This window comes from Polypterus senegalus, chromosome 3, assembly GCF_016835505.1.
Source record: "Polypterus senegalus isolate Bchr_013 chromosome 3, ASM1683550v1, whole genome shotgun sequence".
Taxonomy (NCBI): Eukaryota; Metazoa; Chordata; class Cladistia; order Polypteriformes; family Polypteridae; genus Polypterus; species Polypterus senegalus.
In genome coordinates, this window is record NC_053156.1 from 14,982,590 (window position 1) to 15,038,569 (window position 55,980).

Genomic DNA, 55,980 nt, shown 5'->3' on the forward strand with positions numbered 1-55,980 from the left:
AGTGAGTGCGACACACGTTGGCAAGACCTGCGCAAAACATTTGCTTGTTGTGCCAATTTACGTGTCGATATCCTAGGGCTTCTGGCCATCCGTTTGTACACCTGCGGTCGTAGCACATATTCAAGAACGGGGCCCGATTCTTTTTGCAGTTTGCAGCTGACCCAGTCTTGCGCCACCTCTTCACTAACTCGTGAATACTGCTCTTTGCTGGTAGGTTTACGCCAGGAAACGTCTATGCGAAAATGTTCCTCATTTCCTTAAAAGAACCAGAAGACACATACGCCTCCACTATTCGAATCATAGACATAGAATTACTAGACGCCGCATGACCAGCAGCATCGTACGTCAATGTCGCCGCCATATTACGAGTAATGGATAAGATGCCTCATGCATGTGCTGCTTGGGATTGTACAAACCGCTGTACGCTCCAAACTAGATCCCGGGAGATTACATTTCATAGGTAAGGCTGAACGATTGTTTTGGTTATATTTGGCCATTAGAAAATCCCATTTTATAATCTTAGCACCCAAGGTCACCTTACAATAAAATTAAACAACATTAGTAAATTTAAAACAAGAGAATGATAAATCAAAAAGCAATAATTAGCAAACAAACAAAGATAACTGGCAGTAACAGTGCAAAAATTCACAATTGGTATGCCAGTTTGAAAAGATAAGTTTTGAGGGCAGTTTTAAAATGTGTTATTGAATCGAGCTGACGAATATGAGAGGGAAGAGAATTCCCGAGTTGAGGAGCACCAGGAGAGACGCTCCAGCTCCAATAGCACTGAGTCTGAGGTGTGGTACAGAAAGTCGAGCTGCAGATGAGGATCTGAATGAGCGAGAGGAGTGCCAGTCTGGAGGAGAGGTGTGGAGAGCTTTAAATGTTCAGAGCGGGATTTAGTATTGTATTCTGTAGTGAACAGGGAGCCATTGACGTTGAGAGAGAATCGGTGTAATATGTTCAGTGGATTTAGAACAGCAGGTTATTATCCTGGCAGCATAATTTCAAAGAAGTTGTAAGCGATGAATACGTTTTCGTAGGATGCCAGATAGAATAGCATTACAGTAATCTATACGTGAGGTGACTCGGGTATTAACCGATACTTCAGTACTGTGTTGTGTAAGAACAGGACGAAGTCTAGAAATGTTTTGGAGATGGAAGAAGGCAGTCCGAGAAATGTTACTTATACGGGAGGAATTATTTAATAATAATAATAATTATTATTTCATAATTGCCATTATTAGTGTATAAATGGACATAAATAATTGCATGTAAACGATTCGCCAAAATCTGTTGTATGTAATCGATACTGTTTTAAACGTTATTGTTTTTTCATTTTTAAATGGCACTTTTGCCACTCACAATATGGCGGATGCGCTGATGTATCGTGTCGACTGGGCAACACAGTGAATGCAGCGTCTATCTATATATGTCTATGATTCCAATCCTCTGTTGCAGAGAATACATCTTCCAGGTCTCTTTCACGCATGTCTATACCCACTGGCTCACAGCTTTCTTACTAATGCACAGTTGGGGCTGCTAACCCAATCACAACAACAAGGCTCCGCGATCGCATCGGCACCCGCCTGTATAACAGTTCAAGCCAGCCAATCAGTTTTTCGTGCGCCACCCTGTATAAAAAAATCCTTCAATGTGACAAGACTTTTTGGAAGTGTAATAAGTACATAAGTTTAATATGTCACTGTGCTGTGTACAAAAACTATTTTATAAATCCACTCACATGTACAGCTAATACAAGGCCACATTTAGCACACAGGGGCTCATCATTTAGAACTGCTAGGCAAGCATTAGAAGACAAGAAAGGGACAACTACGAAAATGGCCAACGTGTACTATTACTGTGTGTCAGAATCAGCATGACATTGGATCTTCTTTTCCTTCTTTGTAATGGAATGACTTACCTAAGTAGGAGCATGCACACAGAGAAAGGGTAGAAAAGCTTGGAACATTGCCCGGCACACCTTTGAAGCTGACTGACAGATGGGAGATGCCATCATCCGATCCTGAAAATCCTTCCAACACAGAGGCGAACATGGCAGACTCTACACAAAGGTCTTGTCATGGCTTCCCATCTGTCATGCCGCGTAAATCGTCAATAAAGAAAGCTAAGTTATTTTCTCTTATGTGATTTCTTACCGCCATATCACTAAGGGAGGAATATCCCCTCTTTATAATACAGTATATCTATTTAGGTTCAAGTTACTTAAGACATCACAATTATAAAACAAACATATTTCCAGTGAGCAAGCGCCCCCTAGAGGAAAACAGGAAGATTTTTCTTCAAGTCCCACAAGACGAGACTTTTGCCTTGAGATTTTTTTCAAGTCACGCCCTCCTCTCAAAGATTTTCAAACAAGACCACAGTCCTCTCAACTCTCATTCGTGTGAATGCTTTTGTCAGACACACTTCCTGCACCTTCAGCTCTTATACATTTTAATGTTTTCCTCAGTATAAGTTCCCAATTAAAGTAGACACATTATGTCTAAATCTTATTGAAGAATTTCTTCACGAAGGATTATCAACATAAAAAATGAGTACACGCGCAATCCTAGCACTGAGAAACGAGGAAGTCAAACGATTTAACGCCAAAAATGTTGATCGGTTCCACATCAAATTGGTTAAATGCATCCAAAAATGTTGAATGGTTACACGGGAAATTTGTTAAATGCGTATCAATAGACTCTGCTGAAACGGTGGTGATCGTGCGGAAGATGAAAAGAACAACTTACAATATCATGAAGAATATCTACAACCGTTAACACTGTCTGGTCTTCCACCCTGTACGAATTACTGTAGAAATAAGGATGTATCCAAGAAAGGTAATGTAGTACATCATCAGGGGATAACTTTAGACAACAAAGGAGATCTTGATATGCCATTCGTATTAAAACGTTAACAGTTTCTGGTTAAAATAGCTTTTGCAAAGATAATTAACAAATCTCAGAGCCAAACATTTGAAAAAGTCGGTTTATTTAATAGAGAGAGAGAGAGAAACGAAATTCAATCACGGGCAGTTATACGTTGCATTGATGCATATGTAACAATTCCCATGAAAATAAAAATCTGTTTAAATTGTACATCCGCATCCCCATACTACGTGAGCGGCAGAACCACAAAGAGGCTAGAGGGTAGCACAGGCCAGGGGGTTGGTGAGAGAAGCGAGCAGGGGGCAAAGCCCCCTAGTTTAATAAACAAAAATGTGATTCCTGACTTTTACATGAAGTAAATGAGAAATGTGAAATACTCCAAATTTCATATCAGTTAACTTAATCTGCCTGACAGATTACCCAGGACACCACAGGCTCATCCATCGGCTCATATGCTCATATCTCTGAGCTTACTACTTAACAGGGATGGCTGGTTGGTGTTAAAGGTGCTGGAGAAATCAAAAAACATGATCCTCACAGTGCTGCCAGCTTTGTGGAGCAGATACAGTAGGTAAATGCATCCACCACTTCTATATTTCTCCAAAAGGCAAACTCCGGTGGGTCCAGGTGGTCTACCACAAGAGGACTCACACAGTCCAGGGCCAGCCTCTCAAAGGTCTTCATGACAGGAGACATCAGTGCCACTCGTCTGTCGTCAAGGATTGTCTCATAAGAAACTCCTTTTACCTCCTGGCAAACACATCCTTTATTTATACTGCTCAAAAGAATTAAAGGAACACTTTTTAATCAGAGTATAGCATAAAGTCAATGAAACTTATGGGATGTTAATCTGGTCAGTTAAGTAGCAGAGGGGGTTGTTAATCAGTTTCAGCTGCTGTGGTGTTCATGAAATTAACAACAGACGCACTAGAGGGGCAACAATGAGATGACCCCCAAAACAGGAATGAATGGTTTAACAGGTGGAGGCCACTGACATTTTTCCCTCCTCATCTTTTCTGACTGTTTCTTCACTAGTTTTGCATTTGGCTACAGTCAGTGTCACTACTGGTAGCATGAGGCGATACCTGGACCCTACAGAGGTTGCACAGGTAGTCCAACTTCTCCAGGATGGCACATCAATACGTGTCATTGCCAGAAGGTTTGCTGTGTCTCCCTGCACAGTCTCAAGGGCATGGAGGAGATTCTAGGAGACAAGCAGTTACTCTAGGAGAGCTGGAGAGGGCCATAGAAGGTCCATAACCCATCAGCAGGACCAGTATCTGCTCCTTTGGGCAAGGAGGAACAGGATGAGCACTGCCAGAGCCCTACAAAATGACCTCCAGCAGGCCACTGGTGTGAATGTCTCTGACCAAACAACCAGAAAGACTTCATGAGGGTGACCCAAGGGCCCCATGTCCTCTAATGGGCCCTGAGCTCACTGTCCAGCAGCATGCAGCTCGATTGGCATTCGCCATAGAATACCAGAATTGGCAGATGCACCACTGGTGCCCTGTGCTTTTACAGATGAGAACAGGTTCACCCTGAGCACGTGACAGAAGTGAAAGGGTCTGGAGAAGCCATGGAGAACATTATGCTGCCTGTAACATCATTCAGCATGAGCAGTTTGGTGGTGGGTTAATGATTGTCTGGGGAGGCATATCCATGGAGGGTCACACAGACCGCTACAGGCTTGACAAAGGCACCTTGGCTGCCATTAGGGATCAGGATGAAATCCTTGGACCCATTGTCAGACCCTATGCTGGTACAGTGGCTCCTGGTGCACGACAATTCCTGGCCTCATGTGGTGAGAGTATGCAGGCAGTTCCTGGAGGATGAAGGAATTGATACCATTGACTGGCCACCACACTTTCCTGACCTAAATCCAATAGAACACCTCTGGGACATTATGTTTTGGTCCATCCAATGCCACCAGGTTGCACCTCAGACTGTCCAGGAGCTCAGTGATGCCCTGGTCCAGATCTGGGAGGAGATCCCCCACAACACCATCTGTCATCTCATTAGAGGCATGCACCGATGTTGTCAGGCATGTATACAAGAACACAGGGGCCATACAAAGTGCTGCGTACAATTTGGAGTTGCTGCAATTCAATTTGGGCAAAATGGACTAGCCTGCCACATAATGTCTTCACTCTGATTTTTGGGGCGTCTTTGAATTCAGGGCTCTGTAGGTTGATCATTTTCATTTCCATCAAACGATGTGGCATCCTTTCGTTCCTAACACATTACCCAGTCAATATCAGTATAGATATCCAGGAGGATTTCTTTTTCCCATTGAGATCTGATGTGTTTTCAAAGTGTTCCTTTCATTTTTTTGAGCAGTTTATAAAGCTTCCGTGTGGGACTTTTCTCTGCCCCCTGTGAAGATATTTATTATTATTTTTGTGATTTTCAAGAGTATGTTGAACTTTTGAAACCCTAAGCCCTATTTGGCTCGATGTAGGCCAAAGCCAGCCTACAGAGTGGGAGTTCAGGCTGCCCCGGATTGTTGTCTTTTCAGAGCACCAGCCTGCCGTTTGGCTCAATTTTAGAAGCCTCACACGCTTGCCATGTGTATGCTGCTGTTAATAACAACAGAGAATGCTGGAACAATGGCAACTGCTTTACTGAAACAAATTCTATCAGAATAAAAAGAAATTGCCAAGTGCAATAACAGGTTTCACCCACTAGATAGCAGTCTTTGTATTCAGTCTTAAAATAAATAATAATACAACCCTGAAATAAGAACAATACACCATACATATAATTTTAAACTAAAAAGTACAACAATAAATCAGTAGACTGAACACACTGCTATTTCTTCTAACACCTAAATCCTGCGTCCCTTGTCGTGTCTTTTTCTGCTGCCTGCAATTAGCCTATCACAAAATGTCATCATGTAAGCCAAATGTTCACACGAATAAGGAATTAGATTAAAGGTAGCTATAAATAAGGCTATAGACCTCAAAGTGAAAACTGAGGACTCCATCTCCCAAACGAATGTAATCAAGAAAGGAAAAATTGAACTTTCTAACTTAGCCTTTTTGCTGTTGCCTGCTGGCATTTTAAGAGAAAGTTCAGCTGTATTATAGGTAAGAAGATTATATTAACATTAGACTATGTTAACCAGATCTTCATTTAGCATTTAAGATTATTAATCTAAAAACCTTACCTAAAGTATTTGTGATGACGTTGTGACGTGAATTATCTTTTGTTATGATTAATTAAGCTTATTGTTTTATTTTGTTCAGATTTTGTTCTGTTGCAGCCTTGTGCAAACATTTAAATTCACTTGTCCCCCATCAAGCAACACTCAGTATCCCAGAATGACAAAGTGAAAACATAATTCTAGAAATTTTGGGAAGTTTATTAAAGACTGCAATATCTCTGCCACGTGCAAAAGTTCACTGATGACACTGCTATGGTGGGCTGCATCAGGAGTGGGCAGGAAGAGGAGTATAGGAACCTAATCAAGGACTTTGTTAAATGGTGCGACTCAAACCACCTACACCTGAACACCAGCAAAACCAAGGAGCTGGTGGTGGATTTTAGGAGGCCCAGACCCCTCACGGACCCCGTGACTGTATCATATCCAGACAGAGGAGTAGCTTCAGGGTTCACCAACAAAAGCGCGATTGACATATTGAGCGCCGACAAAACCGCGTCGGACAAATTCGCGCCGACAAATTCGCTAACTGGTTTTCGACAAATGCACGCCGACAAAATCGCGTGAGAGGCCAAGAGAGTGGGACTACATATGCTGGCCGTGATCTTAAGGACTATCTGCGTGCCGTGTGTCATAATATTGACTTCTAAAATAAACATTATTATATATGCTTTAAACTAGTAATTCATATTTAATGAAACTTTTGCGATTTTGTTGGCGTGATTTTGATGCCGCGTTTTAATCGGCGCTTATATGTCTATCGCGCAAATGTCGCGTCACTTAGCTTCAGTGACAAACTTTTGTCACTGTCTTGCTCCACTGACAGACTGAGGAGATCGTTCCTCCCCCACACTATGCAACTCTTCAATTCCACCCGGGGGGGTAAACATTAACATTATATAAAGTTATTGTCTGTTTTACCATTCTATTGATCATCATTGAGATGTTTGGAGTCCAACTGACTGGATAGATTTGGAAAAGGCACACACCTGTCTGCATCAGGTCCACCAGTTGAGCAAAAGCCAAGCCAGGAGGTCAAAGGAACTGCTAACAGAGCTGAGAAACAGGCCAGTGTCGATGAGCAGATCTAGGGAAGGCTACAAACAAAAATGTCTTCAGGATTAAAGGTTCACAAGAACATAGTGGCCTCCATAACTCTTAAAAAGAAGGAGTTTGGAACAACCACAACTCTTCTGATGAATCGGGGTAGAAGTGCTTTAGTAACAGGGGTGACAATGAATGTAACGATCTGCCTGGCTGAACTCCAGAGAAACAGTGTGGAGAAACATCCAGAGGGTCAACCATCACTGTAACACTCTATCAATCTGAGCTTTATGACAGAGTGGCCAGAAGGAAGCCTACTGTCAGGAAAATAGTATATGGAAGTTCGTTTAGAGTTTACAAAAAGTCATCTAAAGGGGTCTCTGTGCGGGTAACACACACTGCATCCACCTGGACATTTAAGGGGTGCAAAGCAATCCAGTCTACCCATCCAGAAAAGAGCCCACTTGATCATGGTCAAGGGGTCCACCAATGTTAGTGTGAAATCAGTCCTTAGCCTCAGGATCATTAGTCAGTTCTTCTCCGAACAGCTGCCATCAACATATTGACACGGGGGTGCAAGACATGGAGGAATGGAATCAGATGCTTTATGCCAGAATGGTGGTAAGTGACCCCAGGAAGGACTGTTGGCTTCTTCAGTGGACGCTTCCACCATGCCAAGTCTCCAGCAGCAACACATGCCTCCAGCTACTTTATCCACTCATGCAAAGGACTCTTGACCAATGGATGAGGAGGAGAAGCAGGTCTTCAATTCAAAAAGTCAATCTAATGAGGCTTTAGTTTCCTGTTTAGATGTGGGCTGATTTTTCTAGAAGTAACTGTTTTACACAATTTTAGAAAGAAAGCATACTTTCTACAGGTTTTGAGTTTGCAATTGGATAGCGAACAAAGGATTACGCAAAATGAGTAATGTGAGATGTTCTTCTCTTTTTTCCATGGACATTTTACGCAATGTTTGCTGTTGTATGGCACTGGTCGCTATTGCCTTCTTTTATGTCATAAACTTCTCTATATTTTGCATGACAATTTTTTCTCTGCCATCACTACAAAGTGCATGGGGTACATCCATCCATTATCCAAACCGCTATATCCCAACTACGGGGTCACGGGGATCTTCTGGAGCCAATCCCAGGGCATAAGGCAGGAAACAAACCCTGGACAGGGTGCCAGCCCACCACAGGGCACACACACACCAAGCACAATTTAGTATCGCCAATGCACCTAACCTGCATGTCTTTGGACTGTAAGAGGAAACCCACTCAGACACGGGGAGAACATGCAAACTCCACACAGGGAGGACCTGGGAAACGAACCTGAGTCTCCTAACTGCGAGGCGGCCGTGCTACCCACTGCGCCACCGTGCTGCCCCATGGGGTACATAACATGTAAAATGATACAATTTCTGGGTGGCTCATTGCATTAAAAATAAAACAACATGTCACACTCACACGACTGGCAACACGTATCACTTTAAACAACATGGTGGTTCCCATGCCTAAGCACTCATTAAAATAATATGGAGCTGTGAAAAGTAATAAAGTATGTTAAAAATATTCTTAATGAAAAATAAAAAAAGCTAAAAATATTACCCAAACGTCTGGAATGCATGTATGATACTGCTTAGGGTTTCCTGATATCTGAGTAGCCAAAAGAGGCCACCAAAAGCAGCAGGGGGAACAAAGGAGGATGCATTGCAAACTTCACTCAAGGGGTCTCCTGTAACTAGGGAGTAACCAAGAAACAAAGTTACATTGAAAAACTACTTACAAAACTAAATGAGGCTTTTTATTTTAATGTTGTAAAGTTTTCACTTAAGTATATCCTTAATCACACACTCCATTTTTCCGAGAGCCAACTCTCTACAGCAAATCCTTGTTACCAATAACATACAAAGTCAGTAGGGCCCTTATTGGCAACGGACAAGTAACTATGGCAGACTCTACACTTTTCTTTGTTCTTGTTGCATCCATCAATCAACACATCAAGGATACTTAGATTTTATGCTGTCGGAGGATTTGCATTTTCTCTTAGTAGAAGCCATATTAATCAAAAGGTCACAAAATTAATAACAACAGACACCACTCATGGCTACCGAAAATAAAAATCACCATTTTGACCATAGCTACATTGTAACTATACTAAGATCGTAGACTAGAAGTGCATGCAAACTATAGCTGGAAATCCATCCAACCATCCATTTTCTAACCCGCTGAATCCGAACACAGGGTCACGGGGGTCTGCTGGAGCCAATCCCAGCCAACACAGGGCACAAGGCAGGAACCAATCCTGGGCAGGGTGCCAACCCACCGCAGGACACACAAAAACATACCCACACACCAAGGCCAATTTAGAATCACCAATCCACCTAACCTGCATGTCTCTGGACTGTGGGAGGAAACCCATGCAGACACGGGGAGAACATGCAAACTCCACGCAGGGAGGGAGGACCCGGGAAGTGAACCCGGATCTCCTAACTGCGAGGCAGCAGTGCTACCACTGCGCCACCGTGCCGCCCTATAGCTGGAAATAAATAAGGAAATATAAATAAGCAGACTATCTTGCAAACTATAGTGTGGTCCAGATCTAATTATGCAATTTTCATTATGCTATAACTTATTAAGTTTATTACATAGAAAATCACCTGAAAAATCCCAGACCATCGAGAAAGTGTGCGAACTGACAACATGAAGAATCGCCTTCGCGCCGAACTGGAATTTTCCCCTCATAAATCAAAGTCATCCAGACAATCTGGATCTGCATAATTAGATCTGGACCACCCGGTATAGCTGGAAATAAATAAGGGAATATAAATAAGCAGACTATTCTATTGATTACGTGTCTGTGAACTGTGACTGAATAAAGTCAATGGTTAAAGTAAAAATAGTCATAAGCACCTTGAGCACAGGAAAGATGCTATATAAATAAAATATATTATTATTATTAACCCACGCTATAAATATAGAAAACCTGTACATTAGCTTTGCCTGCTGGACGGAGGATATGAGGCCAAAAATGAAAACATGTCCTCCTTTTTTTGGGCATCTGGCAACCCTGATACTGGTGGACATTCTGTATCTCTTTCCAGTTTCATTTTATTTACACTCTGAAAAGTGGTGCAAGTTGCTATGCCTATACTACTTTATGGTGTAGTGGTTAAGGCTCTGGACTTCAAACCCTGACGATGTGGGTTCACATCCTGCTACTGATGCTGTGTGACCCTCAGCAGATCACTTGTCCAGTCTGTGCTCCAACTGGAAAACCAAAAGAAATGTATAACCAATTGTATCTCAGATGTTGTATGTTGCCTTGGATAAAGGCATCAGCCAAATATGTATATGTAATGTAAACGTAACATTCAGTACACATTAATTTATCTATAATGTACATTTAAAATAACAGAAGTTGACCAAAGTGCTGTACAGCTTCCATAAATACACAAATGCATATAGACATAAAAATAAATACATCAAATCATATAAATAGTATAACAGTAGAAATAAAGTAAAAAGTTTAAAAAGCTAAAGAAAAAAGAAAACGCTTTCTGACCTGATTTAAAAGAAACCAAAGTTTGTGTTGACCTCATATAAAAAGGTCGACTGTTCAAAAGCTTAGGGGCAGCTTATTCATTCACAAGTGTCCATTGATGGTCTCCACTTAATTACACTTTTACGTTAATTACTTTAAATGAATCTGGTGCACATCAATAATGCTGCAGTTAATGTGATCTTTAGCTACGACTTGTGCTTAAAATAATGTGGCTCATAGTTTTGAATAAAAATATAAAAGTAATGCTATTTCTGCTTCGGTACCCTCAACATTTGCGGTTGTCGCCTTCTGCTCTTTCAGTCGCCGTATTGCTGCAAAACGAACGTTATGGGCGGGTCTAAGGGCGGGATAACTGCCAATCCACGTCAACTTCAGCGAATCATATTGTTGCAAACGCAATGTCAATCTTACTGTAGTTCTCGCTGTTTCTCTGTCTCAGCAGCCATGACGACGCGGTTAGCATTGATTGGACAAAACCGGATCAATCCACGCGGGTCAAGGGTTACACACGGAAGAAGTGGCTAAAAACACTTAAAATACACATACAGATGGACAATTCTAACAAATTCAGAACCTTTTGTTGGCCAGAGCCAACAACGAGACTGCAGTAAAAGAAATCTATTCAAAAAACGAATTATTAGCCGGCGGAGGGTGGGCGAAAAATCGGACAGACGGACTGTGTTGTCGTGCTGTGATCGCCGGTCCACGGAGCTTCACTCTTTCTGTCGGCATCACTATTTTCCGGCTTTACATTTCATTTGGGCACCGGATTAAACTACCGCCGCTCTCGCTGAAACAAAGGTTAGTCACTTTACGATTTCGACCGCCGCTCATTTTCTGTTGGTCGCGAGCAGCGTTGAGTTCGCGCGCTCGTGTCTGCGTTCTCGCGAGTGAGCGATTTCGCGCGCCCCCAATGTGGGTGTAAAGTCTGCGCGTGCGTGCTTCTGTGCACCGTGGACTATCACAACTGACAGTCTGTGTGGAATATAGCGCCTTTGACAAGACCACATCATCACATCGCGCCTTCATTAACCAGTGTAGCAGCTTCCTTTGCAAACTTTATTATGTGCAGATTTACACGAAGGACCCACACAAGAGACCATTAGGTGGGCTTCTTTCACAGCTCTTACTCAGGACTACAGGTCTTGTTTTCTGTGATACTCAATGTATTGCCATATATCTTTAGTTTCGAAGTTTTGATATTTACATTGCAGTGTAAAGATCTCATGCCATCAATAAAATGTAGAATATAAAAGGCTAATTTGGATATGCACACAAACTTGCTGATTTTATTGTTTGCAGTATTTTTACGATTATGAATGGTGGTGCATTTCTAATGCAGAAAAGTGCAACGTGTAGACAAGAAGTAGCGTGAATTATAAACGCAAGATGGGAGACGCTGACCTAAAGGAAACAACCTTTGCATCAGCTGAGCAATTTGCTGAAGCAATTGAAGAGGCAAATAAAATGTTAGGTTATATCGTAAAAACTGAGGAAGTCTTACAGAGCACCAGGAAGTGATCTAATTAAGGAAAGTTTCCTTAAAGGATGTTCTGGAGAGCTTTCAGGAATCTTGTGCCAGCTTTTCAATTGCTCCCTTAAAGAGCACAGTGTGTCAAAGCTTTGTAAGAGCTCAGAAATGTGTTCAATTTCAAAAATTAACTCTCCAATCGAATTTAGAGGCCGACATATCTCTTGGCAAAATGTCTGGCATGGCTGCCTTACTTTACAGGTCCGCTCCTCTTTGGATCCATTGTGATTTTAATACAGGCAGAACTATTCAGATATGGCTGTTCTTCATGCCAGTTATACACATTTGGAGAAACCCCATTACTTTGTGAGGGATACTGTTTCCTGACTTATCTCCATGAATCCTGGTACCAGGTCAGGTCAGTTTGGGGAACATGCACTGCTACAGCGCGTTGGCACACCCACCACATGACACAACACCTCAGGGTCCCGGTTGGTAAACCCCCAGGCAGACATGCGGCTTAATCCCATCCCTAGGAAATGACCATCTATCTGCCGCAGCCAGGTGTTAAGTGGGTGACCCCTTGGCCTGGTCCAGCCACTCGGGACCTCAACAGTGAGCATCCTGTGAGCAGGATTTCCCTCGGGTAGTGCTGTAATTGACGCTCCTTCACAATGCAGGTAATGTGCTTCATTCTGTACTCAGCAACACAAAGTCAAACCAGTGGTACCCAAGGATCCTCTGAAGAGACACAGTACCGAAGGAGTCCAGTCTTCATCTCAGGTCACTGGATAGCATCCATGTCTCAGAACCATATAGCAAAACAGGGAGCACCAGGACTCAAAAGATTTGGACCTTTGACCTTTAGAAAAGATATCGGAAGCTCCACATGGCCCTTTCCAGCAACCTCATAAGCTTGATATCCTTTGCAATAAATTACAGGATTTACAGGTGGACCCTGTCTCATTCTAAGGATTAATGGTCTTCCTCCTTAACAGGGAGCAGTTTGCTAAGGTTGGTAATTGTATTTCTACTGTCCATTATACATCAATAGGAGCTCTGCAAGGCACAGTGATCATCCCTAAATGCTTCTCCATCTGCACTAATAGCTTGAGAGGATCTGACAGCAATCATTTAGCTGTCAAGTTTGCAGATGATACAGCACTGATTGATACCTCTAACAATGTGGCACATTTTGAGCAAGAGTCCAAGAGGATGCCGCCAGACACAAAGCCTCCACCTAAATGCGAGGAAGTAAAAAGAGCTGTTCAATGATTTTAGGAAAGATGCTGAACCAGTTCAACCACTGGTCCTCAAAGGAGAAGAACTGGAGAGATTTAGCAGTCTTAAGTACCTTGAACCATATTGGGTAATAGCTTGAATTTTAATGAAAACATGCACGGCATCTACAAAAAAGGCCAACAGTGGATCTATTTATTTATTAAGAGAAAAACTGACATTTCAACTAGCATCCTACAGAACGTCTATACATGTCATATGGAGAATGTATTGACGTTTTCATTCCTGGCTTGGTTTTTAGACTGTTTATTTATATATATATATATATATATATAATCCAATGTGTGTATGTCTGTTTGCTTTTCACGCTAAAACTACTTAACAGATTTAGATTGGCTTTTTTCTAGAATTTGCTTGAACATTCCGGTTGACTTTGCAACTTCTATCGTCGCGCTAAGTATCATATTTCACTTGCAGGAGCGATATATTCTTTCTAATCCAAGACAGAGGCTGTGGGCTGAGGGGAGAAGGAAGGAGTGGGAGCCGGGCGGGGCTCTCCTCACTCACACGCCAGCCTCGGGGCTTACCTTGCTTCCACTTTGCTAGCGAACGAGTGAACTACTTAACGGATTTACATCGTTTTTTTTTTCTTATAATATGCTTGCACATTCCAGTTTATTTTTGCGACTTCTCTTATTGCACTAAGTATCATAATTCACTTGCAGTACCGATTTATTTGCAGGAATCTGAGAGAGATGGAGCGGGTTGAGGGGAAAGGGACAGGGCCCTCCTCACTCTTGCACCAGCCTCTGGGTGTACCTTATATCCACTTAGCTAGTGAATGAGAGAATGACTTAATGGATTTAGATTGTTTTTTTACTACAATTTGTTTGAACATTCCAGTTGATTTTGTGACTTCTCTCATCATGCTAAGAATCACCGTTTGCTTGCAGGACCAATATATTTGCGCTAATCTGAAATAGAGGCTGCGGGCCGAGGGGAGAGGGAAGCGTGATGTCAAGAGTGGGTCTCAGTTCAAGTGTTCCTTTCCTCCGCTTAGCCAGCGCTACCTTTTTGTTTATTGATTTTTAAAGTTTGTCCTGTTACACTACTACGCGGGCGGAGCCGCAGGGGACAGCTAGTGGCTAATAAAAGTAGTTTTAAGAAAATAATCCAATTGGGGTCTGCTCTCTGTGAACAGTCGCAGTTAGGGCTTCAAGAGATGTTCAGCAGAAGAGCAAAAAGAAAAGTGGATAAGATTGTAAAGAACCAGACACAAGTCAGGTCAGGTCAGGTTGGGGAGCTTGCACTGGTAGTGTACATGACGAAACAGCTTGGGATCTTGGTTGGCAACCCCCCAAGCAGACACGCGGTCCAGTCCCACCCTCCGGAAATTACCCTTTATCTGCCGCAGCCAGGTGTTACATGGGCGACCCCTTGGCCTGGTGCAGCTACTTGGGTCCCCAACAATGGATCTTACGAGCTGGGTCACCCTCAGGGAAATGGGCCACATGGCCGTAGTGGCGTAACTGATGCTCCCTCACAATGCAGGTCATGTGCCTCATTCGGAACTCCATTAGCAACACTTTTGGTGCTTTTCCACTGCATCGTACGGCACAGCACGGTTCAGTGCAGCTCACCTTGGTGCGGCTCAGTTCAACTCGGTTTGCGTTTCGACTGCAGTTTAGTACCGCTTTAGAGTGGCCGGGATTATTCACGTGTCGTTATAGTTGTGGCTGTTGTGGTCCTTTATGGCGCTTTTCCACTGCATAGTACGGCACGACACAGTTCAGTTCAGCTCACTTTTGGGGGGTTTTCCACTGGGAACAGTACCTGGTACCTGGTCCTTTTTTTAGTACCACCTCCGCCGAGGTTCCAAGCGCGCCGAACCGTTACCAAAACGTGACGTGTAAACTGCTGGTCACTGATTGGCCGGAGAAAATCGTCATTACTGCGTCACTGGCTATTCTTTTCTTTATACACGCGGAAGTTTGTGTCCCGTCTCTCCATCGCTGGACGCAGTTTGTTGCATAAGTAGATGAATGTTTCTTCAGACATTCGAAAGTTCTCCAGCCACTGAGTGTTTGTAAAACCGGGAACAATCACATCCCACCACTCTGAAGCACGGTTAAATGTCCAAACAGATGGTCTGTTGCGGCGACTTTTTTGCAAAATGTGGAAGATCTGTAATATACAGAATCAGCATTTTAATGTTACACTGGCAGTTAAGTTCATTTTATGCTTTGCAACAGTGAGAAAAGTTAGCTAGTGATGTGCTTTTTTTAGATGCTTACCCTTGCGTCGTCGAGCTAAAGTGTTGTCGTTGTCTGCGTGTTGTTGTAAAAGTTCCACGGTGTCACGGCAGTAGAGGCGGCGCAACTATAACGACACGTGAATAATCCTGCCCACTCTAAAGCGGTACTAAACTGCAGTGAAACGCAAACCGAGCGAACTGAGCCGAACCAAGGTGAGCTGTACTGAACCGTGCTGTGCCGTACTATGCAGTGAAAAAGCACCTATCTACTCCTGTAGTCGCTCTTCATTTTTTTTAACTTGTCCCTACACTGTTTGTAAGTCCGATGGTAGCCGTGTGTGCCCAAGAACTTAGCGACCTCCTGAAAAACTTTTTCATTCCGCGTCGCCCCATCCAGCTCTCGCTGGATCCGCTCCTCGGCTACCAACGAGAGGAACGTCTGTACTTCCTTAATAGACCACAAAACAGCCATTTTTGGTTAAAACAAAATGGTGCGTCCAAACCTTCGCTGGCTGTGCTAAAAATCTAGCGGGTCTGTTGTGTCTCGTATCGCAAGTTCAGTGACGCAGTAATGACGATTTTCTCCGGCCAATCAGTGACCAGCAGAGTTTACACGTCACGTTTTGGTAATGGTTCGGCGTGCTTGGAACCTCGGCTGAGGTGGTACTAAAAAAGGACTAGGTACCAGGTACTGTTCCCGGTGGAAAACCCCCCAAAAGTGAGCTGAACTGAACCGTGTCGTGCCGTACTATGCAGTGGAAAAGCGCCAAAAGTCACACCAGCGGGACCCAAGGATTCTCCTAAGAGACACAGTACCAAAGGAGTCCAGTCTTCATCTCAGGTCACTGGGTAGTGTCCATGTAACCATATAGCAGGACAGGAAACACCAGGACTCTAAAGACACAATGGTCAAATAATTGGTTCCAAAGTTTACCTTCTGGGAGGTGATACTTGCTCCCAAAATTTAAAACAAATAGAAGTAGAAGTATTTTTATACCAACAGTAGTAACATTTTTAAATAATCCAAATTCAATTTTGTTGAAATAAGTCATTTTTTTCTAGAATTCTGTTTTTATGTACGTAAATATGTGACTAATTTGTATTTTATTGCATGTATTGCATGCAGAAATGTGTTCTTGTATGTTGCTGAAATAGAGCAAGTTTTTAGTTGTGGACATTAAAGGTAAACTAAACTAAATAAAGGAAGGGACGTTAATGCGAAGACAACAGTATATGATGCACTCATGAAACCGCATTTGGAGTACTGGATTCAGTTCTCATCACCACGATACGAGAACGACATAACGACACTTGAAGCGTGGCAGAGGAGAGCAACCAGGTGTATCCCTGGGCTTTAGAACATGCCATACAGTGACAGACATGGACATTTAAACCTGTTTAGATTCAAGCAGAGGAGCCTGCATTCAAACTTCATCCAGGTCTTCAAAATCCAAAAAGAAATTGATCAAGCGGATCCAGCAGAATTCTTTCACTTTGACAATGATTCACATATCTGAGGACACTGGTAAAAATTGAGCAGAATTACATTTAGGTCTGAATCCAAGAAGCATTTCTTTATGCAACGAGTTTTGGGAATCTGAAACAAACCACTGAGGCATACAGTTGAAGCAGAAACCTTGATAGGCTTTAAGAAGGATCTATTAGCTTAGTTTAGTTAGCTCTATCTATCTATCTATCTATCTATCTATCTATCTATCTATCTATCTATCTATCTATCTATCTATCTATCTATCTATCTATCTATCTATCTATCTATCTATCTATCTATCTATCTATCTATCTATCTATTTAAACAAACAACCTTAATAGACTGAATGGTCTCCTTTGTTTGTCAAATGTATTATTATCTTCTGTTGTACATGTTGCAACGCTCAAGTGGAGCAAGCTTGCTGCAGCAAAAAGACATCCTTGATTAGCAACTTTACCTGACAGCGTTATGCATTGGCTAGACTGGCTAAGTTTATTATGACACTCTTCACTATCGGAGTGAGCTGCTGAATCTGCATCCTGGAGGCCCAGTTGTGAAAGCTCCACGCACAGAGCCTGGTTATGTACACATGGATGATGTATCAGTGCTGCAGAACATGCAAAAGGCGATGCGTTTAAAATGTTATGCATTGTAGAAAAATGAGTAATTGTAGGGCGGCACGGTGGCGTAGTGGGTAGTGCTGCTGCCTCACAGTAAGGAGACCTGGGTTTGCTTCCCAGGTCCTCCCTGTGTGGAGTTTGCATGCTCTCCCTGTGTCTGCATGGGTTTCCTCCCACAGTCCAAAGACGTTCAGGTTAGGTGCATTGGCGATTCTAAATTGTCCCTAATGTGTGCTTGGTGTGTGTGTGGGTGTGCCCTGCGGTGGGCTGGTGCCCTGCCCGGGGTTTGTTACTGCCTTGTGCCCTGTTCTGGCTGGGACTGGCTCCAGCAGACCGCCGTGACCCTGTGTTAGGATATAGCGGGTTGAACAATGACTGACTGACTGAGTAATTGTGCAAATATCTGTAATAATGGAATTTTATCATTTTTTTCTGCAGGATTTGCCCCACTGGTCACCCTAGAACACCTTACTTGTCCAATATGACAACTGAAACCCATGTTAAGGACATCAAACCTGGGCTTAAGAACCTAAATGTGCTCTTCATAGTCCTTGAAACAGGTAGGAGGCACCATCTTCCTCAGTATGATCCTGGGTCATGTGGTAATCTACCATTTTTAAATCTAAATAAAGAATGCTTTTAATATTATAGTATGGTACAATGAATTTGAAAAGTATCACTTTTTTATGTTTTCTTATTTTGCAGCCTTGTGTTAAAGTTTTTTAAATTCATTTCTTCCCCTCTCCAAGCAACATTCAAAACCTCAGAATGCCAAAAAAAAACAACAGAATTTTAAAGCACTTTATCAAATAAAAAAAAACTGAAATATCACATTGACACAAGTATTTAGACCATTTGCTGTGGCACTTGAAATGTGGTTCAGGTGTATCTTATTGTATTGAACATATCAAGATGTTTCCAAACCTATTTTATAGTTCACCCGTGGTCAGTTTAACTCATTGAACTAATTAGGAAATGCACCCAGCTCTCTATAGAGGGTCCCTACGGAGTGAGAAAAAAACAATCCATGAGGTCAAAAGAACTGCCTGCAGTACTTGGAAACAGAATTGTGTCAAAGCACAAATCTGGGAAAGGCTACAAAAAAAAAAACTTGTGCAACATTGAAGATTCCCAAGAGCACAGTGGCTTCCCTAATTGTTAAATGGAAGAAGTTTGAAATGGTGACTTTAAAATAAGTTCATCAAGAACACGAGGACACAGTTGGAAACTTCCATCCATTATCCAACTCACTATATCCTAACTACAGGGTCACGGGGTCTGCTGGAGCCAATCCTAGCCAACACACAGTGAAAGGTAGGAAACAAATTCCAGGCATGGCGCCAGCCTACTGCAGAACATACACACACACACCCACACACCAAGCACACACTAGGGACAATTTAGGATCGCCAATGCACCTAACCTGCATGTCTTTGGACTGTGGGAGGAAACCCACGCAGACACGGGAAGAACATGCAAACTCCACGCAGGGAGGACCCGGGAAGCAAAGCCAGGTCTCCTAACTGCGAGGCACCGTGCCACCCCAGTTGGAAACTTGCTAAGGGGAAATTTCATGCAAACATTAGGAAGTTTTACTTTGCACAACCATAGACACTTGGAATAAGCAACCAAGTAGTGTGGTGGACAGCTTTGAGTAGTGAGAAAAGCGCTATATAAATGCAAAGAATTGTTATTATTAATTATTGTTTGGAACAACCATGACTCTGGCCAACCTGCTGAACTGAGCAACTGGGGAGAAGGGCCATGATAAGTGTGGTGACCAAGAACCCAATGGTCATTCTGGATAAGCTCCAGAGAACCTGTATGGTGATGGGAAAATCTTCCAGAAGGACTACCATCACTGCAAAACTCCCCTGATCAGACTCTTCAGTAAAAGATACATGGATGCCTGCTTGGAGTTTGCAAAAAAAAGGCACCTGATGGAGTCTCAGACTGTGAGAAACAAGATTCTCTAGTCTGATTAAATCAGGAGTAGTGTAATGCTTGGAGTAAACCAGGCACCACTCATAACATGTGCAATACCATTCCAGTGGTAAAACGTAGTGGTGGCGGCATCAGGGCCTGTGAGACTAGTTAGAGTCAAGGGAAAACTGGAATGGTGTAAAGTACACAGATATCTTAATGAAAACCTGCTCAGAGCATTCTGGTCCTCAGATTGGGATGATGGTTCAGCTATCAACAGAACAATGACCGTAAGCACAAAGCAAAGGTAACACAGGAGTAGCTTAGGGTTAACTTTGTGAATGTCCTGGAGTGGCCCAGCCAAAGCCTGGAACTGAAACCAAACAAACATCTTTAGTAGGACTTGAAATTAGCTATCCACCGCCAGTCCCATCAAACCTTACAGAGATTGAGAAGATCTGCAGAGAACAATGTCAGAAATCCCTCACATCCAGATATGTGCAGCTTGTGTCAGACCGTAGAGTCTAGGCTAGAATTGCTTTCACAGAGTCTTCAACTAAGTACTGAGTAAAGCATCCGAGTACTTGCATCAATGGGATATTTCAATTATTTATTTTTAATAAATTTGCAAAAAAATTCTAAAATCCTGTTTTTTCTTTGTCGTTCTAGAATATTGTGTCTTGCTTGATTCGGAACACATGAATTGAAATGAGTACAGCACAAGGCTGCAGCATAGCAAATTGTGAAAAAAGTGACGGGGAATGAATACTTTAAAATCCACTATATGTAAAGTCCTAAGTTTACCTTTTTGAGCAAAACCCTTCCTGAAATTTTGCCATGCTGAGGATGCATTATTTTGCTGTTAGAGTCATTATTCAATTTACCACGATTCTACATGTAAAAGAATTCAGTCCGTCAAAGAAGACAAAAAAAATTTCTATGTAAACTGGAAAAAAGTGAATTTTGTAAAGATAAAGGTCTTTTTCTAGGTTATGAAATAACAAGCAGGTTTGGTCATGGACAAAACTTAAATCACAGCTGTACTCAAGTGAGATTTAGAACATTAGAACAATCTAAAGTCCAATAAAGCTCGCCAGTCCTGTCCACTTGATTCTTCTTAAAAAACATTGAGTCGAGTTTTGAAAGTCCCTAACGTCTTACTGTCCACCACACTACTTGGTTGCTTATTCCAAGTGTCTATGGCTCTCTGTGCAAAGAAAAACTTCCTAATGTTTGTATGAAATTTCCCCTTAACAAGTTTCCAACTGTGCCCCTGTGTTCTTGATGAACTTATTTTAAAGTCACCATCTCAATCCACTGGACTAATTCCCTCCATATTTTTAAACACTTCAGTCATGTCACCTCTTACAGCTGGTTTATACTTCACTCTCAGAACATGTACGCGCACGCATCATGGCTGCCACACGTTCCCAGCATTCATTTGATGCATCCTCTGAGCCCGTTCTCAGAAATTAACGCAACACATGCACGAGTTGCAGTACCAGCAAAAAGTTGGGGGGCTTTGTGTGATCAAGTCGGAACGTGACGTCAGAGTCTCTGTTTACTATCTACATGTGACAGCTAGCTGCTTTGCGGATCGCACAAGACTGATGTGTCTGCTTCAGTGTTTGATGAATGGTTTGATGTGGGAAGCAAAATGCCAACATACAAATAATAATAATAATTTATAAATAATAAAAATATATAATAATAAAATTAAATAATTAAAATAAAAAAATAAATAAAATATATATAATAATTAGTGGGTTCCCCCCGCTCACTTTGCTCGCCAACCCCCCCTTGCCTGTGCTACATGCCAGCCACTTCACATCTCTGCCACTTGTGTTGTAAAGAGGGGGGCTGAACTCACCCCACAGAGACGCGGTCACTCCTCCGAAACCCCCTCTTAAACGGTGATACAATGGGAAACAAAACAGGGTTTTTTTTTACCTCCTCTTTGCTTGATCAGCTGCTGGCTTGCTGCTGCTGCCATGCTGTGTGATCTGCATCTTACATGGTGCTTCGAACATTTAAAATCCTGTACAGCAGCTGTCTTACTCTTTGTCTTTTATTTCCGGCCCCGGCCATGGTTAAATCTTTTGGCCTAAACTCTGTCTTGCGGAACGTGAGTTCTTGATATTTTTTTACTTTATAGTTTGAAAATGGAATAAGAATCTGAAAATCTAACATCACATTAAAGTTCGATAAATTCTGAAAAGAATGATAGCAAACATATATATGTAGCTTTTAAAATAAGCCTGATTTAAAATGTGACAATAAACGTGACATAAAATCGTTGCACTTTTAGGCGTAGGATTTTATATTTAGAGTAGATTTATATTCAAGCGGCACATATTCCCCATCATAATGATATGATACATTTTAAAGATTTCACATACCATCTTGTGTGCCGTCTTTTTTTTTTGCACCTTCAGAACAGCATCAGAATGTACGGCGGCGTATTTGAGCCACAGAGAAAAAAAATTAGGGGCACAGTGAAAAGGTCTATTTTGTGATTAAAGTGGAAATTTCGACTTAAATTTTGAAATGTCCACTTTAATCTCGTAGTTTACATTAACATTAAATCATCTTAAAATCGACCCAGTTGTTAATCGCTCTGTGCTTCTGGGGCTTCCTCCTGCATTGACAGCGGCGGCAATCGCCACACAGAACACATTAAATGTTTGATATTCCAACTCTCTACACATTTAGAATCCTTAGATTTGTACTTGATATCACTTTCATGATGAAATACATTAAACTATCTATATTACATTTTACAGATAAATCGTTAACTTCATTTAAATAATGAATACTGTTAATAATTACACATGTGGGGGCGACACAGTAGCACAGCTGTCTTGCAGGGAGTCACGTCCCTTGTGTTCCCTGCCTAGTGTTTGCGTGTTTTCCTGGCTGGTTTTCTCAGTGTGCTCCAGTTTCCTTCCAAAGACATGCAGGTTTGGGGATTTGGTGATGCTAAAATGATTCCAGTGTATCTGAGTGCTTGTATTCACTTTGCAATGGGCAGATGTCCCATCCAGGGATTGTTTCTGCCTCATGCCCAATGCTAGCTAGAATGGGTGCATCCCTAGATTGATGCATTTAATCATTAAACATTCATCCTTTTCAGAGATATTTCGGTAAGGTATCCTAGGAATTTAATGGGTGTTTCAGGCAATTCACAACACAGTGAAGGTGAACCTGTTCTCACCGTGATGATATCTCGCACTTCCACCTGGTGGAATCTTCCAGATTTACTTAAAGTATGCTCACAAGTATAAACAGTACAATGCTTGCGTAGCAGTAATGTCTGCAGGAGCACATGTCCCATCGCCTGAAGTATAAACCCAGCCATAGATGGCTTCTGGCTGGAGTGTCCTTTGTCTCATTCTCTGCCTCAGTTTTGAAACAGGATGGAGGCATTGTGATCTCCTATGACCTGCTGTGCCCCATTTTTCCCACCTGTTGTTAATGAGAATGGAGTATACAGTGTATATATACAATGTAAAGGGAAAGTATTCACAGCGCATCACTTTTTCCACATTTTGTTATGTTACAGCCTTATTCCAAAATGGATTAAATTCATTTTTTTCCTCAGAATTCTACACACAACACCCCATAATGACAACGTGAAAAAAGTTTACTTGAGGTTTTTTCAAATTTATTAAAAACTAGCAAAATACCCGCACTTCGGAGAAGTAGTGTGTTAAAGAAGTTATGAAAAAGAAAAGGAAACATTTTGAAAATAACGTAACATGATTGTCAATGTAATTGTTTTGTCACTTTTATGAGTGTTGCTGTCATATATATATATATATATATATATATCAAAATACCAGCGATTCGCAGCGGCGAAGTACTGCATTAAAATTTTTATTAAGAAGAAAATTAAACCTTTTTAAACTGAGAGAACATATGCCAATAATTATCTGTTAAGGATCTCTTTGTATACCACGTTGTCAGTTCGGCCCTCCGGTTGTAATATGACCAAGCTGTGCGCTGAGCTTACTCTTGAGCATGCAACGTACAGTTAGCCATGTAAACAGTAATCTTGTCTCAAATCTCACAGCTTGGATTGCTGCTGTCATAATCGGTTTGAGTTTCATGGTTTGTTTCATTTACGACAGTATCTGCAGGATTTGTTGTGTTGAAGTGACATTCGGCATCTGTCAAGCGTTGTAAGCACACAACCGGTTTCATCGATAACTTCACATCCAGCTTTTGAGAGTTTAAACATTCATAAACATCAAAGTGTCCACTACTGAAATCGTCACCTGTGAGTCTAAGATGTTTAAGAGGCACTGGCGGTTGTCGAAAGGTGTAAAATATTTGGCCATTTCGGTACACTTGAAAGCGACAACCGAACAATTCAGCGGCAGCCATCAACTCACATGCAGAACCATAGGTGAAGGGCTTAAGCATTTCACTCTTCTAGTGCTCCTGTGTAGTCTAATTATCTCCTGTACCGTCATCAGTCCACACCTTGAACCTGTCCCAGTCATTCAATACATAAGACACAATGTTCCTCCGGATATCAAGAGTGAGCCTGATATGGCCGTGCAATATGTAACACAGAGAATGGAAAAGGTAGGTGCCATCTCCGGGCATGGAAACCACTCGGTAAGTGACAGTTCTTTGATCGATGGTGATCACCTCGATAGACATGGTAATGGGGGTACGATTGGAATGATAAAGGAAATGGGTACCTGAGCAATGTAAAGTAAGTCTAAAATACCTACACATTAACTATAATTGTAATAAACAAACAATAAAACAGTGGAGAAGCCGTGGATTAAATAAAAAGGCTGTAGTTATCAGCAGGGAGACGTGAATCCTGTGGCGAAGCAAGGAAGGGAATGTAGAGACCGGAGCGACGGTCGGCCTTATATAGGCAGGCAGCCAACAATGTGAGGAGGCATTGGGATGGGGGACCCAACGCCACCTCACACGGTGACCGAGCTGCAGGCTGTGGATGTATATCTATACTAATAAACGGCAAAACCCTCACTGACTCACTCACTGACTGACTGACTCATCACTAATTCTCCAACTTCCCGTGTAGGTAGAAGGCTGACATTTGGCAGGTTCATTCCTTACAGCTTCCTTACAAAAGCTGGGCAGGTTTCATTTCGAAATTCTACGCGTAATGGTCATAACTGGAAGCTGTTTTTCTCCATTTACTGTAATGGAGATGAGCTTGAAACCCGTGGGGGCGGAGTTTCATGTGACATCATCACGCCTCCACGTAATCACGCAGTACGTAGAAAACCAAGAAGAGGCCCAAAAAGTGCTGAAGAAAACATGCATTATATAATTGAGAAGGCAGCGAAACAATAAGAAGCGAGCGAGTGACATATACAACCATATTCATGAGTTCTGCTACTTCGGAAACAAAGCACGATGTAAACCTACACTTTAAATTAAGTTCATAGACAGGCTGTCGCTGGCGTTTGTAATTTAGTGCCTGCCCATATAAGGCAGTCCGTCAGCGGCAATCCAATAGCAAACTGCCACGGGTAAATATTCATGGGTGAAGGACTGTCCTTATGCAGAGGAAGATGAGATGGTCAGGGTGGTGTTTGGCACAAACTCAGCGAAACTGCGAGAGAAAGTTTTAAGTGCCAGGACTAAGGTAACATTAGATACAGCCATGGACATAGCACGACATGGCACCAGCACAGCTGGGAAACTTCGATGCATGTACGGCGGCTCACATGAACTGGCGCAGTGCACAGACAAAAGCAACAGTTCCAAAGAGCTGAACAAAAGCGAATTACACAATTGAAAAGGCAGCAAAAAATATGAAGCGTCTGATACATACAATCATATTCATAAGTGCAGCTACTGTGGAAACAAAGCACACGGTGGAAAAAGTCAATGTCCCGCTAAAGGAAGACAGTGTAAAAAAAACCTGTGCATGCAGTGTGTCGGGTCTCAGATAAAGAAGAAGACGAGCTGTTTATTGATGCAGTAAGAAACGAATCGATGAATGAAACCTGTCATCTTTACAACGATTGACAAACACGGAATGTAACTTGAACACAACACATCCTACAAATACGAACCTGATTGAAAGAAATAATGATAATCAAATCCTTGATGACAGCAACACTCAGTAACACTCACAAAACAAATACTGTATATTGACAGTCATGTTACGTTATTTTTAAAATGTTCCCTTTTCTTTTTCATAGCTTCTTTAACACACTACGTCTCCGCTGCGATACGCGTGAGCTCAGCACACAGCTTAGTCATATTACAACTAGAGGGCCGAACTGACAACGTGGTATACAGAGATCCTTAACAATGAATTTTTACATATTTTCGTTCAGTCTAAAAATGTTTACTTTTTTATTAATAAAAATATTCAGACAGTATTTCACCACTGCAAAGCGCGGGTATTTTGCTAGTATGTACATAAGTAGTATTCAGTTAGCGTTGGGAACCCGTGTACCAAGTTTCTTGAAGATGGGCCCATAGGTAACAAAGACTGTTGAAAAGTTCAATATGGTGGCCGACAGTTGCATCATACCACCGAAATAAGTACGTACATTGGTTTCGGTTAGTGCAGGGAAGCCGCCTACCAAATTTCAAGAAGATGGGGCCATAAATAAGAAAGTTCAACATGGCTGACGTTGTTGACCATTATGACCATTACGCGTAGAATTTCGAAATGAAACCTGCTTAACTTTTGTAAGTAAACTGTAAGGAATGAGCCTGCCAAATTTCAGCCTTCTACCTACACGGGAAGTTGGAGAATTAGTGACGTTTAGAAAAGTACTGTGAACGCTGGCCCGGACACACACAGACGGACAACATAGTTCCACCCAACACACGTTTATTTGTACAATATTTACAAATTAGTGCAGTCACAAACCCCAGTGCCTCCAGCACCGATTCCCCCACTGTCCAGGCCACACAGTTCTGTGCCTCTCTTTCTCCTGGCCGCCTCCAGTCCTCACTCCAGCTCCGTCCTCTTCCACCCGACTTCTGCTAATGACTGGAGGGAGGCGGCCCCTTTTATAGGAACCTGGATGGGCTCCAGCTGCTTCCCAGCAATCTCCTGCGGACACCACCCGTGTGGCGGAAGTGCAGGCTGCGCACCCGGAAGCCGTCTGGGTGTCCCCTGTCGTCTTCCCCCACACCAGGAAGTGCCGGGCTCCCGGGATAATCAGGCACTGGGGCGCCGCCTGGCGGTGGCCACAGGTCCCTACAGGGGTGGGCTTCCAAGCCCTCAACCCGAGGCCTCCAGCATAACCAGGACGGACGCCCCCTCTCAGTCTGGAGGAGGCACAAGCCCTCCTCTGGTCCTCCTGGGCGTCCCGGCCGGGCTCCAGCCCCGGTCGGGGACCACAGTACGTACATCGGCTTTGGTTAGTGCAGGGAAGCCACCTACCAAATTTCATGAAGATAGGGTCAGCCTTCAACCTACACAGGAAGTTGGAAAATTGGTGATGTTGGAAAGTTCAATATGGCGGCTGACAGTGGCGTCATACCAACGAAATAAGTAAGTACATCGGTTTCGGTTAGCGCAGGGAAACCGCCTACCAAATTTCGTGAAGATGTGGCCATAAATAAGAAAGTTCAACATGGCGGACATTGTCGACCGTTATCGACCGTTATGACCGTTACGTGTAGAATTTCGAAATGAAACCTGCTTAACTTTTGTAAGTAAGCTGTAAGGAATAATCCTGCCAAATTTCAGCTTTCTACCTACACGGGAAGTTGGAGAATTAGTGATGAGTCAGTGAGTGAGTCAGTCAGTCAGTGAGTCAGTCAGTCAGTCAGTGAGGGCTTTTCCTTTTATTAGTATAGATAAAAAAACTGAGAAATCCCATGTCCATAAGTATTCACAGCCTTTGCTCAATACTTTGTCGATGCACCTTTGGCAGCAATAACAGCCTCAAGTCTTTTTGAATATGATGCCACAAGCTTGGCACTCCTATCCTTGGCCAGTTTTGCCCATTCCTCTTTGCATAACCTCTCAAGCTCCATCAGGTTGGATGGGAAGCGTTGATGCACAGCCATTTTAAGATGTCTCCAGAGATGTTCAATCGGATTCAAATCTGGGCTCTGGCTGGGCCACTCAAGGACATTCACAGAGTTGTCCTGAAGCCACTCCTTTGATATCTTGGCTGTGTGCTTAGGGTCATTGTCCTGCTGAAAGATGAACTGTCGCCCCAGTCTGAGGTCAAGAGCACTCTGGAGCAGGTTTTCATCCAGGATGTCTCTGTACATTGCTGCAGTCATCTTTCCCTTTATCCTGACTAGTCTCCCAGTTCCTGCTGCTGAAAAACATCCCACAGCATGATGCTGCCACCACCATGCTTCACTGTAGGGATGGTATTGGCCTAGTGATGAGCGGTGCCTGGTTTCCTCCAAATGTGACACCTGACATTCACACCAAAGAGTTCAATCTTTGTCTCATCAGACCAGAGAATTTTGTTTCTCATGGTCCGAGAGTCCTTCAGGTGCCTTTTGTCAAACTCCAGGCGGGCTGCCATGTGCCTTTTACTAAGGAGTGGCTTCTGTCTGGCCACTCTACCATACAGGCCTGATTGGTGGATTGCTGAAGAGATGGTTGTCCTTCTGGAAGGTTCTCCTCTCTCCACAGAGGACCTCTGGAGCTCTGACAGAGTGACCATCGCGTTCTTGGTCACCTCCTGACTAAGGCCCTTCTCCCCGATCGCTCAGTTTAGATGGCCGGCCAGCTCTAGGAAGAGTCCTGGTGGTTTCGAACTTCTTCCACTTATGGATGATGGAGGCCACTGTGCTCATTGGGACCTTCTAAGCAGCAGAAAGTTTTCTGTAACCTTCCCCAGATTTGTGCCTCAAGACAATCCTGTCTCGGAGGTCTACAGACAATTCCTTTGACTTCATGCTTGGTTTGTGCTCTGACATGAACTGTCAACTGTGGGACCTTCTATAGACAGGTGTGTGCCTTTCCAAATCATCTCCAATCAACTGAATTTACCACAGGTGGACTCCAATGATGCTGCAGAAACATCTCAAGGGGGATCAGGGGAAACATGATGCACCTGAACTCAAGTTTGAGCTTCATGGCAAAGGCTGTGAATACTTATGTACATGTCCTTTCTCAATTTTTTTTATTTTTAATAAATTTGCAAAAATCTCAAGTAAACTTTTTTCACGTTGTCATTATGGGGTGTTGTGTGTAGAATTCTGAGGAAAAAAATTAATCAATTTTGGAATAAGGCTGTGACATAACAAAATGTGGATAAAGTAATGAGCTGTGAATACTTTCCGGATGCACTGTAGGTAGACAAATAGGTAGATAGCATTTTATTTGTCTGAAGGGGAAATTAAGCTTTTACAGAAACCCAAGAAATACAAAAATAATACTACAAACAACAACAGCCACCCTCAAACACCTGAAAGAATTGCAAAAGAAGAACTGCTGGCTTGGAGAGCAGTCACAGTGAGGTGACTGGCATACTTTGCTGAGTGAGTTGGCCAAAAGTTCTCAGTGCTGGTTTGTCAGAGGATGTGCAGGATTGTTCATAATGGCCATCAGTTTCGCTTTCATTCTCTGTTCCTCAAATACCTTGAATAGGTCGAGACTGCACCCCATAACTAAATGTTCCTTTTGAATGAGCTTATTGATCTGATGGGACTTTTTTGAAGTTATGGTACTGACCCAACACACCACACTGGCTATCATACAGTCATACTACCCACATTGAAGGGGTGCAGTCTCCTAAGAAAGAAAGAGTCTGCTCTGCCCCTTCTTGTATAGTTCCTTTTGTTACGAGACCGGACCAGCCTTTCATTGATGTAGACCCCCAAATACTTGTAGGAGTGCAACATAGTGGTACTCAAAATATTTTGAATCAGGGTCCACTTTGCTAAAGTTAAATTTTGCAGGACACCACTTTTTTCCCCCGAGTGGCACTTGATAGCAAAATTCTGCATTACATTTTCCAGATTTACTTCACAAAAAAAAAATTTACATGAAAAATGCTAAAACTCATTCAATGTTGCTGTATTTGTGCTTTAAAATACTAGATTTCTGCCAGCGATCCCTAATAACCCTTTAGCCTGGAAGATTAATTAACAGCAGGCAGCCTGTCAGCACTGCTGCACATGGCAGTGGTGGCTTGGAGTTTAAGAACTGCCTTGGCTAGATGTGGGATCTACAGACAGACATCAACATACGTTTATAAGAGACCTGCCGATTGACCGCAATCAGCTCGACCGAGAGAAACTCAAGTTTAAAGTAGTGTTTCATGAGGGAAACAGAAAGCGAGATATTGGGGGCAACCACAAAAAGCAAAAGAAGTGCAGCAGAAATGTGTGGAATTGAAGCAGTGTGCTTTGTGGTAGTAATTTTAGAGCCATTTCTTATGTATCTAAGTATAGTGGCTAAGTATTACCAATGTCAACTACCACCCTTGATTGCTGCAAATAAATGTTTAATAACTACTAGGGAGCTCTGCCCCTGCTCACTTCGCTCACCCACCCCCGGGTTTGGTTAACCGGATATACAATTTAAAGAGACTATTTTCATGGGAATTGTTACATACTCTTTCAATCCTATGTTGCATCGCCTCTCCGTGATCATAAATATACACCTGACCGAATTGTGGCTTCTTTGACATTAAACTTGTCGTTGCTTTAATTGTTGCAGGACCACAGATTCACATAGCGTATGGTCCTGAATCGTGTAAATCTACGTTTTGAGCACTGAATGATGCAATCACGAAAGGTTTATTGTAGACTCTGATATTTTGCCTGTAGTGTTTGTGGATTTCACTTTCACCAAACAACAAATCTTTTAATTCTTGCAGATATGCCCCTTAATTGAGAGGCAACATACTTTTTCCTGATGGCAACTCGAATTAGATCAGTGAAAGGCAACCTTTTTCGAGTTGTGGCGCACTAAATCCAAAAATTTTCTTTCGGTGCATCTGAGGGACTGCCCATAAATAAAGTCATGACGAGAACAAACTATGTATGAATTTTTCTAGATAAAGTTTAATTAAAATTACCGTAAATAAAAAGCTAGTGATAATTGTTGAGAATTGAATTACAAGGAAGTATCGAATGCTTGCGTCACAACAAAATGTTTTTCACCACAAAGAACTGGAAAAGGTCACTGAGTTTACAAAGTTTACTGTGTTGATCAGCGGTGTCAGAGCGAAAATGAGGTTAATTTTTCCATAGTAATACTCAGACGATTAAGTGGTGAGAGCTGCAGCTACAGCAATACTCTCTCGTCGGCAAGAGCCGAAATGTAGCGTTTGTATTTTCTCGTTCTATATTTGCTCCGCCTTCTTCTGTCCGTACAATGAGCGAGATCTTCTAACAACGAGACTTTTTAAGTCCCATGAGATGTGTTTTTGACACCACTGGTGTTGATATTATGATGAATGGTGAACAGCGAAAATTTTAACTTGCATTCAAAATAAATACATACATCTGATTAACCGTTACCTGTTTTTCCAACATAAAATATATATTTTTAAACATTATCTTTTTAATCAACCAAAAGTTCAAAAACACTAGCAATTTTAAATATTTTACAAAGCGTTTTGGGCCCTAGAAATTTCCACGGCGGGCACCAGTTGCCCGACAATGAATTAGATAATCTACAAGTCTCCGACTCAAATGTTAAAGCCTTACAATATCTACATACTTCTGACATATCACTTTTGTCCATATATTTCATCTCTTTTTGCTGTTCCGTTATTTCACCGAGTAATAATTTCCATTTCTTTGTGCTAATTCCATTTTTACTTTTTTTTTGATACTTTCGAATTTTACTACCTTCATATTCTTTAACTTGCTCTGCATGTGTATTGCGTCAACGTTTTTTTTGAGCCTTTCGAATTCCGCTGCTTCCATAATCTCTAACCTGCTCTGCATGTGTATCTCGCCAACGTTTTTGAATGTCTTTATGAAGTCTTAGAACGTATAAAATTTTTAAGAGCTGGGAGCACACGAAGTGTGTCTGCCAAAAGCATTCTAGCAACTGAGAGGTTAGATATCCGTGATCTTGTTTTAAATTGTTTGTAAGTAGGGCGTGATGTGCAAAGGTCACTGTCTCACAGGTCTTGCTTCCAAAGGTTGTAAAGTCTAGTCTCGCAGGATGTCAAAGTGTCTTTCCGAGAAGATCACCACTCAACCTAAGATTTTTTTATTATAATAGATAAGTCTGTTATGTCTCTCTATCTGAGTGTTGTTAAAGACTCTTTGTCCTGATTACTGATGTTAAAGACTCTTTGTCCTGATGATTATCAGCTTGCAGACCACTTGACTCACACTTTGGGACCATGTGTGGTTGGTGAATCACACTTTGACAGCCACTGATATAAAATATGCCACTACCCACATTAAAGGAATGCTGTCTCTTAGTAAAAAAAAATTGCAGGCGTTGCCTTTCTTTTTCAGTTCCCCTGTGTTACCAGACCAGTCCAGATTGTCACTTATGTTGCCCACAAACACTGTAAAAAAAAACAATGTGTTGAATTTACAAAAATAAATAAACAAGGCAGCAGTTTACATTCAGCTTTTTAAGCATTTTCAACACAGGAGTTTTCTGTTTAAAGTGTACTATAATAAATGTGTTTACAGCGCATGTATTTTAAAGTTGAATCAAAATGTTAACTTGAATTTCAAGTTTCTTAATTCCAGCTCAACTGAAATCCAAAGCTGTTCCTTATTAATTTAACATCCATCCATCCATTATCTAACCCGCGATATCCTAACCACGGGGTCACGGGGGTCTGCTGTAGCCAATCCCAGCCAACACAGGGCGCAAGGCAGGAAACAAACCCCGGGCAGGGCGCCAGCCTACCGCAGATTAATTTAACATTTTCAGTAAAATTAAGTCAGTTGACTAAGTATGCTTTGTGACGAAATAAATAGGCAAAAAACCAAGAAAAAGAACTGGGGAAGCTTCCCTGTATAATGTACGGCGCTGAGTATTCAAAAAGGACTGACTAGTGGTCAAAATTGAAAAATAAAATTCAACAATTCAAAACAGACAGTTGGTGCTGTTTAAATAATGGCTGCAGGAAGGAAGTTGAGGGCAGAGAGGATGTGATGTCATCATGGTTGGCCAGAAGTGACTTGATCATGGCTGGCCGGAAGTGATGTCATCAGATGTCGGTTGGAAGTGCCATTTTTATGAGGAGCCAGAAAAGATGGGACTGGGAGTGGAAAAGAATGGTTAATCTTCTGTTGTTCTGTTAAAAGTGGGAGAAAGGCATTAGTGCTTCGTTCTACTCACTTATCTTGTATTATTTCTTGCTTACTTGGACCCTTTAGCTGCCCCCTAAACACACATATGTAAGAGCTTGTTAGACTCTATTACCTCAATGAAGTAATTCCAACTTGGAATTTTCAAGCTGTGTTAATTTAGCAAAGAGTGCACAAAATATTGCCTAAATTTTATTATACTAGGGGGCTTTGCCCCCCTGCTCGCTTCGCTCGCCAACCCCCGTGTTTGGTTTTCCGGATACACACTTGTAAGATTCTTTTTTTCTTTAAATTGTTGCTATTTCATTAGTTTCACTTTTATTTCAGAACTTCTGTATAAACAACATTTGGAATCTTTCATGTCCCAATATGGTGAATCTTGTAAATGAGGTCCGTAAGACTTGTGTTTAATGACTTTGTACTATAATTCAGGAGGTTCACCGACAAAAGCGCGATAGACATATGCGCCCCGACAAAACCGCGACAGACAAATGAGCACCGACAAACCCGCTAACTGGTTTTCGACAAATGTGCGTGAAAAAATCGCGAGAGAGGCCAAGAGAGTGGGACACGTACGTGCGCATTATGTACACATTATGTGCTAGGTTAAAACTGTTATAACTGCTGATGGCATGCCGCAAACAAATACCTCAGTCGAGGGTTGGCATAACGTGTCGTATGCAAAGCGGAATAACCAGCAGTCAGGCAGCCAGCAAGTCTAAATACGCTCAACTATCAAGACGTCTTGCTGCAATTCTTCCTACATATGCAGGGCGTGATCTTAAGGACTATCTGCGTGCCGTGCTGATGGCATGCCGCGTCTCATAATATTGACTTCTAAAATAAACATTATTATATATGCTTTAAACTAGTAATTCATATTTAATGAAACTTTTGCGATTTTGTCGGCGTGATTTTGTCTGCGTGATTTTAACACCGTGTTTTAATCGGCGCTATTTTGTCAGCACTAATATTTCTATCACGCAAATGTCGGGTCACAATTCAGGATAGGTTTCTCTGTTTGGAATTTCAGTACAGACAAAATGATCTACATCATCAGCAGTTAATAATTTTTTTGCAAAGTAACCAATAAATGCATTTGAGTTAAACCCAGTTTTTGAAATTCTCTGACTTAAACTTCAAAGCCTTACAGTATTTACATATTTCTGACATATAGTCTGTGATTATTTTCCCTTTTTCGAGTAATTTCCGTTTGTTTGCGATACTGTGATCTTTACTTTCTTTTTTTTTATACTTTCTAATTTTTCTAGTTTCACATTCTTTAACTTTCTCCACATGTGTATCGTGCCAATGTTTTTTATTTTGAGCTTTTCGAATTCCACTGCTTTCATAATCTGTAACCTGCTCTTCATGTGTATAGCGCCAACCCCTTTGTTTGGTTAATCGGATATACAATTTTAAAAGTTTTTTTTTCTTCTTTGGAATCGTTGCTTTTGTGCGGGACCACAGTTTCTCATAGCGTATGGTCCATTATTGTGTACAGTACATGCACGTTTTGTGCATTGAATGATCCGAAGGCGAAAGGACTTAGTGTTACACTCTTTGCCTTTTATTTCTGACTTCGATTTGTCCTGCTATTTTTTCAATTTCACCTGGTTCTGATAAATTAATTTCCTTTTGTTTGCGTCAAAGAGATCTTTACTGTAATCTTTTTTTTTTGATACTGTAGCGACTGATGTAATAAAGTGTCACGAAAGTTCTCCTTTAACAATCGCCGACTGCGTATTCCCAAACACAACTTTCTAGCAGCCTCACCAATCACTCCTCCCCGCGTCTCAAATCAATCAGCACCCAGCTATCAGTCTTCCGTGCTGTACTCTGCCCTCCCTCGATCGGACCTAACAGTCACTTAAAACAAAAAAGGCTTCAGCTTGGCTGGGACGCTACAATACTTTCGCCTGTTACTGCTTTCATATTCTGTACCTTTCTCTGCATATGTATCGCGCCTTGGGTCTCTTTTCTCCATGCTGCTCTTTCTTCTTTGCTGAGAGCACAGGATCTGTATGTGCTACGTGACTTCACATGACTGAATGTTTTGCTGGCTGTCCGTGTTTTTATTTGATAAGAAGGGCGTATCTTGCAAGAATCTTATGTTCCACGTCCCCTAGAGACTGCCCTGGGACAATCTCTTGGCACTAAGTCTCATGTTTACGGTCCCCGCAAGACGCTCCGTGGCCAGTCTTTTTTGTCTCGCAGGTCTTTTAAATGTCTTCCAAGAACTTCCGAGAAGATCAGGTATCGTCGCCTTGCTTTTCCATTCCAGGATTTTTTTTCATGTATAGAGAGATATTTTCAACATACTTGTCTGTCTTTTTTGGACTATAAAAACTGTAAATTTCATTACTCTGTTTTACCAGTCTTTATTGATCTTGAAAGACATTCTAAGAAATAATATTAAAGAAATACAAAATATGAAAATGAAGCCATTCACTCTTAAAAGAATACTCCACCCCAAAATTATATTTTTATCATATGTTACTTTACCCCATGTAGTTTGTAGTGATGACGAGAAAAATGTTTAATCTTGTGTTTTTGTTGAGTGGACATAACAAAATTTCTAATAGAACAGGACTCAGCGGTGACCAATGCTGGATGGCAGCAAACAATATTAAAAATGTCCATGAAAAAAATCTCACATTGGTCGTGTGGCATAATCCACATGTCAAGTGATTCAGTTGTATGCTCACATAGGGTAAAAACACTTGTTTGTTTTGCTACAATATTGTTAAATAAATAATATAATAATGCTAACTAGTTCACAAACAGGAAGCCCCTTCACATGTGATCGAGCTTTTGAATTGAAAACCTGCCTCTCCCTCATTCATTGGTCAAGAGTCCTAGCTTCCATTCAATAGCAGATAATAGCCAGTGTGTCAGTACCATCAGAGTGAAGCACATGAGAATCTATCAGAAGTTGTGAATAAAAGTGCATGAGAGAGAGGGGGAATGAAAAGGCAGGGCTTCAGTCGTCATCTGAACTCTAAATTTGGCATCACATTGCACAACCTCTAAGCAGCGGGGATGTCAAACTTGACATCTGCATTTTCTTATCTTGTTGCCTAATTTAATATCACATGACCAGAAATCATAGGGGGTGACCAATTATAAAACTCTATGATGACATTTCAGCGCGGTTTCAGATTTCCAAAGAATTACAAACTCACCACTCTTTCTGACTGCCAACAACATGCCATCTGACAGTGCTCATGCTCTATAAATGCTTTTCAGGTAGCTGAGATGCAAAATCTGGCCGTTCATTTTTTCATTCAATGGTGGTTCTGTTTGCAAAGTCCAAAACAAACGCTTTACTTTTTTTTTCCTGTGGCTGCATTACGTGCATTATAACACCAGCCACCTGCAGAGTGTTGGGACCAACCAGGACTAAAAGAATTGATGAGAGACAGCAAAAACGTGGCAGGTGTTAAAAAGAAAATTAATTTATTCAAAAAGGTTTCTTAAAAAATAGCACAGTTTTAAATATTTGCAGTGATATATAAAAGGAAAAATGTTAATTAATTTAATAAAGAGAAATAAAAGTAGGAAGACGAAAAATATCCAGAAATACCCACACTGTTATTTACAAAACTGCTCTTCAATTAATATTACTTGTACCCTGCTAAACGTGTAAAGATTTGGGTAATTTACCTGCCACTAAAACTATAGCAATGAACAGGCTTTGCAGCAGCTCCAAAAGAGAATTAAAATAAATAATAATGAAGCTCCTTCCAACGACAAAATCAGGAGCCTGCGACATGACGGTACAGAGTTGTTGGTGTGACAAATGAGCTAGCATCACATTTTATACTTCAGGGTGAGTGCTCATTGCAGCCCACCCCTACGACTTAACATTTTTCATTATGTCAGGGTGTGTTGCAGACTGGTCAGACTGAGTCACTGGGGAATGTCAAAATACACAATTATGTAAATGAAGTCAGTCAGCCAGTCATTTTCTAACCTGCTAACAGGGTCATGGGGGTCTGCTGGAGCTTTTCCCAGCTAGCATAGGGTACAAGGCAGAAACAAACCCTGGTCTATCGCAGGGCTTAGTTAAATCTGCACCTGATAATTGCTACACAAATCATATAGTGTGACAGGGCCTTGAAACAGATAGAGCCTCCAGAATATATCTTAGAAGAAAGTTCAGGAGATAAAGAAACAGAGTCAATGGAGTGTTGGGTCATGAGCTTCATAACAGGGTTTCTGGCCTGAAAGAGTCCCTGTATCGTAAGATCCTGGCTTGTAGGATATAAGCTGTTTAGGTTACTATACTGAAGTGTTGGGAAAAAAACATTTTTTAAGATGGTTTACTTTTGAATTAGATCAATATTATTCAGAAAATCACTATAAACGAGTCAATTGAGGAGTCATATAATCACAACATTTGGTTCAGACCAGGACTTTTACAGAAGCGTTCTCAACCTGTTATCAGTTGTAAATAATTTAAGTGTGTTAAACCAGGGCTGTCATAACATTTTAAAAGAGAATAATACTATTACAGTATCTACCACAGTAAAGCAGCTGGACGAGTTTTCACTGCAACAAAGAGCCCCTAATTCAAGGAGGTGGTCCACTCCTACAAGTACTTGGAGTCTTACATTAATAACAGGTTGGACTGGTCTCAAAACACAGAGGAACTATACAAGAAGGGGCAGAGCACGTTCTTTTAATGTGGTAAGTGACATCCTTCACATCTTCTACAACTCTGAGATGACCTGTGTGGTGTGCTGGGCTGGTAACATCACTTCAAGAGAGGCCCACTGAATCAACAAGCTAATTAAAAGGGCAAGCTAAGTTATAAAACAGGCACTGGAGCCCCTAGAGTTCGTAGAGAAGAAGAGAATGAAGACAAAACTGAGGGCCATTATGAACAATTCTGCACATCGTCTCTGTGACGCACCAACACTGTGGACTTTCAGCCAACGAATCATTCAGTAGAAGTGTGTTAAGAAATGCTACTGGGGGCTTCTTTATACCAACAGTAATACACCTGCATAATGCCTTACTGTGACAGGCCAGTCAGAACTTTTCTTTCTCTTGATTTAAACAAAGTTCTATCTATCTATCTATCTATCTATCTATCTATCTATCTATCTATCTATCTATCTATCTATCTATAACGCCTTTCACATCTATCTATCTATCTATCTATCTATCTATAACGCCTTTCACATCTATCTATCTATCTATCTATCTATCTATCTATCTATCTATAACGCCTTTCACATCTATCTATCACATCACTCACAGAACAGAACTGCCAAGGTAACTAATGGACGAACATGCATGCACAGCATTCTAATGGACCCCATTACACGCTGCTCACAGATGATTTCAAAATTATCTTCAACATAATGCAATTCTGTGCTATGCAGGTGACTATTAAAGTGAAAAGTATATTTTAACTGTAAGCAAGTTGAAGTGATTTCTGTTTTTAAATGCTTCAAGGCTCAATACTCCTGTGTTTTAGTATTTCGAAAATCACTTAATGCATAAAAAGGTAAGACAGGTTTCTGACAAGAACAGGCCATTCAGACCAACCTATCTGATAAAATTCTTTTCACCTTAATGGCATGTCACAATGCATGACTTTTCCAGCAATTTTCAGTTTCGGACTTAGTTAACACAAACTTAGTGAGTGTTTGGGTTTGCAGTGCTCTCCCGTCACACTGCCAGTAGTGTGGTCTGCCATATCCAGCGACTCAGTTCACCCAGTCTGCATCTCACACCAAAACAGGTTTGATTTGCTCTTAAATCGTAGTGGCAGCTCTGCGCATGTAAATGCTGGAAACCAATGAGTGTCCTCCTGGAAGCACTGCACAATGCATATAATGCAGTCACGAGGAATAATCAGCTTGGGTGTTTTGGACCTGACAAACAGAAGAGAACACGTGTATAGAGAAAAGGGCTGAGATTGTAGCTGGACTTGCCGTGCCTGTAATGCCCTTGAAAAAGGGACAAGATTGACTTTAGAGGTGTAAAACTGTGCTGGAAACTCTTTACATGGTCATCTAATTTGACTTCCCCAGTGATATCTAGTCATATAATCTGACATCCTCTGGTGACAAGAATAACAACTGCAATCATCAGGTTGGACATTCCCTCCAACTAGAAGTCGTGTAATGTGACATCAAGCTGACATATGAAGAGCCCCAAAGCACTACTGATAATGTCTTCTATCAACTGTTCAGTTGTACTTGCCTATAAAACTGATTATAGTCTTTCTACTTTTTTTTTCTGAAGGTCGTGTCACCAAAACCAAGGATGGCCATGAGGTGCGCACATGCAAAGTTGCAGACAAAACAGGCAGCATCAGCATTTCGGTATGGGATGAAGTGGGAAGTCTGATCCAAGCAGGAGACATCATCCGGCTTACAAAGGGGTAAAGTGTCATCTCCATGGCTCAAGTGTGAATGCTCGTTTCCTGAATTTTATCAGTACAAAATGCTTTATAATTTCTCTGGTGAAGAGAGTACATCTCTGTACATGTGATTGGATCAAACAATCTATTTTATAAAGTATCTTACACAGTGAGCCCTGTCTGAGCTTTACAAACTCAGTTCTGTTTCATATAGTACCATTCACAATAAGGAAAAGTCATTAATCCCTCTTTTAAAAAGGTGTATAATTAGAAATTTGACTATTTTTTATTATAAATCTCAGTTGATACAGAGTGTTATGAGAGTTAATGTTCCATTATTCATAATGAGAACTTTGTTAATTTTTACAAAGCAAACAATTTAATTTATTTAAGAAGCTGCCTTTCTTGGTGTACTCCATTTTATTATTGCTTTATAATAATGCAGTCATTTCATGTCATCTCTTTTATAGGGGAACACCCTGTCAGAGCTGTTATACTTTATTTTATATTGCATCATACAAAGTCTGTACTCTTTAGATTAACAGTCAACAGATGTTTATGCCACAAAGTGCCTTTTATAGTGATGGTTATTTTAACACTATCAGTATTTTATGTAGCACTGTTTGTAATGAGAGTCATCTCAAGTATTACAGAGTGCGTTCCATGTTTACTTTCACTATCCTTTCTTTTTTTAAGTACTTTATTCATTTGGACACAAATGGAAACAAAATCTATCTTAATCAGACAGATATGTATAACAATCCAAAAAGGTCCTGCAATTCTGCCACCACCTGACAAAGAGAGCAATGTAAATAGAGGGTCTCATCTAAAACTGGGGTTGTTTTAGAGGCTGACGTACAGCTTGAAGATGGAGACACATAATGATACCTTTTTGTGGGTTTAGTGTTGTTTTTGTTCCTTTGATGGAGTGAAATAAAGTTATGGAATGTAATATGGAGTAAACATGGTATCATAATTGAAAACCAAACAAGATAAAGCATTTAAATAGCAAAGGTCGGGCACCTATTCTTTCTAAGATGAATGCAAAGAAATGACACTGTGAAAGTAAATGATACTTTGAACGAGAGAGAAAGCTCAGCTGATGTCACCAAGAAGCATTTCACTTGCAGAATTCAGAAGCTCTATGTGCTTGGCTTAGGCTTGGAGTCTCCTATTAGCTCAGGCTAATATAAGACTGCTTCTGAAGTCCGTCGTAATTCAGACATTGCGAGTTCATGGCTGGCCAATTAGGCTTGTGGCCATTAGGATATTACATCTGATTTTGTATAGCATACTATTAGAACATTAGAAAATTATTTGATGAGAACAGACTATTTAGCCAAACAAAGATTACCAAATGTATCTGCCTGATTTCTCTAAAATGACATTGTCAAGTTTGTGGTGGTACTCCAAATAATTCTGCTAAGGCATTAAAAGTCATTTTAAATCTGTATAAGAGATACACAAATGTTTTTACTCAAAATGGTTTAAATGTGACTTAGTGATGCTGGTGCTAAACAACAAGCCGGATCTTACCCTAGGTAAGATATATGTGATCAATAAAAAATGTGTAACTGAATTATGACATAGCATGTATTGAACTATAATGTAATTTGTTGAATGGCTGAGCTCTCAAATCGAGTTTTAATTAAAAGATTCCTTTCCCATCATTCTGTAAAATCAATACACGGTATCTGAATCTTTTTCCACACTAGCCAATATCATCACAGGAGTAGAAATTAGCGAAAGGTGCAGGACATTGGGTAGATTAGAGACTTTGCTAATAATTTAATTAAACTAAATAGTTTCTATTTTAAAAAAAAGTTTGTATCCGGAAGTTTAAATTCAGAGCTTAAGTGTTCAAAGGATACAAGTACATTATCAATACAGGGGGTCCTCGGGTTATGACACAGTTCCGTTTCAACAGATGCTGTAACCCTAATTTTGGTGTAAGTCGAAACACACCCTAGCCTAAGCCACTTACCTATCCTAACACATTTGCAAAATCATAATCTAGAACATAAAAATACAACTAAACCACAGAAAAAGGAAAAGGACATAAAAATACTGTACTGTAGTAACAGAAAAAATGACAAAAAATGAGTGTAAAAAAATTCCTTACGTTTATTCCTTCTGATCTGTTTACAATATCAAATTTCATTTCCATCGTGATGGCTTTCCTCTTCTTCGAAGCACTACCATCTGAAGACTCTTACTTTCATTTAGGAGCCAAAAAGTCACCAAACAAAGCAACACAAACGGAACACTAGTGCCGCGTGCAACCAAACTAGTTCGCCCACGTAGTCTGCAAGTGCAACACTAACGGAATAAGCTGAAACACTCAAATCTCAATTTTATTAAGTTTTTATGGGAGTGAGCGTTGTAAACTCAAAACGTCATATGTTGAGACGTTGTAACCCGAGGACCCCCCGTATAGAGGTCTCTAAGTGTCACAGTCCCCGAGCATCTTCCATAGATTGAGTACTGCATAAGTTAAGGATGTGGACGTCCTTATCTTGTTCCTCGCTCTGATGTTCTTGTTATTAATGCAGAATGAGGCTTCTGGACTGGTGTATTGTCATTTATTCCAATCAGATATATTAAGAACAAACTAGTAAGACCATGAGAGTCCAATCATGTAGGTGAGTATATAATACAATAAACAAACATGGAAGACTGGAAGCTAAATGTCTGAATGTCTTTAATAAAAATCTGGCTTAGTCATTTGATATTACGTAGGGAAGCACTTTCTTAGTTCTTTGAGCTAAAACGTTTGCCTGTATCTTAATATCATTATTTATTATTGAAATTGGCATTTATGGTGCATGTTGTAGCAAGTCCTTATTCTTCTCTGGAATGACAGCAATAGATGCTTTATATAATATATTTGGTAGAATTTTATTTTCTGCAACTTCTGTAAACATTCCTAACTAAAATTATGGCAGGTTGCCAAGTGGGCCTGAAGTTTCTCCATTCTACAGTGAGTGTATGACATCTGGTATTTTAAACAGTCTCAGAGGGTTATCAAGCTTTTGTGCACAGAGAACATCGAGCTCTGGGGTTTATGTTATTTTATTAATTAATTCTTAACTAGCCTTTTTACACTAGGAGGAATGGGTCATTATATTTTAATTTACCAAATTATCAAAAATGTTTTTGTATCACTAATTTGGATAAAACTTGGTGTATGAATTACACCTGCTTTCCAGGACTCAGAAATATGCAGTGTATATTCAGTGTGTATATATACAGTCATGGCCAAAATTATCGGCACCCCTGGAATTTTCTTCAAGAAAATTGTTGCAATTCCAAATGTTTTGGTATACACGTTTATTTCCTTTATGTGCATTGGAACAACACAAAAAAACAGAGAAAAAAAGCCAAATCTGACATCATGTCACACACAACTCCAAAAATGGGCCGGACAAAATTATTGGCACCTTTTCAAAATTGAGGGTAAATCGTTTTATTTCAAGCATATGATGCTCATTTGAACTCACCTGTGGCAAGAAACAGGTGCTGGCAATATAGCAATCACACCTGAAGCCAGTTAAAATGGAGAAAAGTTGACTCAACCTTTGTGTTGTGTGTCTGAGTGGGTCACACTAAGCATGGAGAACAGAAAGAAAAGCAGAGAATTGCCTGAGGACTTCAGAACAAAAATTATGGAAAAACATCACCAATCTCAAGGCTACAAGTCCATCTCCAGAGATCTTCATGTTCCTTTGTCCACTGTGCGCAACATATTTCAAGAAGTTAACAACTCATGGTACTGTAGCTAATCTCCCTGGATGTGGACGGAAGAGAAAAATTGATAAAAGACTGCAACAAAGGATAGTCCGAATGGTGGATAAACAACCACAATCAACTTCAAAACGTATTCAAGCTGTTCTGCAGACTCAGGGTGCAACAGTGTCAGCTCGAACGATCTGTCGACATCTGAATGAAATGAAACGCTATGGCAAGAGAGCCAGGAGGACCCCACTGCTGACACAGAAACATAAAAAGCCAAAATGTACTTGAGGAAGCCAGAATCCTTTTGGGTGAACATCTTGTGGACAGATGAGACCAAGGTAAAGCTTTTTGGTAAAGCTCATCATTCTACTGTTTACAGAAAATGGAATGAGGCCTACGAAGAAAAGAACAACAGTACCTACAGTCAAACATGGTGGAGAGTCTAAGAGGTTTTGGGGATGTTTTGCTGCCTCTGGCACTGGATGTCTTGACTGTGTGCAAGGCATCATGAGATCTGAAGACTACCAAAAGATATTGGGGCACAATCATCATTTCTGATCATCAAACACATTTAACCATTAGTCAAATATAACACAAGTAAACACAAAATGCAGTTTTTAAATGATGGTTTTTATTATTTAGGGGGAAAAAAAATCCAAATAATATCCAAATAAATATATATATTCATTGTATTCATAGTCTGAATTGTGTGGGTGGTTACCTACCAGGTAACACTTGTGGTTGGTCTGCCATTCGGCAAACATCCGCCACAGTGCCCTCTTCAGTTGCGAGAAAAAGATCATGGAATGTCGCATAGTTTATTGTCAAATAATGCAAAGCGTACACGACATGTGTTTCGCCCTCATTTGGGCTCATCAGGCGTACACACTCTAATGTCCCCCTCTCAGGGATCGAACCTCGGACGTCAACGTAAGAGACGAAGCCCCTTTACGCTGCGCCACAGCGTGTGGTTCGTTTATTTGACAACCTGTAGGTCCGGAGTAATTACATTCATTGTATTCATAGTCTGAGTCCCGACCTGAATTCTGTGGGTGGTTACCTATCAGGTAACGCTTGTGGTTGGTCTGCCATGCCTGATGAGCCCAAATGAGGGCGAAACACGGGTCTTTATGCATACTCTTTACGCATTATTTGCAGTAAACTATGCAACATATATACAGTATATGGGCCTCCCAGTGGGGCAAGGTCCCTGGCCATCCATCACAATATGTATATATATTGTGAGAGTTCTCATTGAGCGCAAAAGCGAATATCAGCAGAGTTTCTTTGCAGCCTTTCTCGATTTTTGTAAAACATTTGATTCAATTGATTGAGCTGCCCTGTGGGACATGCTGAGACTTTGTGGGATCCCCCCGAAGTTGCTGGACATCATGGCCGGCCTGTACACTGATACTGCAAGTGCTGTGCAGAGGGGAGGCAGAACCGCTGTGTTTTTCCTAGTTAATTCTGGGGTTCATCATGGGTCTGTTTTTGCTCCTAGTCTGTACAATGCTTGCATGGACTGGAAATTGGGCAGTGTTCTGGGGTCCAGCAGCTGTGGCACTTCTGTTAGTGAAGAAAGATTCACTGATCTTGACTTTGCTGACGATACAATGATCTGCGCAGAGTCAAAGTAGGCTCTGATTGAGGCTCACTAGAGACTGAGCGAGGAGTCTGAATGTCTCGACTTGTGAGTATCCTGATAAAAACCAACATCCAGACCTTTAATGACATCTTGGGCACAGTCATCAGCAGTGTGTCTGTCTGTGGGGGGAATGTCGACCGCATCAAGAGGTTTACTTACCTTGGCAGCAACATTCATGTCTCTGGTGACTCTTCCTGTAAAGTCAGTAGACAGATTGGGGGAGCATGGGGGTGTCATGAAGTCACTGGAAAGGGGTGTGTGGCACCCCTGATATCTCTGCAAAAGGATGAAGGTCCAAGTCTTTACTTTCCTGGTGGTTCCTGTTTTGGTATATGGTTGCAACACATGAACGTTATCCAGTGACCTGAGATGAAGACTGGACTCGGTCTCTTCTGAGAATCCTTGGGTACCCCTGGTTTGACTTTGAGTCGAACGAGTGGTTGGTCACCAAGTCCCAAATGAGGCACATTACCTTACGACACTACGGCCATAGGGTGCAATTCCCTTAGGGTGATTCAGCTCACAGGATCCTTATTGTTGAGAACCCAAGCAGCTGGACCAGGCCGAGGGTACACCCATGTAACACCTGGTTGCGGCAGATTGATGGTCTTATCTGGGGGGTGGGACTGGACCACATGTCTGCCTGGGGGTTGCCAACTGGACTGTATATATATATATATACTAGCAGTGCCCCGCGGCTCTGCCCACGTATTAGTGAAAAAGGACAGTGAGGAGGGTCCTGCCCAGCTCCCCACTCCTGACATCACGCTTTCCCTTGCCCTGCAGCCTCTGTCTCAGATTACTGCAAATATATTGCTCCAGTAAGCAAACTATGATTCTTACCATGATGAGAGAAGTTGCAAAATCAACCGTAAAGTTCAAGCAAATTATAGAAAAAAACCTGATCTAAATCCGTTAAGCAGTTCTCTCATTCGCTAGTTCAGCAGAGGTAAGGAACACGCCAGGGAGGCTGGTGCGTGAGTGAGGAGGGCCCCCCTCCCCTTGGCCTCTAAATTATAATTTGTTTTCACTGTGCAAAATTAGAAGGTGGCATGCTGTGGTAATATTATGTGGCCAATAAGAACCATAAAGGCAGTTTTTTACGTACCTTTTCATTGATCTTCAGTGCCATGGTAAGCGATTTGTCCTTTGCCTTTAATGCTGATACCTCCTCTTCTGTCACTGCAGGTACGCATCAGTGTTCAAAGGCTGCCTGACACTTTACACAGGCCGAGGAGGGGAACTCCAGAAGGTCGGAGAGTAAGTTTACTTTTTTAATGAGTATGAATAATGAGCATCTGTTAAGAAAACTCTTTAAGATCTGGTGCTGCCAATGGCATGAAAGCGTTTAGGGACAGGTAATAAAACAAGTGCACAGAAGAACAATTTCTAGAGCTTGTTACTATAATATTTTCACAGCAAAAGACTTAAATATATAAACATCCTTGTCCCTTACTTCACTTCACCTTACCTTTAATTCATAATAGTTGTGAATTTTATGTGAATTTCCCCTTGGGATCTATCTATCTAGTCACTCCTTGTATGGCGCCTCCAATGTTGAACTACTTTTCATTTCATTTTCATGTACAGTGGTTTTAAATGTTGGCAGGCTAATATTTCTCAACCATTCACTTTCACTAAACAGCCTGCACTGCACAGTGTTTCATTCTATGAAAGATATGAACATTAAATTCAAAATCCTCATATTATGTGCCAGTTTCACATTTATATATTCAAATTCCACCTAGATGTCGACAGTCAGTATTAATCTGCCATTTGTTAAGATGGCTTTTTCAGGGCACCCAGACACTGGCTCTAATTTTCTATTTGTGGCTGATGGGCCTTTTGTTCCTGAACGTTACAACTTAAGGGGTTTTGACTTTTGCTTCTAATTTGCACTGCTGAAAACCAATGCCCCTTTCCCTTCACCTCCCCAGGTTTTGCATGGTGTACTCAGAGGTACCAAATTTTAGTGAGCCCAACCCAGAATACCTTGCCCAGGTGAATAAAACGGTAAGGAAATGGAATTTTACAATAGTTGGAATGCATAAGTTACACTTGCTGTTGGTGGTTTTATTAATTTCCTCCATTTTTTTCTGATTTAATACATTGTCTTCTGAAGCCTGCAAATGACCAAGGAGGCTCATCCAATCAAAACAACGGCACAGCAGCGGCAAATCCAGGTGAGTGGCTCTGCAACAAGTCCCAGGTTGACTCACTCTGGTTGTGAATAGCTGTTAAAACCTGTATACTTTACTGAAGAAAAGTAAAGTCTTTGTGGACCTGAGGTATCTTCCAATCCACAATAATTACTTGTAGTGAAAACTTTATAATTGCAATCACAACAGTTTATTCAGCCTCACATAGATTAACAATTCTTATTTGTTTAACTTTTTCAAATTATCATCCAATCAAGATTTGAAGGTCACCACAGTACTACTGTTTCCTACCCTTCTTGGTCACTTATTCCAAGTATTTATTATTCTTAATGAGAAGAAATGCCATTTGTACAAAATTCTCCCTCAACCAACTTCCATGAATTTTTTGTAGTTTCAATGAGCTGTGTCATCCAGGAAGAAACATTGCCTTCCTGTAAAAAAGCTTCCAAAATGCTCTTTTGTTTTCTTTTCCCAGCATTTTATGAGCGTTACCATTGATTTCAGTGGAACAAGTGTTTTTGCTGAAAATGCTTGAAAACTGCTGTATGCAAGTTTTTTTAACTGTTCACTGCTAAAATGTTTAGATGTGAATAATGTCATTGAAAACAATGGGAAGTAACTGTTCTTGTGGTTTAGGTCCATCTTGATGTAGTGGTAAAATGCTAGAAAAATGTTTATGTATGAAAGGGCCCTAAAATAGATGTTGTTGGACAAAAGATGAAATCGAGTAAGGCAACGAAAGTGTGATCCAAATTAGTTGTGGCAAAAAATGTATGTACCTTTAATCTAAGATGTGATCCACTTTGGCCAGTACAGTTTGTGCACGCTACCATAATAATGGTGTCCTCCTGTCCTCCTATCAGCCCCAGCACACTCCTGCTGCCTGAAGGGAATTATAGTCAATGCTGGTTTTTGGGTAGTAACCATAAAACGCCATAAAGACTTTATTTTAAAATAGACTAGGGGGCTTCACCCGCTGCTCGATTCGCTTACCAAACCCCCAGCCTGTGCTACGCGCGAGCCATTTCACATCTCTGACACTCACATATGTGGATTTCACTTTCACCAAACAACAAATCTTTTAATTCTCGCGGATACGGTCTTCATTGGGATGAAACACTACTTTTCCCTGATGGCAGCACGAATTAGATGATTACAAATCTCCGACTTAAAGTTTAAATTTAAATCTACATACTTCTATCATATCACGTATATCCATATATTTGATCTCTTTTTGCTGTTCCGTTATTTCACCAAGTAAAAATTTCCGTTTGTTTGCGCTAATGTGGTCTTTGCTATCATTTTTTTGAGACTTTCGAATTTTAGTATTTTCATTATTTCTAACCTGCTCTGCACATGCATTGTACCAACATTTTTGAATTCTTTACAACGTTCTACTTTGTCATCTACTCTTTGTCTTTTATTTCCAGCCCGGGGCTTGGTTTAATCTCTTGGCACAAAGTTTCATCTCGCAGGACATGAAATTATCTCTCTGAAAAAGTCTTGTCTTATCCCAGGCTAAAAAGGCTTGTTTCGTCCCAGGATTTTTTTATATAATAGACTATCAGCAACAAACATACAAAAATTCATGAAAACTGGCACTCAATTTTGTATGATTGGCTAACAAACAGCTCGTGGTTTTATTTACATTTCTGAATGCTTCAGGGCATTTGGTGGTCTGGGTAAGGAACTCAAGGTTTGGGAATTACATTTTTATATACAAAATGATTTCTATTTCACAGGTGTGTGATGCATACTTTAAAACCATCTTATACTCTCCATTCAGAAATTAAATTGAAAAGTCTGTTGTTCAGTTTTGTTAGCCAGCTGTGCCTTGACCAGAGCCAGAGTCCTCAAAGAGTCTCTCCAGATCCCATTCTTTTACACCTTCCTCAAAGTGAATAATAAAAAAGTAATTTTTTTCTTTAGGCAAAGGCTTCAGTCACCGCAGGATGGAGTTGTTATGTAGAGAGGTTCTAAGCACAATAGTCTTAAAAAAAAATCTCAGAAATGTGCAGGGAACATAACAGTAAATACATACTGTAGATACATAGAAATTAAAGAACCGAGAATATTAGCAAAAGAATCAAAAATGAACAAAAGGGAAATGAATATGGCATTTGAACCCCAGCCAGGAGGTTAATCCTGTTTGAAATACAACAGGAATTCTGTCTTTCTCTGTGGCTCGACTACTGTGGTATTAATGGTCACCCAGTTTATTCTTCATTCAGTACCTGCAGAAATAGTCCAAGAAGATAATGTCTCCCTTGCCTCTTAATGCACTGAGACAGGGTTAGAACATTAGAACACTCTAGACGACAACTGGCCATTCAGCCCAACAAAGCTCGCCAGTCCTATCCACTTATTTCTTCCAAAAAAACATCAAGTCGAGTTTTGAAAGTCCCTAACGTCTTACTGTCTACCACACTACTTGGTAGCTTATTCCAAGTGTCTATCGTTCTTTGTGTAAAGAAAAACTTCCTAATGTTTGTGTGAAATTTACCCTTAACAAGTTTCCAAATGTGTCCCCGTGTTCTTGATGAACTCATTTTAAAATACAAGTCTCGATCCACTGTACTAATTCCCTTCATAATTTTAAACACTTCAATCATGTCACCTCTTAATCGTCTTTTACTTAAACTGTAAAGGCTCAGCTCTTGTAATCTTTCCTCATAATTCAACCCCTGTAGTCCTGGAATCAGTCTAGTTGCTCTTCTCTGGACCTTTTCTAGTTCTGCTATGTCCTTTTTGTAGCCTGAAGACCAAAACTGCACACAGTACTCAAGATGAGGCCTCACCAGTACTTTATAAAGGTTGAGCAGAACCTCCTTGGACTTGTACTGCACACATCAAGGCGCTATATAACCTGACAGTCTTTTAGCCTTCTTAATGGCTTCTGAACACTGTCGGGATGAGGGTTGACCCCTCTCTCCAGGACGGCACAGTTCTGTTACAAGGAGACAAACTCACTCATATTTTGGGCCCTTCTCCTTGTCTCCTTCCATCTTGTTTTCTCCATAAAAGCTACAGTTGTAGCCATAGGTTTTGAGTATTGGTTTTCACAAAATTTGCTGCTTCAGTATTTTTAGATCCTGAGCCATAAATAAAGAATGATGCCAAAACATCCTCTAAGTGCAACTTCTCCCAACCATCCAAGAACACTTTGGTGACCAACAATGAACAATCCAGCATGATGGAGCACTGGGCCATAAGGCAAAAGTGAGAACTAAGTGGCTTGGGGAACGAAACATTGACATTTGGGGTCCATGGCCAGGAAACCCCCCAGATCTTTAATGCCATTGAGAACTTGTGGTCAAACCTCAAGAGGCAGGTCGACAAACAAAAACCCACCAATTCTGATTCTGCAATAATGGGATGCCATCAGTCAGGATTTGGCCCCGGAGTTGATTGATAGCCTGCCAGGGTGAATTGCAGAGAGGGGTCTTGAAAAATAAGGGCCAAAACTGCAAATATGTAATCTTTGCATAAACTTAATGTAATTGTCAATAAAAGCCATTGAAACTTCTGAAATGCTTGTAATAAAGTATCTATCTATCTATCTATCTGAAATGCTTGTAATTCTACTTCAGTGTACCATAGAAACATCTGACACAAAGGTCTAAAAACACTTAAGCAGCAAGCCTTGTGAACACCAATACTTGTGTCAATTCTCAAAACTTTTGTCCACAACTGTAGCCTTATTTCACCTCCCTAGCTTTTACTCAATCTTTTATATCTTGTAGTGTAGGTGGTTTGATTACTGACCCCCAGAACTGCTAATGAGGGATGGCTGCACAAATCCATCATCCACACATGCAGAATTAATCGATCCATTTCCCCAGTAGCGCTCCATGGCCACACGGCTTTCCTACACATTCACATTCCTGAGTATCACTATAATAAAAAAATAATGATAAATAAATTATAAAAAAAAAACTGCATCCTTCCACTCTGGCATGTGCCACAACACATACACACACACACATATTAATGTCCAATTTAGCATCACCGATCTACCTGACATGCATCTCTACAGACTGTGGAACATTTATTTATGTATTACCATTGTGAATTTATTCATATTAAATTTCACATGTCACATATGGCCCAAGTACGAGTTTTGTCCAGGTCCACCTATAATGATTTTGTTTACTTGTTCTTTGTTTAATGTCATTTCCAAATGTATCCAGCCTTTGAGTTTTATTTTTATCAGTGTGTATACTGAGCATGAAATACATGCAATGAACAGGCTTCAAAGTCAAAGAAGTGTGCAGGCACTTGAATATACAGCAGCATCTTTAATGGTGAGCTGTAATCAATTGGGCTTTCAAAGATGAAGATCATGCTGCACCTATTCTTAATGTCATCCCACTGATTTTCAAATTTTTTTCTCCCAGGAAACAATGACACATCCAATGGAAATGGAGTCAGTGGGCCAGTCCCAGGAAACTCCACCAGTCAGGCACAAGGGGTCAGGAATAATGGGAGAGGATCTTCCAATCACCAGACTGGAGCCACAGCAGCAACAGCCGTCAGTAACGGGAAAGAGACTCGTCGCACTGCTAAAAGATGATCCGCTGCTCCAGAGGGACTTTATTTCTTTTTTTCCTTGACTAGTCCAGCATAGGAGGTTGGAGGCGTTCATATGAATCGCAGTCTGCAGGGACCGCATTTTGGTAAAGTCCTTTGGACTTTTTTTTTTACATACATAATCATTTCAGTTTTTTTTTTATTGCCTCATTTAAAAAGCATCTAACACTCCCAACAGTGGATTATTTTCCTCTTCTGTGATGTCCAACGAGACGCCTGCACTGTACTCACTGGAGAGTAAGGGAATACATCTCCACTGTTCTCTCTCATTTCATTTCAGAGGTGTAACACAAATGATTGGACTGCGATCAGCAACATAGCCTTGATCATCCGTAGTGCTGGAGTCTGAGTGCCACACCAAAACCTTAGAAAATTAATGCATTGCACTTGACATTTACTTAGAGCATTGAGTGTATAGTAAAAATAAAGCTGAAAATTGCATTCAGTGAAACACAAAGGCCACATAATATATGAATCTTCATATATCTGCATTATTACTTTTTCTTTTTAATTATAATCTCGTAATCTTTGTCATATACAGTGCCTATAAAAAGTGTTTGCCCTCTTGGAAGTTTTCACGTTATTATAATGCAACATTGAATCCCAGTGGATTTAATTTGGCTTTTTTTGACAATGATCAGCAGATAAAGACTCTTTAAGGTCAAAGTGAATGCAGGTCTCTGCAGAGTTGTCTTAATTAATTACAAATATAAACCATGAAAGTATTCTCCCCCTTCATTTAGGTAGTCATGTGTGCACAGATCTGCCATTTTTCTTCATTTTTTTTTTACAAAACTGCTCAAGCTCTGTCAGGTGTCATGGGGAACACAAGTGAACAGCCTTTGTCAAGTTCAGCCACAAATTCTCTATGGGATTGAGATCTGGACTCTGACTTGTTCACTCCAGATTTAACAACCCCCAAAAACATAACTGGTGCGGCCCATTTCTTTTTAGAATTCTCGTCATAAGTTCAGCAGGAATAACCTGTCTGGGGTTTTCAGTTCATTGTAAGGACCAACTTGTGATGAGTCAGTATGGTGGCCTAAGCTACACAATGAAGACTAAAGAACACAACAAGCAACTCCATGAAAAACACAAGCCAGGCGAAGGAGACAAGAAAGTCACTGAAAATCCACTTAAGTCAAACAAAAGGTATGGCAGAGCTGGAAATCTGTTAGAGAAGGCCATCACCAAAAACCAAAGAAGACGAGTGTCGGAGGTCACCAAGAGACCTATGACAACTCTGGAGAAGTCACAAGCTACAGTAGCTGTGCAGGCAACAACCGTACACAGGTGCTTCACTAGCCACAGATTTATGGGAGAGTGGCAAAGAGAAACAAACGTGCTGGACATCTTGGCTACAGTTTACCAGAAGGCACAAGGGGGACTCTGGTGTAAGCTGGAAGAAGCTTCTGCATTCTGATGAGACCATAATTAAGCTTTTTGGCCATTGGATTAAATGCTGTGTTACGCTGCAGGTTATCACAAGCACACCATTCCCACCAGAAGCCTTAGTGGTGGCAGCATCAGGCTGTGGGGTATGCTTCTCCACAGCAGGCTTGTGAGGGAAAAATGAATGAAGAAAACTAGAGGAAAATCCTGGAGAAAACCTGATGTGGTCCTCAGAAAACCTGCGCCTTGGGAGAAGACAATAAGTCCAAGCATAAAGCCAAAGCTACGAAGGAATGGCTACAGAACAACAGAGTGTCAGAGTGTAGATCTCAATCCAACTCAGAATTTGTGGCTGGACTTGACAAAAGCTGTTCACTCACATTTACCATGGCACATGACAGGGCTTTAGCAGTTTTGTAAAGAAGAATTAGGAAAATGGGAGAGTTGATTGCGAGAGACTTGTGCACACAGACTCAAGGATGTCATGGCTGCCATCGACTAAACACTGACCTGAAGGGTATGAATACTTATTTAGTGTTTCACATTTCTAAGTAATTTAGTCCACTGTGCAGACATCTGTTTGTACTTTGACAATAACCTATTGGTGCTAATCCTGATTGTGAACAGGCTTGGAATTCTATGTAAATACGGTTATTCCTGAGTCAGACTCAGAGTGTCGTGTAATGACTTCCTTTACAGCATTAAGCTCAAATAACTCGAATAATGCTCAGCACAGTACTCTTCTGCTATCTAGTGTATGAAATAGCATCATGCTGCAAAAAAAAATCATGTACATTTCTATGCATATTGCCACACTATGCTAACTCATCAATATTCATGAGTAGGGTGGAGCCTTCACCCAAAACACAATGGCATGTAAACAAGAAGTTGTAAAGCCAAGCTAAAACTGAACTGTTAGTTGAATCAAGTGACCACGATGACTATGTGAAATGGTCATCAGTGAAACTAATGCATTTGGAACTGTACGACTGAACTGCCATGATATGCCCAGAGAATCTGATCGCCTGAAGGTTCTCCATGGTGTACGTAGGTGCTTGGTAAAAAAGGTAAAATAATTGTGATCAACTAGAAAGACAACAAAGACATTGGCCTCCTAAGTACTGCTCACAATGCAGAAGCTGTCATTGCTCATGACAAAGGAAATGTGGAAGTCACTAAGCCTGGCACTGTGGTGGCCTCCCGTAACACAAAGGGGCATCATGTGGTTCAAGAATTGACATTCAAGCAAACAACAGAAACAAATATAAGAAAAGTGTGAAAAGAAACACACTTGTACTGGCCCGATTGTGACTTTGGGCTGCACATTAGTGTCTGTTTCAAAGCACATCACATGAAGGACGTGCGCTAAATCTTCATCAGTACAGCAGTGGACACTTGATGGATCTCTTCTACTGTATTTATGTTGACATTTTTATACTTACATGTTTATGTTACACGTAATGACATTTTTTTCTAGTTGAAAAAAATGGAATGTTTTTGACTCATTTTTACTTTCTCGTATACAAAGTATAGGGAAAGTATTGTAATCATCCAAAGATTCAGTGTCGAGATTCTGATGAATCTCGACGTCTAGACCTCCCAGACCTTTTTGTATACAAAGAATAGGGAAAGTATTGGAATCCTCCAAAAATTCAATTTTGAGATTTTGATGAATCTCGATGTTTTAGGCCTCCCTGAGTCAGAAAGTACCGTTTTTGGAAATACGTCTCTCTGCGTGTGTGTATGTGTGTAAACGCGATAACCTGAGTATGCTTTCATTTCGGCCAACTAAATTTTGCATACAACTATTAGGTAGGGCGGCACGGTGGCGCTGCTGCCTCGCAGTTAGGAGACCTGGGTTCGCTTCCCGGGTCCTCCCTGCGTGGAGTTTGCATGTTCTCCCCGTGTCTGCGTGGGTTTCCTCCGGGTGCTCCGGTTTCCTCCCACAATCCACAGACATGCAGGTTAGGTGGATTGGCGATACTAAATTGGCCCTAGTGTGTGCTTGGTGTGTGAGTGTGTTTGTGTGTGTCCTGCGGTGGGTTGGCACCCTGCCCAGGATTGGTTCCTGCCTTGTGCCCTGTGTTGGCTGGGATTGGCTCCAGCAGACCCCCGTGACCCTGTATTCGGATTCAGCGGGTTAGAAAATGGATGGATGGACTATTAGGTAACAATTGTAGATTTCCATCAATTCTTGGGCTATTTCTGTTAACCGGAAGTGTTGTTCAATACATTATTAATTTGATTTGATTTATTGTTGATGGTTCTTTAATGTATATAAATGTATAAAAATGTAATCATTGTCTTGCAGTTTACTCCTCAAATTTCCAACCCCATTTCTGAGTATATGAGAAAGTCGAGAGGAGGCCACTCCTGATTTTTTCACGGGTAAACATAACACTTAAGAAGCGTCTTTTTCTGTTGAGCAGTGTTAAGCAAGCCAAATTCAATCCACTGTGACTCAGTGTTACAACACAATAAAATGTGAAAACTTCCAAAAGGGGAGAATACTTTTTATATGCTCTGTAACTAAAGTAGAAAAAGCTAAGGCCAGATGGCAACAGGGAAGAGTTACACACCTTGAACCCTGGTAAAAGAAAACTTCCTCAGCATAACTTTTTAACGACAGCGGCCATGCAGGGTGTGTCTCTGTGTGGTGTGATAAGCAGCAGGCAATGGACACCAGTGGGTTTTCTTGTCACAAACTGGGGACTGCCCTTCAGCAAGACAAATTCAGACATTTTTCATTCCAGTGGTGTGGTGCTGGGCCTTAAACCCTGGGCAGTCTCTGCTTAACCGTATGACCACCCTAAGTGACTTACTTAATCAGCCTGTGCCCCAACTGCAGGAAACCCGAGTAAAGAATTGTGCCATGTACTTGTGAAGCACTTTGGCATGGCATTTAGCATAGATCTGTGCCAGTCCCCTGCACACTGGCTACTTCTTTTTTCCCCCCCTCTAGATGTTCTTTTAAATGGTGCATTTTATGGCAGGAGCTCATTTTGAATAGGACACCAGATTTCTGCAAGGCTTACACATTTCTGCCAGGCCAGTTAAACTAATACAATGGAGAGCACAGTATCTGTAGAAACGCATATACATTTTGAGAACACAAGCAGACTCTACACAGGCTAAAAATTGAGTCTGTCTCTTTAAAACTATGGGGCAGCACTGCCAACCACTACACCCTCAGGTCGC

The 55,980-nt window shown here is 41.1% G+C and overlaps 1 protein-coding gene across 1 annotated transcript; it reads left to right on the top strand.

The window, feature by feature from the left end:
• The first annotated feature begins 10,973 nt into the window (after nt 1–10,973).
• On the top strand, nt 10,974–54,643 carry nabp2 (nucleic acid binding protein 2). Its single transcript, XM_039746671.1, has 7 exons — nt 10,974–11,463; nt 18,174–18,295; nt 39,144–39,282; nt 45,830–45,901; nt 46,579–46,654; nt 46,764–46,824; nt 51,198–54,643. Exons 2-7 carry the CDS (start codon nt 18,217–18,219, stop codon nt 51,371–51,373), a joined length of 603 nt encoding a protein of 200 aa, XP_039602605.1. The 5' UTR covers nt 10,974–11,463; nt 18,174–18,216; the 3' UTR covers nt 51,374–54,643.
• The last annotated feature ends 1,337 nt before the right edge of the window (nt 54,644–55,980 follow it).

Excerpts from the sequence above, each read along its gene's own strand:
- nabp2 (XM_039746671.1), top strand. The coding sequence starts at position 18,217 with ATGACAACTGAAACCCATGTTAAGGACATCAAACCTGGGCTTAAGAAC. Across the intron at positions 46,655-46,763 it reads TTGCCCAGGTGAATAAAACG|CCTGCAAATGACCAAGGAGG; the intron begins GTAAGGAAATGG and ends TGTCTTCTGAAG. Across the intron at positions 46,825-51,197 it reads CACAGCAGCGGCAAATCCAG|GAAACAATGACACATCCAAT; the intron begins GTGAGTGGCTCT and ends TTTTTCTCCCAG.